The 72,089-nt window shown below is 48.1% G+C and overlaps 1 long non-coding RNA gene across 1 annotated transcript; it reads right to left on the bottom strand.

The window, feature by feature from the left end:
* Window positions 1–19,318: 19,318 nt before the first annotated feature.
* Window positions 19,319–62,123, bottom strand: LOC129479776 (uncharacterized). The gene is made up of 3 exons (XR_008656782.2): window positions 62,016–62,123; window positions 20,758–20,850; window positions 19,319–19,849 (listed from the first exon to the last, which is right to left on the bottom strand). It is a non-coding gene; the product is annotated as an uncharacterized lncRNA (long non-coding RNA).
* Between the last annotated feature and the right edge of the window lie 9,966 nt (window positions 62,124–72,089).

Here is a 72,089-nt window from a genome sequence, read left to right as displayed (position 1 = left end):
ATTTTAAGATTTTTGTAGACACAGAGTCTCACTGTGTTTCCCCAGCTGGTCTCAAACTCCTGGTCTCAGAGATCCTCCCCCTTTGGCTTCCCAAAGTGCTGGGATTGCAAGCATGAGCCACTGCACCTGGCCAAGTCTTTATTATCTTCTCCTTTCTACCTTCTTTGGGTTTATCCTGTCTTACTTTTCCAACTTTCGAGTTGAACTCTTAGCTCATTACCTGTTCAATCTTTCTTTTTTATGGTTTAAGCGTTTGAGATGCTATATTTCCCACTGTAATTGTATTCTACATGTTTTGATGTGCCATATTTTTGTTATCTTTTAGGTCTAAATGTTTTCTAATTTCCATTTTATTTCTTCTTTGATCTATGAATTATTTAGAAGTGTGTGTTTTAAGTTTATGACTAAGTAGGATATTCTAAAAAAGATTTTAAAATGTTATTTCTAACTTAATTACCCTGTGGATCAAGTACATGGTCTGTGTGATATTAGCTCCTTGTTAGGGCTTGTTTTAGGATCCTGCACATAGTCTATTTTATAGATGTGCCATTTGTATTTGAAAAGAATTTGCATCCTTCAATTGTTAGGTGCAGCTCAAGCTTGCTGGTTGCATTTCTCAAACCGTTTGTCCTTACTCATTTTTATCTGCTTAATCTATCAATTGCTGAGAGCTATGTTACAGCTGCCATTATGATTTCAGATATGTAAATTTCTCATAGAAATTCTGTCAATTTGATTTTATATATTTTAAGGCTATATTATTAGCTTCATGCAAATGTAGGATGGCATTAAATAACACAGGTTTGAACTGCGTGGGCTCACTTAGACTTGTCTTTTCTTCCACTTCTGCCATCCTTGAGACAGCAAGACCCACCCCTCCTCGTCCTCCTCCTCCGTAGCCTATTTAATGTAAAAATAATGAGAATGAAGACCTTTATGATGATCCACTTCCACTTAAGGAATAGTAAATATATTTTCTCTTCCTTGTGATTTTCTTAGTAACATTTTCTTTTCCCTAGCTTACTTTAACGTAAAAATATAATATTTAATACATATAACATACAAAATATGTGTTAATCAACTATTTGTGTTACCGGCAAGGCTTCTGGTCAACAGTAAGGCTATTCGCAGTCAAGTTTTGAGGGAATCAAAAGTTATACACGAATTTTTGGCTGTATGGGGTTGTTGGTGTCCCTAACCCCTGCATTGTTCAAGGGTCAGTTGTATCACATATTCATGGCAAATGGTAGCTTTTAATATTATGGAGTGTTCATCTCTGTACTTAATAATAACAACTGTATTGATATACAACAAAATAGTTCAGCCCCAGTGTTCTTTGGATTAATATATCCAAAGAATATATATCTTTTTCCATCATTTTTTGTTCAACTTTTCTGTGTCCTTGCTTTTTTTTTTTTTTTTGAGACAGAGTCTTGCTCCATGGCCCAGGCTGGAGTGCAGTGGCTTGATCTTGGCTCACTGCAACCTCCGCCTCCTGGGTTCAGGCGATTCTCCTGCCTCAGCCTCCTGAATAGCTTTTAAGAGATGTCTCTGATAAGCTTCTTAAAAATCTCTGACAGCCTTTGTTTTAGCAAGTGAGTTTAGTCAGTTGACATTTTTGTGATTATTTATATATTGGATTTAATGCTACCATTTTATTTTGTACTTTTTATTTACTCTGTATTCCAGTTTGTCTGCATAACAAACTTCCCCAAAACTTTGTGGTATAAAATAGCGATTTATTATGCCCACAGATTCCGTGGGTCAGGAATGGGACAGGGCTCAGCTCCACGATGTCTGGCACCTCATCTGGAAGCTTTGAAGGCTGGAATCATCTCAGGACTTGCTCACTTACATGTCTGGTGATTGGTGCTGGCTGGCTGCTGAGATCTTAGCTGGACCTGTTGGCCCAAACAACATGTAGGCTTTCCATATGGCTGTGGGCTCATCACAGCATGGTGCCCAAGTTCCAAGGGCAAGAATCTTGAGAGAGAGAGAGAGTGTGCACACACACTAAATGGAAGCCGTATTGCCTTTTATGATCTAACCTCAGAAATCACACAGCATGACTTCCACCATGTTCTACTGGCCAGGGTGGTAACATAGCCCTTCCAGGTTCAAAGGGAGGCATAAGAGACTCCACCAAGTCTTGATGGGGAGTGTCTGAGTTCTGGAAGTACAAGAGGAATTAGAAATATTGCTGTGGCCATTTTCAGAAAATACAATCTACCATACTCTGCTTTATTTTTCTTCTTCTCTGCTTTCTATTGAAATGATTGAGGCTTGTAAAAAATTATTTTCTCCTATTCTGCCTACTGTTTCGGAAGCTCAACATTCTATTTTGACTTTTTTTTTTTTTTTTTTTATACTTTAGGGTTTTAGGGTACATGTGCACAATGTGCAGTTTTGTTACATATGTATCCATGTGCCATGTTGATTTCCTGCACCCATTAACTCGTCATTTAGCATTAGGTGTATCTCCTAATGCTGTCCCTCCCCCCTCCCCCCACCCCACAACAGTCCCCGGAGTGTGATGTTCCCCTTCCTGTGTCCATGAGTTCTCATTGTTCAATTCCCACCTATGAGTGAGAACATGCGGTGTTTGGTTTTTTGTCCTTGCGATAGTTTACTGAGAATGATGTTTTCCAGTTTCATCCATGTCCCTACAAAGGACACGAACTCATCATTTTTTATGGCTGCATAGTATTCCATGGTGTATATGTGCCACATTTTCTTAATCCAGTCTATCGTTGTTGGACATTTGGGTTGGTTCCAACTCTTTGCTATTGTGAATAGTGCCGCAATAAACATACGTGTGCATGTGTCTTTATAGCAGCATGATTTATAGTCCTTTGGGTATATACCCAGTAATGGGATGGCTGGGTCAAATGGTATTTCTAGTTCGAGATCCCTGAGGAATCGCCACACTGACTTCCACAATGGTTGAACTAGTTTACAGTCCCACCAACAGTGTAAAAGTGTTCCTATTTCTCCACATCCTCTCCAGCACCTGTTGTTTCCTGATTTTTTAATGATGGCCATTCTAACTGGTGTGAGAATTCAAGATGGATTAAAGACTTATATGTTAGACCTAAAACCATTAAAATCCTACAAGAAAACCTAGGCAATACCATTCAGGACATAGGCGTGGGCAAGGACTTCATGTCTAAAACACCAAAAGCAATGGCAACAAAAGCCAAAATCGACAAATGGGATCTCATTAAACTAAAGAGCTTCTGCACAGCAAAAGAAACTATCATCAGAGTGAACAGGCAACCTACACAATGGGAGAAAATTTTTGCAACCTACTCATCTGACAAAGGGCTAATATCCAGAATCTACAATGAACTCAAACAAATTTACAAGAAAAAAACAAACAACCCCATCAAAAAGTGGGCAGAGGACATGAACAGACACTTCTCAAAAGAAGACATTTATGCAGCCAAAAAACACATGAAGAAATGCTCATCATCACTGGCCATCAGAGAAATGCAAATCAAAACCACAGTGAGATACCATCTATTTTGACTTTTTAAGTATGTTCTCTTAATTTTTTTGCATCTATATGTAACATAAAGTCTGAAGTTAATCAGTTTCTGCTTTCCTCTTGAATGAAAGAATGCCTTGAGAATTCATTTTAGCTCCTATCACCTCTTCCCCAACTTATATATTCTGTTCTTCATATTTTAATTCCATTTTGTCATTATTATTATTATTATTAGTAGTAGTAGTAGTAGTATATGTTTAGGATTTTCTTAAAAACAACATAGGCTTGTTTCAATTAACTGACATGTACTGGCGATTTTGTTTGTTTGTTTTGAGATAGGGTCTTGCTCTTTTGCCCAGGCTAGAGTGCAGTAGCACAATCTTGGCTCACTCCAACCTCCACCTTCCGGGTTCAAGCAATTCTACTGCCTCAGCCTCCCAAGTAGCTGGGACTACAGGCACCCACCGCCACACCAGCTTGCTTTTTGTATTTTTGGTAGAGACGAGGTTTCACCATGTTGGCCAGGCTGATCTTGAACTCCTGACCTCAGGTGATCCGCCCACGTTGGCCTCGCAAAGTGCTAGGATTACAGGCGTGAGCCACTGAGCCCAGCCCCATGTTATTTTTTAAACTATGTTTTTACTATGCTTTCTTGTATTTATTCCATAGTAAGTTTACTTTCAGCAAACCTCTGTAGTTAAAAACTTTCAATCTCTTTACATCTGAAGATGTCTTTATTTCACCCTCACTCTTGAAAAACTGGTTTAGGGCTAGGCATGGTGGCTCACGCCTGTAACCCCAGCACTTTGGGAGGCCAAGGCCAGTGGATCACTTGAGGTGTCAGGAGGTCAAGACCAGTCTGGCCAACATGTTGAAAACCCATCTCTACTAGAAAAACAAACAAACAAACAAACAAGTTAGCTGGGCATTGTGCTGCCCGCCTGTAATCCCAGTTACTCGGAAGGCTGAGGCATGAGAATCACTTGAACCTGGGAGGTGGAGGTTGCGGTGAACCAAGATCAAGCCACTGCACTCCAGCTTGGGTGACAGAGCAAGACCCCATCCCAAACAAACAAACAAAACTAGTTTAGCTATGCATAAAATTAAAGCTGACAGTTATTTTCTCTTGGAATTTTAGATATATTCTTCCATTATTTTCTGGGGTCTACGGTTGCTTTTGAGAAGTCTGAAGCCAGTACAAATGTTTTTTTGTAGGTCTTCTGTATGTTTTCTCTCTGCTTGCTTAGATCTTTGCCGTTGTGTCTCTGAAACTTCATAGCAATATTGCTAGATGTGCATTTAGCTTTACGTATCCTACTTGGGATTCTTCATGGTCCCAAACAGGAGGATTTCCAATTCTGGAAAATTCCCAGTCATTATCTCTTGGAATATTGCTACTTCCCTAGTCTCTCTATTCTGTCCTTCTTTAACTACCATGAGATATGTGTTGAACATTTTCATTCCAGTCTCTATGTCTCTTAATCTCTAATATTTTCCATCTCTTTATATTTTGTGTTGCACTATAAGTCATTTCTTAAGATTTATGTTTTAGTTCACTAATTATTTGGCTATGTCTAATATAGAGTTGTCCCTTGGTATCTGCAGGGGATTGGTTCCAGAACCCCCTGTGAATATCAAAATCTGCACATTCTCAAGTCTTGCAGTCAGTCCTGCGGAACTTGCTTAAGTGAAAAGTTGGCCCTTTGTATAGCCAGGTTTTTGAAATCTGTGGATACTGTATTTTCCATCTGCCTTCGGTTGGAAAAAAACTCACTATAAGTGACCCCATGAAGTTCAAACCATGTTGTTCAAGGGTCCACAGTGCTACTTAAGCTCTCCATAAATTTTTAACTTTAATGTCTACATATTTCATTTCTAGAATTTAGGGGGCTCGAATCTACCCTTATGTTTTCTTAGTGACCTTTTATGCTTTCAATTTCTTCTCTATACCTTCAATCATGTCAAGAAATAGAATATTTCCAGCACCCAGCATCCTCTTCATTTGCCAGGCACAGCATCTGCTCTTCTGAAGAAAATCATTCTCCTGACTTTTGAGGTGATCTTTCCTTTTCTTCCTCCTTTTACCACCTACATTGTTCTTTGTGTTTTTGAATTTTGGACTGCAAGCTTATCTTCAACAGAGTTTTATCTCTAGAATCCTGAGCACACTTAGATGAGAATGTGTTTTTCTAAGACATTTTGCATTTGCTTATGTTATGAGTCCCAAATGTATCACTAATCCAGAACTATTTTAAAATAAAACATTATCCAGTTGTTTCTTTCTGTATCAAGAAGCTAGCATAAAGTCAAAGACCAAATCTGCATGAAGAGTTGGTCCATGGTTATAAATTGCCAGATGAGAACTCCTTGTCTAAGTGGAGTCAAACTGACTTCTTTGTCATCTTCCTGGACCAGGACTGTACATTTTCTCTTCCACTCTTTCATCGAAGTGTAATCATTTGAAAGTCAAGCTTCTATGCAAAGATGTTGGAACTGAGGTTCCAACATCCCTCTTCAGAAGGCCCAATGCCCAGCCACTGGGTCCCACATGAGCATTAACCCCATGTGCTTGGGTTCCCAATGCCGGCAAAATCATGTGGCTGCTGTAGTGTCAATTCAAGTGCTTCCTGCTCCAGATCCTTTGTGCCTGGCTCACAGGTGAACTGGCTTAGAGCTCAGCTTTGCATTTAAAGGATGCTTGCCTTTCTAGATCTTTGTCATGGGCATGCATGCTGGTTATCTGGGCCACTACACTGCTGGAACCAAACATCTGGCACCCTCTTCCTCAGCCTCGAATCCCACCATGACCCATTCCTTACATCCTTCTCTCCAGCACGTGAAGCCTGATCTGATTCTGGGGCTTTTCCATCCATTCCTGGGCCTGAGTGCCCTCTAGTTCCAGTGACTTCGGGTATTGCGGGTGAGTGTACAAACTTGTCTGACAGCCCTCTTTCTGCAGCCCCTTAGTCCCTGGCATCCTGGGCCAGTCACCACTCTCCCATCTGCCTCTGTCTTAGAGAAATAGTTGATGTCTTTTATATGCGGCAGTCTCCTTTCCTCTTCTTGGGGTTCTTATGAGTTTATGCCTTTCTTATATTCTTTGTTTTCATTTTAGTGGAGATTTGGAATGGAGAGGAAATAAACACATGTGTTCAATCTTTCAGGTTTAGCTGGAAGTCCAAACAGTGTGTTATATCATCTTTGTGTTTCTTTCATTGTAAGTGAGGTTGTCCTTTTCAACATATGTTTATTTTCAAATCTTTTTGTTGCATGAATCCTTTGCCTGCTTGTTGTTTGATCTCCTCACCTCACCCCATCTTAGAATGTTCCTATCAATTTATATATTAATTATTTATATGAAAACATTAACACTCTGAAATGTTGGAAGCAAATATTTTTCTTCAGAATAAAAACAGTTTATTTATTTATTTATTTATTTATTTATTTATTTATTTATTTATTTTTTGAGATGGAGTCTCGTTCTGTCACCCAGGCTGGAGTGCAGTGGCACAGTCTTGGCTCACTGCAAGCTCTGCCTCCTGGGTTCACACCATTCTCCTGCCTCGGCCTCCCGAGTAGCTGGGACTACAGGTGCCCGCTGCCACACCCAGCTAATTTTTTGTATTTTTAGTAGAGATGGGGTTTCACCGTGTTAGCCAGGATGGTCTCGATCTCCTGCCCTCGTGATCTGCCCGCCTCGGCCTCCCAAAGTGCTGGGATTATAGGCGTGAGCCACTGCGCCCAGCCAGTTTCTTAGTTTGTTGTACCCATGCATTGTTAATTTTATGTAGTTGAACTGCCAGGTTCTATCTTTTTTGTGATTTCTTCTATGGCTTCTGCATTGACTGGGAGAGTGGAGATGCTCCCCAAAGCCTCTCTTGCTGATACTCTACTTTGGTTCTATGGAGAGGGAGTCCCTGCAAGGAAGCAGAAAGAGGGCAAAAGAAGAATTTTCACTTGACCCTGGTCATCTGTTAGTGTATGGATAATTGAGAATCGACTACAAGTGAAACTGACAATACAGACCTTCTTAATTATGTGCCAATAAACTCCATCATTCACTGTGGGCAGGAAAGCAATTTCCAGGCTTGTCCTTAAAGATGTGTTCACCCACCCTCTTCCTTGAGATTTTGCACTTTGTGACCTGCTCTTCCAGTGAGTTCTCTTTAAGACCTATTCACCTCCTGATGCCAAAAGTGCTGAGAGATAACAGCATTGCGACTTTATTGTTGCCTGTGTTCCCGGGCCCCCAGCTAGTGCATAAAGAGGAAGCAGCATATATCTCAAGCGCCTCTGATCGTAGCTGGCATGATGCTTGATAACAGAATTTCTCAGACAACAGGCCCAGGCTGGGGAATTTTAATATTGTCTCTCCCTACAAGTAATTTCCAATGTTTATGCTCTGTGGAGCCCCTTTTGAGTGTCAGAGCAGAACAAATGCCAGTTTTAATGGACTTGCTAAATCATAAAAACTGCTTGCAAAGTTGCATCTGATTAAAACAGGAAAATGTTCCATTATTCAGAAAAATCTCCCTGCAGAGGCTCACGGGGGCGGCAGGAGGTGGAGAAATGTAGGGAGTGCCCAGATCCGATGAGTTTTCTCTCCATTGGAAAAGATGTGGCCACGTTCACAGTCCTCCAGTTTCCTCCTCTCTCCTCCCCAGGTCCTTAGTCCTTCTGCCATCTCTGATGAAAGTGAAATTGACATTAGTCATTTTGTAATTAATTTATACAACAACACGCTATTAGCCAGGGCATGGTATGTGTGACAGGTACAGACAGTTAGGTGGGGTGGGGTGGGAGTGGGAGAATATTCTGAATACTCTGAAATCTCTGCATTGCCTCTCATGGGCTCCCACAGAGTAAAGACCAACATGGCAAACATCAAAAGGCTTGCCCTCCCCAGTGGGACCACGCTCTCCTGGCTAGCAGCAACATGTAAAATGAAATTGAGTTATTCTGCTGAAAAAAGTCACACCCAACTTACGAACCACATTCTGTGTATTACCAGTGGAGTCTGATTTGGGCATTTAACTTAATATCAAGCTAGACAGGCAGGCAGACTGACTGACCAGCATCATGACCAAGCATCACGACCAAGTATTCTGTGTTTAGGGAACAGTTCCTAAGTCTGGAGAGAAAGCAAAGCAAAGAACTGTCCTGTCCTCATGGAATTCGCAGTCTAGGGTGAGCAAGAGGACACAGTGGAAGAAGGAGCAGCTCTGGCCAGTGTAGGTCAGTTATCAAAGCCAGGATGACATGCTGGGCAGGTCAGCACCCCAGGAGGAGAGTCTGCACTAATCAGGTGTCTCGGTTATCCAGCACAGTGACTTATTTTTTTCCATGATTCTGTCGGGTGGCTGGGCTCCACTGGGCAGCTCCTCTATGCCACATGGTGTCAGGTTGGGCCATTCACAAGGCTGCATTTAGCCAGGATATCCACCATGGCTTCCCTGACATGCGTGGCAGCTGGGGTGACTGGAGGGCTGGCCAGGCTTCTCCCTCACTGCACCGATCCATGTGATCTTCAGCAGATGTCAGTCTAGACTGTGCTTCTCCACATGGTGGCTGGATCCCAAGAAGGTGAAAGTAGGATCTGCCAGGCCTCTTAAGACTGAGGCCTGGACCTTGCCTGGTGTCACTTATACATTCTATTGGCATATTGAATATGGTTTCAAATAAGTGAGCCATTGACTAGGACATAGAAATTGCTTTTGTCATACAGAAAGTTTCATAGCAGCAGTACTTGTGTTAGCAGGATTTGACTTGTAATACTGAGCACTTATAGGACCGTTGTGATTCCCAAGCACTTACCATACATTTGTGAAATGCATAGTGTAAAAAAAGTCAGTGTCAAAGCAAGTCACAAGACTAGCCTAGATTCAAGGGGAGGGGAAATAAATTTCACCTACGGATGGAAAAGAGTGGATATGTACAGGGCTGGAGGATTACTGGTGATGATCTCTGCAGATAATCCGTCACACTGAGGCTACCTAGGAAAAAAGGTTGGATTTGAAGTCAGCTGACCTGACTTCGAGTCCCATTTCCCCACCTCCCTAGCTGAGAGATCTGGGGCAAGTAGTGAGGCCTCTGAGTTGTGGCTCCCTGCTCTATGGAAGTCTCTCCACTGAATTTTTATCAGTGCCAATTTTGAGGGATCATGCATGGCAAAGCACTTTGCCAGTCGTGGCCTAACTACCTAGATGGGGAAGAAATTGCAGTGGCTTCTACTCTCTCCCTATACCACCGCTTGTTGCCTTAGCTAATCAGGAATCTTCTCTCCTTCTGGATCTTAAAATAGACTTTTTAAAAATTTATTTAAAATGTCTTAATTCCTCTTGGACTCACATTATTTCCAGTTTTGCTTTCTGGCTCTGTTTTCCAGTGCTTCACGAGGACGCACCCCAGTGTCTCCCCATGGACTGCCATGAACAGTTGTACAATATTTTTCTGCATCAAGGCACCTGGCCTTGGGGGCACTAGGGGGCTGAACTTCGGCTGTGTTCTGCCCACCAAGCCATGCACCCTGGGGCAGAGCTGCATCTACCTAAAGGGGTCGCTTGTCCTTGTGCCTACAAAAGCTCTGCGTGGACTGGAAGTGACCATACCTGGTGCCAGCCCTAATTGGGCGTGAGAGGCCACCAGTGGGGGCCCATCAGCCGTCAGCACACAGACCCTCCCTGCTCCATGCTTCTTGGCTGTCCAGGGCTGCATATGGTAGAGCCTTCTCTGTTTGACTCTGGGGTTGAGGGGTCCCGCCTGTTTACCCAGTGGCCTGCTTGACTTCCCTTCCCAGCTCTCTCAACCCCTCTCCCAGCTGCTGCCTGTCACCCTCCATCTCCACGCTGCAGAAATTATTTTTATAAACTCCTCCTTGACTGAAGTGCCACTTTAAAGAATTTAAAACACCACTGCTGTCTCCTAATGAGAAGGAGAAGAGACGCAGAGGCACTAAATTCTCTAGAGCTTTCCTGTAGCATTCTGATGTTGCCATCTCGGGAAATATTTCTCCTGCCACAACACACAACATATTGGCTGGAGAGCATCACTACGTATTTTAGAACCATCCCCTTGAGCACTTTGTAACCTTCCAGGATTTCTAAACTACACACTGTCGACACCTCAGACTTCAAAAGTTGAGGGTAGGCATGCACATTGGAACAGGATGCTGGGCTCTGATTTTAACCAGTGTTTGCCAAGTGCCCCCATGCAGCCACCCCTCGGCTGGGCCCTGGGGAGGGAAGTAAAACCACACAGGACAAGGACATTGCTTCTGTCTCATCCCATCCTCGATGGGGTCCCTGATGTCCTGGTCCTCGGAAGGATGTCAGCTGCTCAGGTGCACAATGAGGGGAGTTCAACCTTGACTTCTGGAGCCAGCCGGACCCAGGCACCCTTAGCACCCTGCAGTTGCAACTCTACCATTTTCTATGCCAACCTGCCCTCATTGATCTAAGTTATTCTTTGCTTTCTGGACCTAATCCTCTGACTCCCTATTTGAAACCAGTCTCTCTGACTGCACCTGACATCCCTCATCTTCATCCTCCCCTGGGGCTGCTTCTGCAGAGCCACCAGGCCATTGCCTGCTGAGCTGCAAGTATCATTTGCCATCTCAAACATCCGCCACATGGCAGCCTGGCCACCTATAGAGCTCCTCCTCCCTCTCCAGATGCCCTGGGCATGGCAGTGGGGCTTCCAGATGCCCTGTCCCGCCTTTGGAGCCAGTCTCTGTAACTGGTCCTTCCCTGCACCATACTGCCTGTCCCAGCTTCCTTTTCCTCCCCACCAGCCTGTGTGGCTGATGCCCCATCAAGTTCACCTTCTAAAATGCTCTTTCATCTTTCACTTCCTTTGCATCCACACCACGCCTGACTTCACCCCACCAACATCTATTGCTTAGATGGTAAAATAGCCCCTAATGCATCTCCCTGCTTCCAGCTCTGCCCTCTTGAATCCATTCTTCATAATGAAGCCAGAGGAGCTTTTCTAAAGCCACAGGCTGGCATGCCTTTCACCCACTGGAACATTTCATGGATGTCTTTCCACAGCCTTCATGCCACTCAGGACCAGCCCTGCCCAACTGATGCCTTATGACCCTTCCCTGCACCACACCAGGAGACTAAGCAGGCGCCGTTCCCCTGCCTGGTGACCTCTTTCACCTCCAGAATCTGAGTACTGGGTTCAAATCCTAATGCAGCTCATTAATAACAGTGTGAGCTTGTCATTAGGGGAGGTTAATCCGTAACTGTTTCACCAGAAGAGGTTAATTTAGATGTGAAGTCTGAAGTTAATAATAATAGTAACAATTATGATAATAATGATCGCTAATATTTAGATTGTGTTGATTAAATAGGGAAAATATTTATCCTCTCAAAGCCTCAGTTTTTCATCTGTAGAACAGAGATTTATTTGAGGCTTAAATGAAATAATGCATATAAACCTTTACTATATGCCTGGCATTGGCAAGTGTTCTATAAAAGTGAGCTATCGTTATCATTGTGCTGATCCAAATACCTGGAATTCTAGTCTGGCTCTCACCACCGTCCCACTCTCTTGACCCTTGGCCCTTTCCTTACCTCACCTGCCTGGATGACTCTCATTCATCTTTTAGATGTCACTTCCACCTTGAAGTCCTCCTGGACTCCTTCTGTCTATGTTAGGCACCACTTCCCTGGATCCCTGCTCTGAGTGCTGTTGTAGAATGCACCTCTCACACTGAATCTTGATGGCAGTTTGCTGGCCTACTTCCCCCGCAGCCTGTGAGCCCTTGAGAGCAGGGTCTGCATCTTCCTGGCGTGGTCGTCTCACACCTGGGTAACACCTGGTACTCAGCAGGTGAGCAGGAAACATTCAGTGCAGGAACCAATGAAGGCCGGGTGGCCTCTACACACTTGCTCCTTAGGGCAGATCTTCTCTGTCCTTGAGGACTTCAAAGGCAAGAATAATAAGCATCAAACAATGGTGAATGGTACAAGATGGTGCATGCATGCTTTGCAGAATGAACAAGACAGACAATCAGCCTGCCTGCTCAGAGAAGGGAGCTATTACTGTTGGCATATTGAATATTGTTTGAAATAAGTGGGCCATCGACTAGGATGTGGAAATTGCTTTTGTCATACAGAAAGCTTCATTGCAATGGTACTTGTGTTAGCAGGATTTGACTTGTAATACTGAGCACTTATAGGACCTTTGTGATTCCCAAGCACTTACTATACATTCGTGAATGCACAGTATAAAAAAATTCTAATTGTTAGGAGATTGGCAGCTCCAATTTCCTGCAGTAGGTCTTCAGTTGTTCCTTGATCACAATCCTCCACTCTGGCCTGGGGTTTCTCCTTCATGGCTCCTCTGAAGTGGGCATGGGTCTCTGGCCAGGAAGAACAGTGCCTCCTGGGACACAGGCATGCCCACCTGCCCTGGAGCCATGACTCTGTCTTTTCTCAAGATTGGAAAGGCTGGTGCATCTCAACATAGACTCTGGGGAAAGGTACCATTTTCTGTCTAGCAGTTCCTCCTCTGCTTGCTAGGGGATAGCACCATGTTTCAAAGCCAGGCCACTTCTATCTCTTTCTCCTGTAGAAGGGAACATGACAGACATGTTTCAGCACTCTTGCTGGGGACTTCAGGACACCCAAAGGAAACTCCAAAGGACACCCAAAGTCATACTCCAGATGATCTGTCCCTGGGCATCCAACCCCAAAATGTACCATCTCTGTTTGATGTGATCTGCCACATGCTGCAGCCCAGTAGTCAGGGCTTCTTGTGGCTGTAGCCACCTGCCTAGCTCAGTTCCCATCCCTTGCCACAGAGAGCAGCCCCTCCTTCCCCACAGTCTATATTCCACCCACCATAGGACAGTGCCTAGTGCATAGCAAGCACCATCTAAGCATTAGCTGTCATCGTCGTCATCATTTTCTTCTTCTTCTTCAAAATCCAGATCTAGGCCAGGTGTGGTGTTTCAATCCTGTAATCCCAGCACTTTTGGAGGCCGAGGCAGGCAGATCATGAGGTCAGGAGTTCGAGACCAGCCTGACCAACATGGTGAAACCCTGTCTCTACTAAAAATGCAAAAATTAGCTGGGCGTGGGGGCACACACCTATAATCCCAGCTACTCAGGAGGCTGAGGCAGGAGAATTGCTTGAACCCAGGAAGCGGAGGTTGCAGCAAGCTGAGATCGCACTACTGGACTCCAGCCTGGGTGAGAGAGTGAGACTCCATCTCAAAAAACAACCAAACAAACCCCCCAAAATCCAGATCTAAGTTTACCTCTTAGGTTTCTGGTTAACCGTACCTAACGATAATGGATTTTTCTTATTGGAATTTTCAGTTTACAAAGCACTTTCACATCCATTCTCTAATTGCAGGCTCGCAGCACATCTGGGAAGTTGATCAGCTGGAGCAGGGCGTGCCACCTCCATTTTTCTGATGGTGAAGAATTTCTGAAAGGCCTAGAGCTTTGGCTCATGGTGTGTGGGTCAGAGTCAGGAACTGTGCTGATCCCAGACTCAAAGCCTAAACTCCTGTGAGGCACACGTACTTCTTAGATCATGTAAGAAAGAAATTTTATCTCAGGATCCAGTACACACACTCACCTCCCAAAAAACTGAAACAAAGTTTTATAACGTAACACTTTTCTTACTGCATGCAATGTGCACTGCCTTCTCCCTACTCCCCTCCCTTCCCCTCTCCTCCTCTCCACTCTCCTCCCTTCCTCTTCCCTCCCCTTCCCTCCCCTCATTCTATTCTCCCCCCACTAACAGGGCATGGCTTTTCACTGCATATCTAGGACTCTTCCTATCCCATTCTCCCAGCCCCCAGGTCTGCTTCTCACCTTGTATTTCTTCTCCTCACCCGCTTCCTCAACCTGGATTCACTACTTTGCACTTGCCTGTATGTTGCTGGGCAAGCATCTTAAAGCCCAATATGTGTCACTCCCAATATAGGTCATGAACCGGGCGAGGGTGGGGACTGTTTTCATGCTGCTTCTGTAGCCCCTCATGATGCCTGAGACGGGTGGGAGTCCCCCACCTGGACTCCGTGGACCGGTCTGGCAGCCCCAGCACATCCTGGTCTGGTGGCCCCAGCACATCCCAGCCTCTCCTTACTCCTCAGTGTGCTCCGCCCTCAGACCAGCCCTGCCTCTCCTGCTCTCCTCCAGGGCTCTCTGAAGGACCTTAGCTGGACTCTTGGCAGGTGTGTATCTCTGTGATTAATATAAACCCCTTTCAGATCTGGGAACCTGACACCTGCCAACTGTTTATTGGGCCAAAAGTATTGGAAATGCAGCATCTAGAGATGGCAGGACTCGAGCCTGGCCACAGAAGGAGAGGAAAGGCATGGTAAGGAGGTGGGGGAATGGCAGGCTGGGGCTGGCAGCTCAGCCTCAGGGGAAGTATCCTGGTGCAACAGACGTGAGCTCTGCGAGGGACATTCACCACCGTGATGCTCGCCCTGGTAGAGCAAACACTGGGAAGTCTCAGTGTTGGCCCCCAGGGAAACCCTCACACTCACCACTTTCTCCAGTGAATCTGCCCAGAGGCTGCAGGGCCAGTGCCTCTCATCTGGGCAGGGTTCCTGGGGCTCTTTCAGAATCTCGTTTTACCTTCATCATGGCCTGGAGAGGGAGGTATTAGTACCCTCCTTGCCCAGACAGAGAAACTGAGGTTATTCAGTGATATCGAGAAGATAGTAAAGACCAGAGGTCCATGCCTTTCCCCCTGACCACCACATCTGCTTACAGCACTGGTTCTCGAGCTGGGAAGATGCCAATAACTCTGATACTTGGGTCCCACCCCAGACGCTCTGCTTTAATCGATTTGGGTGTGGCCTGGGCCCAGCCCTGTCATGGGTAAGCACCACTAATGCACAGCCAAGGCTGAGAGTGACTGATTTAGATGCTATTAGAAGGAGTGTGTGTGTGTGTGTATAAAAGTACCTTCCAGATTGACATGGGCAGAGGGGTAGGAAGGAGATCCCAGGGTGGGAGAAGATGGTGCAGGGGTCATGCCACCATGGGGGTGGGGTTTGCTAAGAAGCTAGACAGCACACTCCCACACTGTCTTTGGAATGTCATTGGAATTTCTGTGACCTCTATCATGTCCCAGTGAGTCATAGGTCACCATCTGTGCAGGAGAATATTGCATCAGCTGGTTAGCATCTTAGCACCCTTCTCCCTGGAAATTCATAAAGACGGTAAGCTCTGTGAGGTCAGCGAATCTGTCTGTCTTGGTCGTTGTTAGCCTTGGGAGTCTGAAGTGTGGTGGCAGCTCTGGAAGTGCCAGTGGAATGTTGAGTGGATGAAACCCAATAGCTGAAGAACTTGCTTAGCCCTGCGTTACAGACAGGGACATGGATCTGGAGAGGGAAGAGTAATAAAGTAATAAACTAATGGTAATAATCGTTACCATTTACGGAGTAATTCACATGGGTCAGGCACAATATGAGGCGCTAAACCTCTGTTAACTCCTTTAATCTTCCAACAGCCCTGTGCATAGGCATCATGAGCTCCCATTTTGCAGATGAGAAAACTGAGGCTCAGGGAAGTCAAAATTTTGCCAGGTTACATAGCAAGTCAGTGATCAGTCTACACTGTCCCATGCTGCCCTAGAGCTATAGCAAGCTGGAAACCCAGAGGGTTCCGGCTCTCCTCCTCCTTCCCACTCAGGCACGCTGGCTACCGGATGAGTTTACATTCTCTTTTTTCCCCTCTTCACTGGCTTTTGGATGATTAATAAATTTCAAAGCAAATCATGCAGGGATCAGCACAGACTTCTCATTTCTCTAAACAGTGTCTTCTCTGAGAAACAATGGAGAGTGGTCTTCGGGGAGGCAGCCGCCTGGACTGTAGGAATAAGGGGAAAGTCTCTTACCGAGAAGAACCTGCACTTGGCCCCATGGGGATGGGCTGCCTCTGACCTCAGCGTCCTTTTTCATCTCTAATTTCTGTGATTCTGGGATTCAACATAAACCTCATTCCTCATGCAGCGCCCTGAGTGGCAATGGAGTTGAACTTTCGTTAAAAAATGTCAAGGTGTTCCATCACGCCCGCGGTGATTAGGAAGATGGGTGAAACGGCTGATCGCTGAGTTGCTGCTCTCCCAGGTGCAATGGCTGAAGACAGATATGTAGCTGGGTCTTGCTCACCATCCCAGCCACTCACAGCCAGAGGCCAGGTCTGGCCCTCTCTTGGCCCCACAGAGCATTGGCTGACCTGGCCCAGGTGCCAGGGGAGGTGCTGACCAGCAAGCAGATGGCCCCTGCTCTCAGAAACTCTGTTTTTTGCTCCCTGCTTTTCTCTAGGTGCCCGAGTTTTCTTAGGCTCTGTCTCATTTCTCATAGGTCAAAGGCTAATGGATCCAGATTCAGAGTGGAATTCAAATGTATTTCGGCGATAGGGGGAAGTTGATGGAGCTGGATTTAGGTTGGATTCAGGGCTGTGTGGCCAGAGTGTGGCATTTCTATAATCTGGGACCCCAACGGGGCTGACTAGTCAAGCTTCTAAGCTGGGCCAGGAGGCGGTGCTGGGCCTGCTGACCCAGCAGGAGGGCTCCTGACTTGAGTTCAAGGCTGGTCATGACTTTGGTGACCCTGGGGAAATGACCCAGCACCTCTGATCCTCAGTTTAATTACCTATAAAGTGGACGCCATAATGATAAACACCTCATCTAATTAACATGGGACCCACCCAGCACTAGGTGTGTGACAGCATTTTGCCAAGTAAAAAATACTACACAAATGTTAGTTTGGCCTTGTGCTTTTAAAATGCCTCCCTGATTAAGAAAAAAAAAATTCCTTCTCCTAGAGCCTTGGGCAAACACATTCCCCATGCAGGGTTCCTTCTCCTACTTTTGCCATGACCTTCGTCCACTGTGTGTTCAGGCAGTGTGGGGCACCAGAGAGGCTGTGGCTGAGGTTCTCAGATCGTCACATCCTGTGACCTTGAGTCATGCTCTTTATCCTGGTAGAAGAGACAGGAGCCATCTGAGAAGCTCTGAAAGAAAGGAGGATCCACAGCAGGGAGCTGTGGGGTCCCAACACCTGCTTAGCCCATGACCCAGTCCAGCAGAAGTCCTAGCTCAAAAGTTAGCACTCTGCCGGCTGCAGGTCCAGAATAGCAGGCCGTCTCCAGCAAGGCAATGCGTGGACCTTGTGCATCTCTTCGAGTACATCTCACTCATGAGGTTATACCTGGGCCATTGCCTTTTGAGGGACCCCAACATGTCTGAATGGATCCTGATGGGCAGGTGGCCAAGGGCATCTGAGTAGAGGGGCAGGGATTCAGCTGACTTGAGAAACTTGCTCTCTTTGCTGTATTCCTAGGTGCCAGCTACCTACCAGTACCAGGCGGGCTCTTGGGTAAAAGGATGCCCTGGACCTTAGGCCCAATCCCGGGCCCTCCTGGCTGGGTTTCCACCCACAAGTGGCCTCCTTCGTGTCAGCTCCTGAGAAACACTGGGAGAGGTGCAAGCGTGGTGTGAAACACCGAGCTATGAACGACTCCAGAGGCTGCAATTAGCTGGTTCTCAGCTGCTGTATTTTTAGATACAAATATTGTCACCAGATGCTTTGCAGCCACTGAGAAGCCTACTCCTCTCAGGAGGCCCCTCTTCTTTGGCAGGCAGGAACTTCCTCTTCTTAGGTAGAGCTGGGATTCCAGAACTACCTGGGCCTTGGAGCAGGTGCTCCCTCTTTAGCACTGAAAAACTCAAGGGAGGCCGAGGAGGGGCATGGGGCTGGGAACCTGGGTACTGACTGGCATGCCTGGCCCTCCCACAGCCTCACTTGGTGACTGGAGATTCCTGAAGCCCAGAAACGGCACAGACGAGCTTCTTTCTCCTTGTGCCTTTATGCCTATCATGTGAGTGAACCGAGAAAGGGCATGCCTAGCAGGGGAATTCTGGGTGGTGTGTTCATCTCTCAGGCACAGAGTGATATTTCATGAGGCAGAGAAGCAGAAGAGTCTTTCATGATCCATTGACTCTGTTGCCTAACTTTGCAGATGGGAAAAATCAGCTGAGAGAGCACTGGCTTGTCTACAGTTTTGCAGCTAGTCATGGAGGAACCAGGAAACAAACTCAGGGCCTTGTGTGAAGGGCCTGTTTTCCTGGCACTCTGGATCATTCCAGCTGGGGAACAGAGTGGCCCTGTAGTCATGCCAGGCTCAGGGCATTCTGGAGCTTCTTTGGGTCTAGAGAGATGTCCCGCTTCATAGAGATTTATGCAAGTGTTCTGGTTTTCGACTGCTGCATAATCTCTCTGCCCCCGACCCCCTCCAAACAAACAAACACTTAGTGGCTTAAAGCAACAATTTACTATTATCTTCCACAGCTCTGTGTGTTGACTAGGTTCAGCTGCCTGGTTTTCACTGGGGTCCTCATACAGTTACAGTCACAGAAGCTGGATGGGACAGGACATCTGTGATGGTTTCTTTGCTCATGGGTCTGGTGCTTCAGTTAGGGTGGTGGGGATAACTGGGGGCTAGCTGGGCTTCTCCCTCAGTCTATGCAGCTTCTCCACATAGCTAGCTGGGCATCCTCACAGCATGGCGGTCTCAGGACAGTTATGCTCCTTACATGCTGGTTGGCTTCCCCCAGAGTGAGCCCTCCACGAGGTCTAGAAAGACTCTCCAAGGCTGCTTGCAACTTAGCTTCAAAAGTCACACAGCATCACTTCCACCACCATCCAATGGCCAAAAGCAAATTATGGGGCTAGCTCAGATTCATGGAAAGGGCAGCACACAAGGGCATGGTTACTGGATGGCATTTTTGGAGATGGCTACAGCAATTAAAAACACACAACCTAAAATACATAAAAAGAGGTGAGTGAGACATTTGTATCACCACGTCAATAGTTTTCTACATAACTCGACTCTCCAAATTAACGCTTTGCCCAGTGCCTGCCTCCTTCTACTCCTAACCCCTCTCCGTCCACCCCCAAAGCCATATATCTCCTTCTGCTATTCCCCTCTGCCACCTCATTTGGCTTTTTGGAAAAAGAATGGACTTTGAGGTGAGACAGCCATGCATTTGAATCTTGCTGCCATTACTAGCTATATGAACTTGAACAGTTCAAGCCTCAGTTTATCCATCTTAAAAATGGAAAGAATTGTAGTGGTAACCATCTTATCTCCTTACAAAGCCATTGAGGTGATGAGAGGTGCTCACACATGGGTACCCTTCTGGCACAGAGAAGTCCATCTGAGTGCACCCAGCCTTTACTGGTGCCTCTTGGAGAGCCCGGCACTTGGAGGCAGCAAATTCACAGAGTCCACTCCCAGATATGCCCCCAGATCTTTCCGGATTCACACCACACTGAGCCTGTGCCTCCACCTGCTATTCTCTGCTCCTGCCACAAACAGCAGCCTGAAGAAATAGGGAAAAATTCAGTCTCTCAGCTGGTTGTTTGCTTCACTTGATGCTGACCACCTGGCTTGACCGATTTCTCCCCCTTTGAAGGTCAGGATATCTGAGAACTGCATTAGGCTCAGCTTGAGTAAATGTCATTCGTTTTAGAACTATTGCCTGATTTCCTTTAACTCAAAGGGATCTGGAGTTGGTGTCAGAAAGTCCGGTTTGCGTCCTAGCTCTGTGTGCTATATGACCCTGGCCAAGTCTTTGAGCTCAGCTTTCTCATCTGAGAGATGGGGATGCTAATACTTCTTTATTTCTCATAAAATGAGATCAGGCATTTTTTAATTTAAATCTACCTTTTTAATGGACAAATAATTGTATCTATTTATGAAATAATGTATTTGAGAGCACCTTGTGGACTGCAGAGTGCTATATGAACACAAGGGATGTTTTATGATTGAAATGACTGTTTAGGCCCAATATGGAGAGGGAGGGAGGGAGGAGAGGGGTGGGGGAGAGATAAGAGAGAGAGAGGGGTGGGGGAGAGACAAGAGAGAGGGGGGTTGGTGGAGAGATGAGAGAGAGAGAGGGGGGTGGGGAAGAGACAAGAGAGAGAGAGGGGTGGGGAAAGACGAGAGAGAGAGAGGGGTGGGGGAGAGACAAGAGAGAAAAATCTTCACAATAACCCTATAAAATAGGTTACTAAGATTATTCCCACTTTAATTAAGAAAACTGAGCCTCTAAGACATGAAATCACTTCTCCAAGTTCACACAGCTAATGGTAGAGCTGAGATTTGAACCCAATCAGATGAACCAGAATCCAGTCTGCAGTCACCGAGTGTCCACCTATCTTGCCAGGCACTGTTGGCCCCTGCAACAAAAGATGAGGAAGACCCAGTCTTTGTTCCTAGGCAACTTACCACCCGGGAAGAGGATTCCAGCTGGAATGCATGTCTTGGACTTGTTATTAGAGACAATTTGGCCTCCAGGTGAGTTTTCTTGTCAGTGACCCACTGAAACGAGAAGTCATCAATAAAGAAAAATAGACATTACCAACTTGACCAAAGCATACCATTTTTAAATGTATCCATCCACAAAATTACATTTTTTGGAAGATAGTCTGTGTTTGCTAAACATCTGAGAATTGAAAAAAAAAAACTACCCATGGCACAGAAGAAAAATAATACAAATGTGTTTGCAGTGCTTTATGGCTTAAAAAATGACTTCATCAATTCTCACTGAGTTTCATATTAAACAGGCGAGGGAAGCAGAACTGTCTTTGTGTGATGTGCACGCCGGGTGGTAGATGCTTCCTCTCTGCCATTTCTAGACCTTCTTGGGTCCCCTCTCTGCACCTGGAGCCCATCACTTTCCTCCTTTTCCACCCTTGTTGCCCATCACACCTGCTGTCTTTAGCCAACAGAGCACAAATCACATTTTGCACATTTCAACCTTGTTGCTTAGACTGTCCACGGAAACAGTGGGGACAAAGGACAGCTCTCACAGGAACTGTGGTGGCTGTACGTTGAGCCCCCGCCATTTACCAAGCATTGTGCTTTGTGCTAGATAACCGTGACTTCATTTGATCCACAATCAGTGCTATTATTATTCCCATTTTCAGAAGTGGAAATAGAGGTGGCAAAGCTCAAATAACTTGCCAAACCTACATGGCCAATAAATGGCGACACCAGAATTCAAACCCAAGCCTGATACTATAGCCCATGCCCATAACAATTATGTTACACTGTCTCTGCTCAGAAGAAGGCACAATGAAACTATTCTAGAAGTTATCAGTACCTTTGTCTTGGGGACCTATGATGTGGAGTAACTTCATTAATTCAGTCACTCATCTTTTCATGTATTGGTTCATGAATGCATGTATTGATGCATACAACATACATGAACTCTACATCTGGGGGTATATTTCTGCATGGTGGTTGAAAGTGTGGGCTCTTGAGTCAGATCCCAAGCATTCAAATCCCAGCTCTCCCACTTACTAGCTGTAGGACTTTAAGCAAGTTCCTTAATCATTGTGTGCCTTAGTTTATTTGTTTGTAAAATATAGTAATAGTAGTTACCTTGCAGGGTTGCTGAATGGATTAAATAATACAAATCAAACACTTGAAACAGTTTGGGGCACGTGGTCATTGTGCCAAAAGTGTTAGCTCTCATTATTATCACCTGTAGTAGGCACTGTGTTAGGTGCCGTGGTAAAAACTGTGGCATGAGAGTGAGAAGTGGCTCTGTTCTATGGGTAATAGGGGGGTCACTGAAAGTGTTGATAGGATTTTATTTTAGGAATTTTACTTTTAATCTGGCAGCAGAATAAGTTGGATCAAAGATGGGAGACTGGCCAAGAGGCTGCAGTAACAGTGTCATCATTCCAAGCTCAATTTTGATGGTAGCAGAGACAGCTGCAAAAAGCATTCTGAAAGAGGATGTGGCAACTGGCTGGACTGGGGTTGCCACACAGGGGAGAGCGATGACCTAGAAAAATGAGGCTTCTAGCCTGGAGGAATTGGAGAACTTAGAGCCACCAAGACAAACAGGGAACAGAGGAGGAGAGGCCACCAGGAAGGAAGATGTCGACCAAGTCTCCACTTCTGTTGCACTGGGAAGGGAAAGCCACCCTTGTCTGCTTGAGCCTTTGGACTGTTGTCAGGAGCCTTGGCCTCTTGGGAACTGGCCAAAGACAACTGTGCTCACAGGGTCTGGACCATGAGGTTTGAGGCCCCCAAGAGTCCCCAGTACAGGCCCAGTCTGAAACTTGGCTTTCCCACGGTGAACCGGGGCTTCATCTACATAAGCCATTGTCATTCTTAGCTCCATACTGCCCCATCTGCTGTCATGTTTATGGGGCCAGAAGCCAAAAAGGGAAAACCATTATTGAGACCCCTACCTGCCCACTGGGGTGAAAGGCCCGTTTCATCCCTGAGGAAGTACAGGGGCCAGGGCCAGGAAGCTCCTGTGGGTGTGGCCCACATCTCCACCCACATTGTGCCCCAAACAGGGAAGGCTCTTGCCCTTCTGGGAGAGGCACTTGCAGTGAGTGGTGCTGAAGACGGAGCCCTTGAAGGGCCAAGGATGGAAACTTCAGGTCCAGTGCGGGGGATGGTAAAGCGAGGACAATGGGAAGAACATAGCCCCAGGTTATTGGACCCCAGCTTGGTGAGTGGCACCCTGGCTAGCTCTCAGAATGGCCCCTCTGCTTTCCTTATAGACCCAATCCCCAGCACAGCACCTGGCACTTAGTATGTGCTCAATAAGCCTACTGAATGAATGAATGAGCAAACGCCAGGTTACCAAGCTCTTTCCACTTGGGGTAGGACAAGGGGAGGGGAGGTGAGGTGAGGGTGGTTGGGAAGCCTGACTGCATACCCTGCCCTGGTTGGGGAGGGGGTGTGAGAAGTAGCTGAGCTGCCATCGACTGGCTGCCTATTCATGAGCAGAAAGCAGAGCTGCCATCCTGGGGGGCCTGAGAGGGTTGGGGATGCAGGCACAACATTCGCCGTAGCAAGGGCAGCTGGGGTGGGAGGATTTCCAGGCTGCCTGCCAAGGAAAACCAGCCTGCTGGCCAGCGTGGCTCCCGGGCAGAGGTTGCAGACCCCGGGATAGATGGCAGTGTAGGAGATGCAAATATATGCAAATGATGGCACAACCATTTTCTGGGTTCCCAGAGAGAGGATATTAACATCCATCACTGGACAGCTGGCCTCTGGCAGCAAGGATCCCAGTCATTATCCCACCATCCTGTGGCAAACGCCCCCAAACCTCCCTAAAATCATGCTGGCTTTGGGTCTCCCTTTGGGCCGGCTGGAGACAGAAGGATAGAGCAGACACTGAATTACAAATGCTCTGTGTTGTTTTATTCATGCCACTGTGGTCTGGGATGAGACCATGACCTTAGATTGGGGTCTGGAGTGTGAGCTCCGGGCCCCTCCCTGAGGATAGGTGGAAGCTGGGGAGGAGGCGGTACAGCTGGGGAGCTCTAGTCAGGCCCCTCCTGCAGGAGAAGGCAGGCAGCTGGGGCTCCTCAGCCTCAGGGAGACCCATTTCACCCTGAAGCCAAAGAGGAGGTGAGCTAGAGGTCAGAACAAGGACCCTGCACTGCCACGGACCAGAAAAGGTGATGAGAGATGGCCTTAGTTGAGGAGTCTGAGCAGAGGACAAGGATCTCTGATGGTGGAGGAGGGGACAGAGGCTGAAGACAGTGAAGAGAGTCTGCAGCGAGACCAGCTATGTAGAGAGCAGTTGGGCCAGGATGCCCTCACATGCAGTCCCTCCCTCATTCATTCATTCCACAAAGGGCATCTCTGTGGCAGGCTCTGTACTTGCCCCTGAGCAAGTAGCAGCAGACAGGGCACAGCCCCTCATCTCATGGACATGAAGTCTAGTGGAGAGAATGGATGTTAGGCAAATCTTTACGAGTTCACTGGGTAACTGAAGCATAAGGGCAGGAGAACAAGGCATGTCTGATATAGTCTAGAGCAGCGAGGAAGGCCTCCTGGATAATCTAATGCTTAAGTCAAGACCTAACAGATAAATAAGAGTTATGGAGTTACTAAATGGGAGGCTGCGGGTGGCGGTAGAGTGGAGAGGCCATTCCAGGTAGAAGGACTAATACGTGCAAAGGTCCTGTGGTGGGAAGAGGCAGAAGGCTCCCTAGAGGCTGAAAGAAGACCTGCGTGGCAGGAGCAATTGGCAGGGTGGGGGGGGGCATGTAGGATGAGGGTCAAGAGTGGTCAGAGGCCAGGGCACACTACAGGGCATGTTCAGGGCTTCGAACTTGATCTTGAAGGCAATGGGATATCAGTCAAGGTCTTTAATCAAGGGGGTAGCATGATCCGATTTATAGTTTTGTGATGTCCTATAGATGCTGGAGAATGGATGGAGGGAGAGGAGAGCTATAAAACTTAAGCCCTTGAATGACATGTGCGATGCTGCCGTTGTCATTATAGGATGAGATATTGCTGGATATGAGAAATGGGGAAGGAACTTGGAGGTTAGGAGTGAAGTCCAGAGAAAAATCACTTCTTCCTGGTCTTCTGGTGGTGGCATAAAAAAATTAGCTACAGTCCCTAACCAGGGGACAAACCACACTGATATTTCTGTCCTTTTCTTGTTTTCTTTGCTTCTGCTCAGAAGGGGAGGGATGGGGGATTTCTCTGCCTGTCTGGCCACTTGCCCTGGTTCTTAGCATTCAAAAGGCCTTGCTCTCTCCCTTGGTTCTTGGTAGTTCTCACCCTGGCAGGGCCGAATCCTGGAATTGTGCGTTTGACAGAAACCGCCAACACCTCCAAGGGCTCATCCTGCTGCCACACACACCCCCATCAAGAAAGGCTCCAGGGGTAACGGAATGGGCTATGGTCCTTGTTTTGTGATTCTGACATTTGTCCTTCCCAGGGTCATCCCTGCTGTTCCAGGTCCTCCACATTCCTGCCTTGGGGGACAGTTTTATATTCCAACAAATGCAGATTTCAGAGGAACAAGATTGGCTTTCAGAGAAGTAGTCCCTGGCCAGTGATATCTTATTCTGTAGTTATAGACAACACAGACAGGGATGTACATGGGCCATAAAAGAAAGAGACAACATGTGACATTCAATTCAAGATTAAAAGAAATCATCAATTGGAGCTGATTGTGCTCATCCAGATGTCACCAGAAACAGCTGTATGCCATCTGCCAGAGAGGGTGCCACCAGCTGGAGCAGCTCTCCTTAAGACCCTGGCTTTGCTTTGCTCCACAGCAGGAAGGCAGAACTGAGGTTGGAGGCCAGCCCGAGTGACAGTGGAATGATGAAGGCAGCAGCAGTGGCAGAAGCTGGGAGGAGGAGTAGGAAGCATCGTCCCCCACCCCAACTTCTCTGTCTTGTTGATGCTAACAAAGAAGAGTAATGAATTACTGATAACTGGCCTCTTTTAAAGGGAAATTATTCAAGAGAGCAGGTGAGATTCTGCAGGCATTCATCTTTCCAGCTCCGGGAAGCTGGCTAGGAGATGGGAAAAGGTGAGAGAGATGATTCATGGCCCAGGCCCTTCATCCATCACGGGGTGTCCTAGGCAATGGGGGAGCAGGATTGATGGGTCCCCCGTCTCAGGTTGGCAGTGTGGTGGGAATCCACCGGCTCCACCTCATCAGCCAGGCCAACAAGGCTGAGAATCAGTGGGACCTGAGTACCCAGCCCCCATGGGAGGCCAAGAGCCCGTCAGGGTGAGGGGTAGGGCAGGGGATGGGTTGACTGTGCCCTCACCCGGGTGCAGTTAGAGGGAAATGCCGTCACCTGGGTGCACTTAGATCCTAAAGAGGGGAAATTCCTGACTCATGGCAGGCTAGAGATCTTTCTAAGGCCATGAATGCTAAGGCCAGCCTTTTAAAAATGGGGAAAAGAACACTGGTCTTGAAGTCAGGACATCCAGTGTTAGGCTCGGCCCTGCCCCCTTCCCCTCCTGGCCCAGTTCCATAAGATGAGTAAGTCAGAAATTGCAAACCTATGGGCCCCTGTGGGAATATTCAGAAATATTTTATTTGACCTGCAGTGTTGGCCCACATCATTTTTTAAAATCTGAATTGCTTATCAACTTTAAAAGAAAACTCAGTAAACTAGCTTTCTTGAAAACAAATCAGAAGATTGAGCAATTGGCTGGGGCTGAGTGCAGCTGCTCTCCTTGAATAGAGCACATACCCTCCTACGTGCCATCGAGCCCACGATCCCTTGATCACTCTATCAAACCCTTATTTTGCACCCCCTTAGATCCTCTCAGCCTCGTCTATCTCTGGCTTCAAGGGCATCTGCAGCTACCAGCTCTTGATGGGCTCCAACTAGCTTCATGCACGTCAACCAGATAGTGCCTTGGTTCATGCCTGCACTGTCTGCCACGGGCCCCTTGCCTCATATCCCTGGGCTTCCCTTTTGAGGTGCAGACATTGAAGAATCCTGCTCAGCACCCACATGTGCACAACCTGAAAGTGCTAGGGGTTAATGACCAGTTTGACAAAACTTTGATCAATGGAAAATAGGAGTTAATGGAAAATGTTTCCCTCTTTCTCTCTCCCAGCAGATGCTTCCGAGGCAGACAGTTTCTTGAAATGATCTTGCAAGATTGAACAATCAGTTGCACTTGGCCGCAGACAGCTCAGTAATGTGCCCTCCTCATGGTGGCTCTGTCCCTCCCTGTCTTGCTCTCCTTCCTGGGATTGTGTTCCCTAATAAAGGAGAAGCACAGAGGACTTTGCCTCAGCCTTTGCTTTCTGGAAAACCCAAGAGAAGACAGTTGGTATCAGGAGTGGCTCCAGCAAGCAGCCCTCAACATGGGATTCTGGAGCTGGATTACTCACTGGAGTTCTGGCAGGAAGAACCCCATCCCTGGCGATAAGTTTGGTCGTGATAGTCCTGGCATGCAATGGCATCAGGATTATCCAAGCTATCACCTGTAGAATACTGAGCAGAGCTGCAAGTAGAAAGTGAGGCTTTGGGGTAGAAAGCCGTGGCCTTGGTGCTTGAACATTGCCAGGGGTTGGGTAGAGGAGGGAGGTGGGGGAGAGAAGGCTGCCTGGAGGAGAATTTGTGACACTCACTCTTGATGTAAGCCCTTGACATGCATTGAGTGTTAGGACCTAGAACTGGTCCGAACAGTGTAATAGGATGGCATCTTAGAGCTTGGCCATGACAATGGTTTAGAGCAAATGAGTAGAAATACCAGAACCTCCTCAGCATAGGATTGAAGAAGGGGTCAGAAGGCACAGGGAGGTAGGAACTTTAGAATGCATTATCTGTACAGGACCTGGGAACTTACCAGTTGGCTATTGTTATGGATTGAATTGCATTCCCCCAAAAGATACATTGAAGTCCTAACTCCTGGTGCCTGTGAATGTGACCTCAGTCAAATCTTTGCAGATATAATCAAGTTAAGATGAGGTAATTAGGGTGAGCCCCAATCCAATATGACAGCTCTCCTAAGAAGAGGAGAGGACATCCAGAGAGACACAAAGAGAGGATAGCCATGTGAAGATGGAGGCAGAGATTGGAGTTGTGCTGCCACAAGCCAGAAGCTGGAAGAGCAAACAGGTATCCTCCCCTTGAGTGTTTGGAAGGAGCATGGCTCTGCCAACACTTTGATTTCGGCCTTCCGGCCTTCAGAAATGAGAGAAAATACATTTGTTTTGTTTTGTTTTAAGACACCCAGTTTGTGGTACTTTGTTAGAGTAACCAGGGGAAATGAATACAACTTTCTCCAGGAGCACCCAGAAGACCCCCCTCCCCAAGGCAAGAAGGGATGCCTTGGTTCGGGGTGGGGAGCACAGGCATCTCTGAGAAATTCCGTGGTGGCCGCCCTCAGTAGGCTGAGGCTGATGATAGAATTCTGCTCTGTGTCATCAATGGGCAGGACAGGATTCTGGAAGAACAGAGGCCAGGTGCTGGCCCTTTAACACCAGAGGCAACATGAGTAGCAAGCTAGAGAAGCAACCAAGGAACACAGACCTGCAGAGATAGTTGACGATGGCTAATCAGCCATGGTGTGAGACAGATGGACAGCTGCAAGGGAGTTGCTTAATTTGTATAATTGTGAAAAAATATCAAGAAATGGCAAGCAGAAGGATGACATCAGACCCTCACCTGGTCTCCAGATCTAAGTCAGTTCACGGACCCAGCATCCATTGAGAGAAGAAGAAGAGGGTCCCCTTGAGGAAGGACCACAGGATGCCACCACAAGGGCATAAGATTTTTATTCCTCCCATCTTTTCCCAAAGGGACCTACAGCCATTTGCTAGAGTGACTGCATGGAAGGAAGGGAAATGCCCATTTTCAAAGGAATGATAGATACCAGGAGTGACCTAACACTGACACTGACAATAAGGGGCCAAGTGATAAAGGGACATGGGGTCCAAGTCTGTCCTACAGTGGGTCCCGTGGATCTGTAGACCACCCCTGTGGTCATTCTTCCAGTCCTTGCAAGTGTATTTGGATAGATGCCGGCAGAACCCTCCCATTTGATTCCACAACCCATTAATAAGGGGCCATTCTGGTAGGATGGGCCAAGTGGGATACCCTGAAACTACCACCCCACTCAGACAAGATAGTAAAATGGAAGAATTATTGCCACATTCTGGGAGAAATTTCAGAGATTAGTGTCCTCGTTAAAAACTTAGAGGATGTAGGGTAGGTGTTTCCCATCACATCCTCATTCGGCTCATCATTCTGGACCTGCTAAAGCCAAATTGCTCATGGGGAATGATGGAGGACTCGCATAAACTAAACCAGGCATCAACCCTGATTGCAGCTTCTGTGCCAGATGTGGTAATTTTACCAGAGCAGGTCAAATAGCCTCTGGCATTTGTAAGAGGCTATTGATCAAGCAAATGCCTTCTTCCCCATCAGTAGGGAGGATCAAAGGCAGTTAGTCTTCATATGGTGGGGACACATTTGTTGTCTTACCCCAGGGCTGTGCTAACACTCTTGTTCTTTGTCATAGTGTAGTCCAAAGGGACTGTAGTCATCTTGAATTCTGCAGAATATCACACTGGCTCACTATATTGATGACATCAAGCAAATTGTACCTGGTGAGCAAGAAATAGAAAACTTGGAGATTTTATTAAGCACTTGAGAACCGAAGGTAGGAGACAACTGCATGAAAATCTAGGACTATGCCACATTGGTGACGTTTTTAGGGGTCTAGTGGTTTGGAGCATTCTAAGACCCACCCTTTAAGGTAAAAGACAAACTGTTGGATTGCATACTTCCTTCCACTAAGAAACAGGCACTGTGCTTAGTGGGCCTCTGGATTTTTGAGGCAGTATGTAGCACATTTGGCAACACCGATCTGACTCAATTTTGGGGTGACTGGAAAGGCTTCTAGTTTTGAGTGGAGCCCAAAGCAAAATAAAGGTCTGCAGGGGTTTTAGCCACTGGTGCAATCCAACACTAGGGTTGTATGTCCCAGCAGATCAGACACTCTAGAGGTATGCGCGGTGGATGAAAATGCATGGGGAGTCTTTGGCAGAGCCTCAATAGAAGAGAGGCAGTGAAAACCCCCTACAGTCTGGAACAAGGCCATGCTTTCTGAAGCACCTTTTGGTGTGGGCCCTGGAAGAGAGAGGGACCATGCAGCACCAAGTGACTACAGAACCCGAGCTACTTATCAGGGGCTTCTTCTCGAATCCACCGAGTCATGGAGTCAAGGCAATAGAGTTCCCAGTATGGTGGAAATGGTATCTTCAGGAAGAGGCCCAAGCAGGACCAAAAAGCACAAATGAACTAAATGAACAGATCCCATGTCAATGACCTCTACTGCACTAGCCCCTCTCCCCCAATTCATACCTATGGACTCATGTGGGGTTCTGACCGACAGAGGGGGAAAATAACTTATATCTGGATAACAAATAGGCCAGCACATTATGTTGGTGAGAACAGAAAATGGCCCTAAGATCAGTAGTGATGAAAAATCCTATCAGTGGGCAGTGCCATGAGCAGTAGTACACTTGGTTGTCCATTTCTCAGAGAGAGAAATGCTGCCTGAAACATGGATTTACATGGACCCCTGTATGGTCGCATCACCTGGCTTCTAAGTCAGGAGCTTAGAAACAATCAGGGAGAGGTATGTAGATGGGCCTACGGTAGTGGGCATAAAGCAACAAAACGTGCGGATCATGTATCTCCCAGTAGTGCCAGAAGCATTGATGGTAGAGGAAATTCTCACCCATCAGACGGAAAGGATGATTCATCCTGGGGATGTCAGCCAGCTTCTCTTATCAGTCACCCCATGCAGGTGCAGAGTGACTATGACAGAAAGGATGGAGGCTACGCATGGGCCAACATCATGGGCTCCTTCTCACCAAGACTGATCATGCAGCTGCCACTGCTGAATATGCAAACAGGCAGCAACAGAGATTCATACTGAGACCTTAATGTGGCACCGTTCCTTAAGGAGACTAGCCAGCCACTTTGTGGTAGGTTGACTGAATCAGATTCCTCCAATGCTGGGAGGGTAGCAATTTATTCTTTCCAGCATTGGTACTAATCTGGGTACAGGTCTGCCTTCCTGTCCACAGAGTCCCCACCAGTACCACCATCTGAGAGTGTACAAAATACCTACTTTCTTGCCATGATATCCCATATGACATTGTCTCAAGCCAAGAAACCCAAGTCACCTAAGGAGGTGTATCAATAGGCACATGGTCATGGGATCCACTGGTCTTATCATATCTGAACCCCATCATGCTAAAGCAGCCAGCCTAAGACAGTGGTGAAATGTCCTATTAAGCTAAGGTACCAACTCAGGGACAATACATTGCATATATTGCATCCTAAAGGATATAATATATGTGCTAAAACAATGACCCGCATATCTCCAATAGGTAGAGCACATACAAGTGGGAATCAAGGGGTAGAAGTGGGATTTACCCTCCCACCATTATTCCTAGAGACCTGCTTGAGAAGTTTGTGCCTCCTCTCCTGGTAAACTTAGGCTCTGCCAGGTTAGAGGTCCTGATTCCCAGGTGATGAATGCCAGAGGACAAAGGGTAGGGGGTGCTACTGAACTTGAAGTCGCAACAATTACATAGATACTCTGGGTTCCTCATGCTGGTGGACCATCAAGTAAAGAAAATAGTTACTATGTTGGCAGGATTGATTACCCTGACTGCTACGAGAAATTAGAGGTGTTGCTGCTACTCAATGGGGGCAGCGGGGAATGTGTCTGAAAGCCAGAAGATTCACTGGGGCATCTTTCGCTGCTTCCATGATAATGATAACTGTGACTCAACAAGGGCAAAGCCACTAGGAGCCTGGACTCTGCAGGGATAAAAAACCAGGTCCCTTTGGAAGGCCGAGGCGGGCAGATCATGAGGTCAGGAGATTGAGACCATCCTGGCTAACATGGTGAAACCCCGTCTCTACCAAAAATACAAAAAAATTAGCCAGGTGTGGTGGCACAGGCCTGTAGGCTCAGCTACTCGGGAGGCTGAGGCAGGAGAATTGTTTGAACCCGGGAGGCAGAGGTTGCAGTGAGCCGAGATCACACCACTGCACTCCAGCCTGGGTGACAGAGTGAGACTCCATCTCAAAAAAACAAAACAAAACAAACAACAACAACAAAAACCAAGTCCCACAAGGCAAGCGATCCACACCAGCCAAAGTGCTGGCCAAAGGTGAGGAAAATCCAGGATGGAGGGTGGAGAAAGATGGTGATATTAAATTGCAGCCTCAAGACCACTTGCAGCAGTGAGACGGTGGCTTGTTTCACCAATCCTCTTACCCGAACTCTTTACAATTATTTCTCTACCTGCAATCCTAGCACTTTAGCAGGCCAAGATGAGAGGATCACTTGAGCCCAGGAGTTCAAAGCTACAGTAAGCTATGATTGTGCCACTGCATCCCAGCCTTGGCGACAGAGTGTGACCTTATCTCTAAAAAAAAATAATCTAGCTAACTACCATCTTGGAGGAGAGTCTGTGACTGGCTGTATTTGTGCCTTCCCCTTCAGAAAAGAGGTGAAGCTCTCTGTTCACAAAAATGGAGGCTTCACTTTGTATTCTGAGTTCCAGATGTGATGGAAAGTAAAGGTGGATGGAGTAGTGCTGGGGTAGATCGTATGAGCCATCTCTTAGGCACCTTTTGCTCTGCTACAGCAGAGAGCAGCCCTGCATGGGCTCCAACAGGCATCATGCAGTGAGTTACTACCTGGGGGGGTCATGCCTGGTGTCTGGGCTGCCCACCACATACCTCTCACCTCCGGCACTGTTGACACCAAGACAAGGGATGCCAATGAACATATTTGGGCTGTCATGGATTAAAATCCAGAAGTGAAGGAAAGTTAGTGTTTAGTGGGGCCAACCTTTGGCAAATGGGATATTGGAGCTGGTAGACAAATCTTCTTTCTTTCTCCCCTGTCCCCACCTCCTGGACAGTTTTTGTAGCTTCTTGGGTGTATTTCCACAAGATTGAGCATGAAGTTGCCCTTGGTGGTGGCCAGTTTGATAATGCATCCTCATATTGTCTCTCTACCTTTCTCTGCCTCACTCCCCTGACCTCATACTCTTGCACCCCTGAGAAAATTGTGGCACACCAATGAGCCTCTATCTCAGTCTCTGCTTTCTGGGGAACCCAGGTGAAGACACTCTCCAACATTTAAGATGGATGTCAGTTGTCACGCATCATGCAAACCCCAAATAACTCATTAACACTGCCTTCCTGGTCCTTGTGTCATTTGAGTTGAGATGATCTCTTAGCTCCTCTGCTCAATCAATTTACAGGCTTACGTTTCCAAGAATCAAGGGTACAGATTCTGCCACAAACTCATTAGTCAAATGCTTCTGCTCCCTGGGGACTGTCTCCTGGCCTTCAGCTCTAAAGAGTGAGGTCCTGGGATTTGTTTGTCTTGGACTGCATTTTTAAGGAAATCCCTCTAGGGATTCCTTGAATTAATCTGTCCCCAAATGGGATGCTCCTTCACACCTAGAAATCATCTGAGAAATGGAGGGGCCAAAAGGAACCAGATTACAGAGGAGAGATTTGGAGAGTAGATGAGAGAAGTGGGATGGGTTAAAAGAGCCTGTACCACCAAGAATTTGGATGAGCCTTAGGAAATCTGTTTTAGGAAATAAAAGCCAGGCCTCTAGAGTGTTTCTGAAATCTCTGCATGGGGTCGGGAATCAAGGCTCTGAAAAGCAGCCGATATGTTTGGAAGGCCTTCAGAGAGAAAAGGAGGCAGGCCACCAACCTCCTTCAAAGAGGGGTTAGACCACCAATGCCAGCAGCAAGTATCCGCTTTAGCCAAGTCAAGCATTTGATCAGCACATGTGTTCCCTCCACTATCTGTAAGGTACCGACTCTATCTTGGGAATGAGGAGGAGAGAGCAGAAACTCAGATTTGGATGTGACTTCTGCCAAACTTGAGCTTTCAATGTATTTATAGGCAACAAACCCAAGACAAGGAAATCGGTGCCGTCACCAAAAGCGTGGTGCAGAAAGTGGGGTGATGTGGTCAGAAAGGATTTGCCAGAGGAGGTGGGTGGGGCTACTGGACAGCCACAGCTCTCGTCCAAAAAGTATTTACTGATTATCTGTGATGCATGAGGCAGTGTTCTAGGCTCTGGGAGGGTTATGTAGGGGGGTATGCGGCGGGGAGGGCAAATACATGTATTAACCTACTCTCTAGGGCCTCCTAAGCAGGAGGTCAGAATCAACTATGAATAGCTATAACGCCAATCATGGTGGTTTAAATAGATAGATGATGCATATTAACAAATCCAGGTGCACATAGGATAGAAGGGGTCAGAGCCCACTTCAAGAGGAGGTGTCCACTCTGAGATTTGAGAGAGAAATTTCCTTTCACTAGACATAAATGGAATGGAAGAGAGAGCAGAGGCAGAGTTCAGGCAAATGCTGGAAAGCACAATGTGGGTTGAAACTGGTAAGCAGTCCATGCAATCATTCATCACACAGCCGTGTCCTCTAGGGTCTCTGCCAGGGTTGGGGTGTTTCCTGCAGAAATGTGTTCAGCAGCAGGTCACAGAAAAACAACTAAAGAGGGCTAGCCAAACGGGAGGGGCGTTGCTGCTTGTTTCCACATCCCCGGAATCTACAGTCTAGAGCCTGCAGCTCCACGATATCATGATGCTCCTGCTCCCTCTGTCCCGCCACTGTCTTTAGCATGTGGCTTATTGTTCATGGTCACAAATGGCCACTTCCTCTGTGGCCTCTGATCATGGGAAGGAAAACAGAAGTGGCAGTGGTTATCTTAGGAGAACACAGCTTTCCCAGGAACCTGCCCTCCACTGGCTGAGACTAGTCGTATGGCCACCCCTGCCCAGAAAGAAGCTAGGAGGCAGTTGGGCATGTTGCCACCTCTAGCAAAATTGGGGCTATAGTATAGGAACAAATAGGACTAAATGGTAGACAGGAAATGGGCAGACTCTTCCAGGAGATCCCACTGCAGTAGGATGGTGTCTGCCTTCAAGGAGCCCCTAGTCCAGTGTATGGCCACATGCAAGCTGGTCATTTCTATGACAGAGTTGAGCACCGGAGGCCACCTGAAACTTAGGAAGGACATCAGAGGTCTGTGAAACCTGAAGAAGTAATTAGCCAAGCCTGGGAGGAGAGGGAGAGTTGCTGGGAGTCCTTGGGAGGGGACAACACTGTCAAAGGCCTGAGGAGAGTGGCCTGTTGACAGAATCAGAGGATCACAGAGGCCAAGGCAGTGCCAGACTGAGAGTTAAGAATGAAAAATAATAGGAGTGGGGCAGAGCATCAAGGAGCTCTTATGTCCCATTCAGGATTTCTGACTTTATCTTTCAGCCAGAGAAGAGTCACTGAAAGGCTTAGGCAGGGAAGTGACATGTCAAATATGTACTTTAGAGTTCAGAGGAGATACAAATTTAGAGTTGCCACCATATAGCTGCATTTAAACCATTTCAGGCCATGTATCTGGCTGAGATTACCGAGGCGCTGTGTGTAGAGAGAAAAATAGGAAAGGCTCAGAAGCTGAGCCCTGGGCACCTGCAATGTAGAGGAGCTGGTGAGATGAAGGGAAGCCAGCACCAGAGACGGGAGAAGCCAGTGAAGATGGAGGCAAACCAGGACTGTGTGGGTCTCGGACGCTGGTGAAGAAAGTATTTCAGTAAGAAAGGAGTGCGGTACTGCCAAATGCTGCCGATACGTCAGGATGGGACCTGAGAAGCCACCACTGAATTTAGCACCAGGAAAGGCAACAATGACCTTGTCAAGAGCAGCTGGTTAGAACGGCAGGGATGAGACCCTGAATGGTCTAGAAGAGTGTGGGAGGAGAGGAGTTTGGGAGAGTGAGGGTGGACAGATCTTTCAAGAAGGTTGCTGTAAGTTGGTGGAGGAAGAAGTGGGCACATTTTTTTTAGGACAGGAGAAATAACAGCAGGTTTGCATGCTGATGGGGGTGGACTGGGAGAGAGTGAACAATGGATGATGCAGGCTCAAGCACGGCGAGTGCCCAGGGGATGTCCTTGAGCAGGTGAGAGAAGTCAGATCTGGCACAGGCCAGGAGCACGGAGAGTCCCTGCACAGGACCAGAGTGAGGTAGAGGAGTTGAAACATATGTGGGAGGGAGGGCAGTTGCAGGGGTGGGAGTTTGTGAACATTCTTTTGATTGTTCCTTTCTTTCAGCGACTAGAAAGCAAGGTTATTTATGGAGATTAGGATGGAGGGGGAGATGGTGGAGGTGTAAGAAGAAAGGGGAAGGTATGACCACTCATCTGGGAGAGCGTGAGAATGAACGGACCAGAGAAATGATGTATGATGCCAGCCGGCAACCAACACCCACTTGAGTTTAAGGCTCATCAATTCAAAGTGGGCCTGTCAGCACACTTGGGGTATTGTTCTCCAGCCACACTCTGCTCACAATGGTGTAAGCACCACGGAGGGGGAAAGTTGGATTTAACCAGGTCGAGGTTTTGCTAAGTGACTGGGAAGTAAGAGGGGCAAGGGATTAGAGCGTTTGCAATGGGATTATTACGATGATTGATCAGGAAACTGCAGCAGGTTAGCAGGTATGCTGGGATCTGAGAAGGGAAAGTGGACAGGTGATAGGACTGACAAGTTACAAGCGGGGCTGGAAGGTGATCCCTGAAGGAGTGAACTGAAGTCACTGGATGTGGGGGCTGGAGAGTAGAAGGCTTGAGCTGGAGACTATGGAACCGTAGAAAGGGGTGATAATGACAAAGCCAAGGTGGAAGCTGGGGGGCAGTTGAAGACAAGCTCATCAGAGGAGAAGAAATCAAAATGGGAAAAGCCCAGGCTGGGGGAAGAATCCCCATGAATTATGCTGGGGAGGACTGGGGAGAATCACAGTGATCTAGAAACCAAAATATTCAAGGAAGGAGGGGAGGTGACGGGGGTCCAGAGATGGCTGCAACCAGGAGGGGAAGGGGGTGGTGTGGTGGGGTCTTCTGACTTCAGGTTAAAATCTGGGTGTTTTTTGGGGATGAGAGGATGGATATTGGCCGGAAGCTGAGCAGTGCAGAGCCAGGGGACTCCTACTCCACCTCCAGGCCCTCTGGCCTCCTGGCTTCCGCCAACCCCTGTGCGAATCTCCTCCAAGCAACTCCCCTGTGTGAATCTCCTCCAAGTGACTCCCCTGTGTGAATCTCCTCCAAGTGACTCCCCTGTGCCAATCTCCTCCAAGCAACTCTGCAGCCAAGTGCTGCCCACAACCTGGGGCGCAAGGAGCCTCACAGATAATCATCTCCGAGGCGCTGAGGCATTCAAACTGCAGGAGGATCAGAGTTTGCTAATGTCGCAGTAACACAGCCCTGGGGATGACCGTTCATTCTGGGAACCACCGAGGCAGCTTATCTTGCAATACATCACGCCTCTACAGGAGAAGTTTGGACGCCAAGTGCCTACAGGATGGAAATTAAAGAGGAAAAGGGCTGGGAGTCGGGGGCAGAGATATTAAAAGAAAAAAATCAGTATCAGGGCCTATTTTTAGGTCTACTGAAGTAGAAAACATGTGCTTAGACTGTGAAAACCCAATCACCATGCAAGCCCCCGCCTTCAGCGAAAGGCCGGGGGTCCCTGGTTGCAGGAAGCCTGCCGTTCGTTACTTTTGATTTACTGAAGCGCAGACAAGAGGTGCTCACATGATACATAGCTTGTATATTCTTCTATCGATTTCCAAGACTTCATTTTCTAAACTTCCCATCCATCAGCCGCATCTGTGCCTGCTCTCCCCCAGAGATAAAATAGGGGATGGGCCACCCCACCTTGCAAAGGGTGGCAAGTTTTATAAGCCTGGAAGATTGGAAATGGGGGCTTGATTCATGTTTGCTTCTGCCAACAGGTGAGGCCGCATGCCCCGCCGTAAAGCTGAAAGGTGGGGCTTAGGTGAGAGTGTGGCTGCGCAGCAGGGGAACGAGCACCCCTGAAGCCCAAGCAGGGCCGAGGAGGAGCGAGGCAGGGCTGTCAGGGAGGAGGCGTGTGCTCCGTGGTTGTTGTCCCCCCGCGGAAGCCGTCCTGGATGCTGCTACTATGAACACGTTGGGAGCTGAATAAGCAGCATGAACACTGCCTACATTCACCATCGGCTTCTGTCCCGCAGCAGAAGGGCCGGATGGCGCCACTGCTGCTGGCCCAGGAGCCCCCCAGAAAAGAGAACCCACTCCCCACTGGCTGCCGTAAGAAGTGATGGTGCCCCCACCGGAAGACACGTTGTTCTGCGCATATAAGGAAACTCGGGTACCCACGTACCACCCTAATTCCTCTTCTCCTGCCAATATTCTCAGAATGGAAAAGGCAAGCATCTGTGATGTTACATCCACCCCCAGCCCCCACCCCCCCCCATTTACAAAAAGATCCTTTCAGTTTTTGCACAGATCTCATCCCTAGGGGTTGGGATGGAGGAGAATGGAAAAGCTATTCATTGTAGCCCCTTTGAGGCTGAAGCACAAAGGGAGGCAGGCTGGGCTGAGGGCTGCCGGGGCCTTTGGGGGAACAAAAGGCCCCCACTCCCTCGTTAAGGGTTTAAGGGTGCCTTGCCTTTGTGGGTTGTTGGAGAAGCTTTGGCTGAGACTCTCACATGAGCTCAGAACAGCCCACGGCAGGAGCAGAGCCGGTACCCCAGGAGCTGAGCAAGAAACAAAGCGTCCGGAGCCCGGGTCCAGCTCGGCTCTGTAGGCCCTGGCTGACCTTCCCATCTCCCTGGGCCTCAGTTTCCCTCAGGGAAGAATTTTCCCACCTCTCTTGGGTATTGGGAGGCATCCAGAGAGTCTCCAAAGTAACAATTTTACAAATAAAGGCATTATCAATGTGATTGATGGTTTAAATTGAGCCTTGGGATCTCTGCTATTTAGAGGCTGGATCAATAGTAATAACAACAATAAGTAGAGAATAACTCAGGAGAGAGTTTATAAAGGACCCCATGGCAGCAGGGCCAGATCATTCAGAAGCAGAAAGAGTCTTCTTGTTTTGCCCACACCGGCTCGGCCACCAGGCTTGCTCTGGGGAGTGGCTGCCCTGCTGCTTAGCCAGTCTGTCCGGGGGCCATTGCTGCTCCAGATGGCATTCCAAAGGGAACCTGGCTGTGCAGGGGACAGGTCGGGAAATGAGGAAATATGGTGAGCAAAAGAAGTTCCCCAGAGGCCCCGCATAGTGCCACAAGCACAAGATGTAGCCAAATGAAATGCTGTCCAGAAGCCCACACATCTTTCCCCAGATGTGAGAGAGCCCTGGAGGGTTAGGGACAACTTGGTCCAGCATGGGATGGACAAGCCACAGCCTAAGCCTGGCCCTGACAGCTTCCAAGAGAGAGCAGAGGTGCTGGAAAGGGCACAAGAGCAGGAACTCGAGGACCTGGTTTGCAGTCTCAGCTCTGGCATGCCCTTGCTGGTGACTCGTCACATAGCCTCCCTGAGCCTTGGTCTTCTTGTCTGCAAAATGGAGACAACAATAGCAATCTAAACAGTTGCTACAAGATCTCAGCAGAGAGAAGATTGAGGAACCTTTCTGCAAAATAGTCAGAGTTTTTATTAGACAGTTACAAGGGATGATGGGCAGTATCCCAGGAATACCTCCCTTCCCTAGATATTTTTGCCACACTCTAGTTGCCATAGGACCAGCATTTCTACATTCATCCTTACCAAGGTAGAAACCAGTCTAGAGATGCAGCTCTGGTACCACTTACTTTGTATCCCCTATCCCCACCTCTGCATAGTGACTGTAGCAGGTTTTTACACTTTGGGGGTTGTCTCTAACTTTCCTGCTGAGTTACAAGCCCTTGTTGACATGTGATGGGCACAGTTCCTGGCATATGACCAGTGCTCCTGGGTACCAACCACTCAGTACTTACTTGTTTGTCAGATGCTTTTCCTCCAAGAGAAGAGAGCTGAAGTAACAGATTGGCACTGAGTGCCTCAGGTGTGATGAGAAAAAAGTCTTTTAAAGGGTGCAAAAATCCCACAAAAGGAATCCAACGGGGATGAAGACAAATACCAGGGGCTTAGAGAATTCTTTCTGGAAGGGGCAGCCCTGGGCAGTGTCTCAACCACAAGTTATCAAATCCCAGCCCACAATCCTGCCCCTTGGCTGTTGAAAAGAATCGACAGTCTGAGGACCATATTGATAAGCTTTCTGTCCAAGAACAAACATCACAGAAATCAGCAGAGGGAAATGTCTCTTGTGTGTACACTTGGCAGAGGAGCTGAGAAGAACACGGACCTGGGTCACATCAGAATCTATTCCTTCATGATGCTATTAAATGGAATGTTTTCACACATAATAACTGGCTGTCTTACAGAGCGGGGCACGGTTCTAGACAAACACATGTTCACACACACTTCCACGTGTACACGTACAGAACACATGGATGACCACAGGCATACGCAAGGCATGCTTGAACAGTAATTCAGACAATGAAACTTCTGGGCCCTTGAGCCAGCAGGGAATTTCAATCCTAGTAATAGACTACTGTCCGTGACCGACCAGAAGTCTGGGCTCTTATAATGGTTTCAAATCATAGAATTATAGTTTTTAGGGGCTGTAGAAATCAGCTATTTCAACCTCCAACCCAGAGCATAAAAATCCTCTCCGACATTCCTGACGTGTTGACACGTAGCCTCTGCTTAACACTCTAATGATGGGGAACCTATTACCTTACCTCAAACCCTACTTGATTGTTGCTATTAATAATGCTACTGTAGATTATTGAGCACTGATGCTGTGCCTAAACTATGCTAAACCCTCTAGGTAGACGATTGCAATTAATCCAGTGAGGTAGCTTAAACTGAGTCTCAGAGAAATGGAGATGTTCGTGGTGATGCATTTAGCATGTGGCAGAGCTGGGATTTGAACCTGGGACTGTCTGACCCATAGCCTTGCACTGCACTTGTCATATTAATGTGTCTTAAGTTATGTTGTATAGGAAATCATTCTTCAGAATAAGCTGAATCCTCTGCTTCTCTGTAACTTTCACTGACTGATCCCTGGTCCCAGCTCTAGAGCTTTGCAGAGGCTTCCCTCTGTTCCTTTGCCCCCTCTCCTTTGATGGCCATTTTCAAATATGGGCCCCCAAAAGGATTCCCAGTGGGATACCACCTGCCTTGTTTGGACATTATACTTCGAGTGTGAACCTAAGATGCCATTGGCCTTTTGGGCAGCAACATGACATCATGGACCATTTTAAAGAAACTGCAGAGTTTTATTTGGTCTGTCTCCCAGGCGGGAGTGCAGTGGTGCAATCATAGCTCACTGTAGCCTCAGACTCTGAGCTCAAGAGGTCCTCCTGCCCCAGCCTCCTGAATAGCTCGGACTACAGGTGCATGCCACCACACCCAACTAATTAAAAACTTTTTTTTTTGTAGAGATGGGGCCTTGCTATGTTGCCCAGGCTCAGCCCATTTTTAACATAAACTGCTGTATGCTACTTTAATAGTTAAGTAAAAAATACATTCTCAGCCTATTATTCCACTACTTTTAGGATCTTTTTGAAGTTGTAGTTTGTCAGCCTGTACTTTAGCCAGCCTGGCAGCTTTGGGACATTTGCAAACTGGGTAAGATGCCTTTCTATACTTAGGAGGTGATTAGAGCCAGGCTGATATTCAAGGGCTAAATTTCTCATACCACCCACTAGAGACCACCTAACTAGTGACACTGATCTCTTGTGTGTACACTTGGCTGAGAAGCTAAGAGAAACACGGATGTGGGTCATGTCGGAATCTACCTCTTGATTATGCCATTAAATGGAATGTTTTCACATAAGATAACTGTATATCTTATGGAGTGGAGAATGGTTACAGAAGCATTACATTGGTTCCAGCATCAAATGCCAGCCACAGCTGCATATTTGGACTGAAACTAAAGATACGCCAGGGGTTGCTTCTGAAGATTTAGAGGGCAGAGGTCAATTCCAGTCCAGGAGAAAAGGGTAGGGTCAAGGGAGAAATGCCAAAGTTGGGAGACCTCGCACCTGTCCAGGGGGCAAGAGTGCACCTGAACACAAATCCAGGTCTTGACATCAGGTCTGCAAAAGACAGTAGCTCAGAGAAGTATATACCAATATTGGAGCCTGAGACATGTAGCACATGTGGCAATGCACAGGCACAAATGAGGCACTTCAGGCAATGTCCACACAAATTCCAGAAGATGGAATTCTCCTGGCCTGGGGCTCCTGCTACAGGCAGGGACACTCAACTTTTCTGAGCATGCACCTGGCTGTTCTAAAGATACCACCTGGCTTGTTCCACCCAGTCTCTGGTCAACTTTGGATTTACTGGTGTGAATCTACCTAATTATATTATTTAGTTCTCATTTCTTCATTTTGCTCACAGGGATATCTTAAACTGGAGTAAAATAATTTTCTGAAGCTGAAATGCATTATATCTAGGGTATTCCCCTTGTATTAGTTACAATATGTTTTTCTGCAGATTACAGAAGCCCTAAATCAAAGTGGTTTAAACAATAAAGAAACTGATGGTCTCACATAACAAGAAGCCTAGAGATAGATGCAGCATCAAGGTTGGTTGATTCAGTCGCTCAATGATGTCAGCAGACTCAGATTCCATCCATCTCTTGTCTACCATTTATAGCATAATGTGGTTCCCCTTAGGCTCTTAAGGTTGCTGTCAGAGTAACTGGGGCAACACACTTCTTTGTTCCCATCCAAAGAGAGAGACAGACTGGATTCTCTTTCTCCCCAAAGCCTCAAGCAAGTCTGTCTTCGCGGCTCATTGGTTCAATCAGCTTAGTGGCCCAAAATGAACCAATCACGAGGAGTGGAAATGATGTTGGGAAATGTTCACTGCATTCCAGATGCTCTGGTCCAACCATGCTCTCAATAAAATAAATGAGCTCATTTGACTTGGCTCATGCTTAGTGAACCTATGCTGGTTCCTGATACTCACCATTTCTCTAAGTGATCACAAACCATCTACTTAATGACTGTGCTATGGCTTTACCAAAGATGATAGACTCTAGGGTCTTATATTTGGAGACAGCATTTCTCTCTCTCCCATTCTCAGGATTTTTTTTTTTTTTTTTTGAGACAGAGTCTTGCTCTGTCACCCAGACTGGAGTGCAGTGACGTGATCTTGGCTGACTGCAACCTTCATCTCCTGGATTCAAACAACTCAATTCTCATGCCTCTGCCTCCTGAGTAGCTGGGATTACAGGTGTCAGAGTTTTTTTAAGATACAGGCTATCACTCTGTCATCCAGGCTGGAGTGCAGTGGCACAATTATATCTCACTGCAGCCTCACCTCCAACTCCTGGGCTCAAGTGATCCTTTTGCTTCAGCCTCAGCCTCTCGAAGCTGGGACTACAGGTATGTGCCACCATTCCTAGCTTTTTAGTTTTCTGAGATAGCATTTGATATGATTTGGCTGTGTCCCCACTTAAATCTCATCTGGAATTGTAGCTCCCATAATTCCCACATGTTGTGGGAGGGACCTGGTGGGAGGTATTTAATCATGGGGGCAGGTCTTTCCTGTGCTATTCTCATGATAGTGAATAAGTCTCACAAGATCTGATGATTTTATAAAGGTACGTTTCCCTGCACATGCTCTCTCTCTTGCCTGCCTCCATGTAAGATGTGCCTTTTCTTCTCCTTTGCCTTCTACCATTATTGTGAGGCCTCCCCAGCCAAGTAGAACTGTGAGTCCATCAAACCTCTTTCCTTTATAAATTACCCATTCTTGGGTATATCTTTATTGGCAGCATGAGAACAAACTAATACAGCATCTCACTATGTTGCTATGTTGCCCAGCCTTTTCTCAAACTCCTGGCTTCAAGCAATCCTCCCGTCTTGTCCTCCCAAAGTGCTGGGATTACAGGCGGTTTGGGGATTATTTAAAGCAGTGGTTTGCAAATGTAACTGTGCAGGAGGATGCCTGTGGTTCTTGTCTGGAGTCCATGGGCCACTAGGCCATAATCCACTAGGCCACATATCCTAGTGGTTAGGAGCATGGCTTCTGGAGCTAGACTGATGGCCTATGCTCAAGTTCCAACTCTGCCACCTTCCATGTCCCTGGCCATTCAACTTCTCTGGGCCTCAGTTTTCTTATCTCTAAAATAGAGGTCATATAGAATCTCCCACATAGGATTGTTATGAAGGTTAAAGGAGAGATATGTCTACATTGTCTAGAACGGTGTCAGGGAGTCATATGCATGTGTTCACTAACTAAATGCTGATCCCCACCCTAGAGTCTGACATTATAAGTGGGATAGGGAGTTGGGAAGGCTGTGCTCTTGCCAAGCAGCTGTGGTGGGGATGTAGGGGTGGGATTCTGATACCGGTGACCATCCTGGAGAAACCCTGCCATAGCAATGACTATTAGTGTGGCCACCATCCTGCACGAGTTCTTCTTGAGCTCTAGAATAAAACACATTTTGGCTGGGGAATAAAAATCTCGAACAACAACAAGCACGTTCTTGCTAGTGCCTCATCTTATTTGGGTTTCAGTTCTCTCAGTTATGTTTTTTTCTACTTTCTCCAGATCAGGGAATATTGTCCTTGATAGGAAACAAGCAAAGTGGGAAGGTTGCTTTGCTCAAACCTCTCTCAACATGATAATGGCCACCGTAAAGAGAGGGGCTCGCCCCTTGTTCTTCTTGCTTCAAAAATTTTCAATGTGCCCATTTGTATTGTTGCTGGCACTGCCAGCTCACTGTGGACCATGGTGTCCCTGGTACCCTTCACACAGGCCTGTGTCATGTTTATGTCTTCCTGGGACATAGACACTGGCCCCGCCGCTCCCTACCCTGCAAGCCCCTTTATAATCTGAGCTCAAGACAGGGCTCCTTGGGTATCACAGTGTTTTTCTATGACAACACCTTTGTTTCCTTTATCAGCTTCATTTGTGATTATAGCACCAGAACTCACTGTTGGAGATGCTCTCAGCCCTCCTGAGCCACCTTACTTTTAGAGCTCCTACCTGTGAGATTGCAATGGTCTTTTTCTGAATCTGGGCAATGCTACCTTCTGAAATTCGACTATCCAATCCAACTAGGCCCAACTTGCCCTCCTTGTCACTTATGAATGCCAAAATGACTTCTTCCAGAGTTTCCTGTCTCATGTATCTATTGCTGCATGAAAAACCACTCCAAGACTTGGTGACTGAAAATGGCAGCTATCCATTTGTTCATGATTCTGCAATTTCTTCTAGGCTTCTGCTCACCTCACCATGGGCACCTTTGCAGCTGCTGTCAGTGGGTGAATGGGGGCCAGGCTTCAGCCAGGTACATCACTGGCATGCCTGGAGCCTCAGTGGGATGGCTGGGATGGCTGGGTGGCTCATTCTGCCTCCACGTGTCTCTTACGCTACAGGAGGTTAGTGTGGGACTCCTTCCATTGTAGTCACAGAGCAGCCAGAGGCCAAGAGCAGAAGCTGCAAAGTCCCTTAAGGCCTGGGCTCAGAGGTCATGCAGTATCATTTCTACAGCATTCTGTTGGTGAAAGCAATTTGTGTGGCCAGCCTGGATCAAAGGGAGGGCAAACGTGGACTCCATCACCTAATGGAAGGAGTTGCAAAGAAGGAGTGGCCAGGTTTCATCGATCACACCTCTTTTCATTCAGCCTATTTTGAGGGCCTGCATTGAGGAGACGATAAAGAACATGGTTAAGATCTCTGGAAAGAACTCACAGCCTAGTGGAAGAAATAGAAAGCTAAAGAGAGCATCACAACACAGGGGAATAAGTAATACTAATGGCCGCCACCTTGTGTGCATTTGCTGCATGCCAGGCACTGGGCTTCATCTCACTGAGCTTTCACCATAACCCTCTAGGGGAAGTATGTTATCATGCCCATTTTTCAGATGGGAAAATCAAGGCACACAGTTAGGTATCAAAAGTGAGAGGCAGGATTTGAACTCAGCCAATGCCCAGCTCTAGGGCCCTTGCTCTTATGAGATACCATGGCTTTCCTGCAAGAACTGTGGAAGGCACTCCATCAACGTGCAAGGAGATGGGGCAGGAGAAAGAGAAGGGATCTCAGAGGTGTCTTTTCATAGCACACAAACAAGAAAACCCTCTGCCTTTCACTGCTGATCTCCTGGGCCTTTGGCAGGCTGCCTGTATCATCTTTATTATTTTTTTTTTTTTTCCATTTTCTGTTGCTGTAACATGCCTGTATCGTTTACCTGACTTTTTGTTGTTGTTTTATAAAGATCGGGTCTCGCTATGTTACCCAGGCTCGTCTTGAACTCCTGGGCTCAGTGATCCTCCAACCTCACCCTCCCCAGATGCTGGGATTACAGGTGTAAGCCACACTGTGCCCCCCCTTACCTGACTTCTTACTGAGACCATGCACTAAGACCATAGCCCAGTGAGGCCTGGGACTGCATGACAGGTTTGAGAACAAAGGAGCCACCTGCTACTCTGCTACTCAACTGTCCCAGAGACACATGATCAGGAGGAGAAATTGTTCCCAAAGCTACATAGGAAACCACGTCTCTGTAAACTCAGCCATGACATCAGCACCACGTCTACAAAGGCCCTTGCGTCTTCCTCCCACTCATCCTCCGCATTAACCAATTACCAAAAACAGCTCAAAATAGCACCCGTCCCTTGGCTGGGGCTGCTGCAGGCGTATTGTTTGTGATCATTTTGAGAGGGAACGAATCCGGTGGAAATTGGTGCAGTGAGAGGATTATTATCAGGCTCTCACTCCAACACGGGGCTCTGATTTTAACCTGCCTGGATCAGGCCAGAACATAGATTTTGTGCCTTTTCCTGCAAGATATTCATGGGTGGAATGTGGCCACTTGTACAAGCTGTAGGCCTAAGGGTCAGCAAGGGATGACCCCCATGAGACACAGGGCACCAGAGGCTCCAGGGTAGGAGGCACCCCAGACTCCACTGGAAGCAGCTGCTCTGAGAAGCTGGCCAAGACACAGGAGTCATTTGCAGACTATTTAGTGGCCTGGCTTCAATACAGCCCAGTTTCTCCACACCCCAGTTCCCCAAAAGATGCCAAGGGACTCCTGCCCCCACCACTCACTCATGGGCCTATTTTAAAATCTGTGGAAGACATGTAAAGGGGTGCTTATTGTGAAACAGTAGGAAAACAACAACAAAATAAACATCCATCAATAGGGTTACAGTTAAACTATGTTACCCCTGATCAGTGAAACTCCATGCAACAATTAAATGAGTGAAGTGGATCCCTCCATAAGGATGGAAATGATGCCAAGGAATATTGTCAGGGGAAAAGGCAAGCCACATAAATTGTCTATCTATCTATCTATCTATCTATCTATCTATCTATCTATCTATCTATCATCTATCTATCTATCTATCTATCTATCTATCTATCTAATCAAACAATGAATCATCTATCTATCTCCATCATCTATCTACCCATCTATCTATTTCTATCATCTATCTACCTACCTACCTATCTAAACACTAACCTGACAATGGTCATTCCCTTTAGGGAGGGCAGTGGGACTGGGGAGGGCAGATGGTGGAATTAAATAACGAGAACTTTTGCTTCACTTTTCTTGTTTGAATTTTTACAAGAATATATTCACATATTACTTATACAATTAAAAATGAAATCTATTTCCAGGCAAAACAAAGTAGAAGAGGACGATCCACTAACCCATTTCATTCCTGAACCCAGTCTTGGTCTATTTGGGTATTCCTTCTGCTTGGGCACCAGTCCTGCTCTGGAATAGTCTGCTTGGCACCACGCCTCTCCCCATTTCCCCCTCCTCCCTCTGCTGCTGAAGGATTGCTGTTTCACCTGCAGGTCCAGCCTCCCCCCGGGCTCTGGAAGCCAGCTGGGAAAGTGCCGCTATCTTAGGTCTTGAAGTTCTGTCCTGGATCTTCAGTTCCATGGCCAGTGTCCTTGGGGACCACTCCCTGTGTAGACTCTGAGTCTCTCTGCTTGGATGTCCTCAAGTGCCTCTCCTGATGTCTCCCTTGGCTTTGGCCTCTTGCTGGGACCACATAGTCTGTATACTCTTTCCTGCCTCATTTGCGGGCTCCCCCATCCCTCCCTGGCAAAGCCAGGATGATGAGGGTGAGGCCTGTGAGCTGCCTCGCCCTGGCCTGCTCCTGGAGCTGGCTCCCCATAAGCCCTGCTGGTATAAAAGCACCACTGGGTGGCCCCATGGCAGCAACAGGTGGAAGGGAGTGTGGGCTCTGCTGCCCAGAGGCTTAAGCTGGGCCTCCTCAGCCTGGAGCAAGTAGCCTGAATGAATTTTTCGAGGACATGTATGGGCTCAGGGGCCCTAAGCCAACAGGTGGCCAGAGTGTTGGTTTCAGTCTCCTATGAGGGACGTCCTGGGAGCACAGCCAGTGAGCAACCCACATGGGGGTGGAGGAGCCAGCATGAGGCCCTCCCTCGGTGTCTCCAGCCCCCACCTGTCTGCTCAGACCACCCTGACCATCTGGTTCTGCTGACTACATCTGCAGCATGAAACGCACTGGGAGGGTTTCAGGAGTGGGGCTGCCAGCATTGTTGTGCATGACTGTGGGGAGTTGTGTCAGGTTCTTCCTCAGAAAACTCTAGAAGAAAGGGAGCTCCTTCCCCTCAACTAGGTTTTCAGACTATTTTATCTGTAGCTGGGCTCAGCGGCAGAACAATGAATGAAATGACTCCAATGATAAACCCATGCCAGGACCCAAGCAGACACTGGGAACACAGGGTTGTGGTGGTAATAAGCCTGCTGTTCCCTGGAACCAGACCTTCTCCACCTAGCCAGGTTCCCCTGGCTGATCAGAGCACACACCTGAGGGCAGCCAGCCCCACCTGGGACATCATGACCTGGAAGGAGACACCTGCCCCTCAGTGGGTTGGGCAGGTCCACACACACTGACTGCTTGCTCTAATATCAACGGAGCTGGCCTCTCTCCAATAATCATGATGGATTTCCTTCTGCAGCATCATCAAGGAGGGTGTGCCTGGAATTCAAGCAGACTGCCCTCACACTCGGCAATACCCATCTGTCCCTTGGCCTCTTTCAAGTCCTCTGGTGATCATGATGAACTTGTCCAGGGCTCCGAGTATCTATTAATAAATAACGGTCCCTGAGATGACACAGTCCAATTAACAGGAACATGGCACTCAATGACGTGGTGGAGGGCGTGGGGGATGGCCAACTTTCACATGGCCTTACTCACTTGGGAGGTGAGGGCGCAGGGCTGCAGCAGCCTAGGGCCTTCCAAGGGCACCAGGGCCCTCATTAGACAGGGGAAAAGCTCCAGAGACACAAAGAACAGACAGAGGGATGGTAACAAAGCCACTCTGAACACCAATTCATGTCTTGGGTTAGTAACAGCTGCCAATATCTTTTGCATAAGTACTGCTAGGTGGGTGTCTGGTCGAAGCCGACGCGTGGGTAGTGAAAGAAACAGTCAAATTGACGAGAGTTAAGAACTGAGGGTTATTTTGAACTCTTACATTTTTAATTTGAGTTTCCTTCTTGTTCTTGTGGGGGGGAAAAGTTGTTTTTCCACGGGTAAGCCAAGGGAAGTGGAAAGAGAGAGCTGGTAGAAGTGGCCTTAATTCATTCTTGGTGTGCTCATTTTTCAGGATTGCTGCCTGGATGCAGGGGCATGGCCACGGAGACCTCTGGTGCCCTTTCCTGGGGCTGGAGGAATCCTGGATGGAGAATTCTGAGATGTAAGAAGGATGCCCAGAAGGTTTGAGGGGAAACTTGTAGTCATGGTAACCAGGCAACTCAGAATTTCCCCATGAGAGTGGGTGATCCCAGTTTGTGAGAGGCAAAATCTGAGGTTCAGAGAGATAAAGCCGGGCACCAAAATGCCTAGAGGAAAACCAGCACAGCAACTCATGCTCTTGGGGTGAGGGTGGCTCCCTTTGCCAAGTGCCCCATGACCCTCCTATGGGGAAGGAAGGACCAGCAGGTAGCAGAGCTACCTAGAGCCTGGAGCATGCCAAGAATGGGAGAGCCATGAGGGTAGAGGCGAGAGAGAGAAAACACGTTCAGAGCAAACCTAACTAGTGTTTCCACCGAGTTCTAGGATGGAGAACACCCTCATGACAGAGAAAACAACTCTAGTTAACCGGACAAATGGAAGCAGGGTTGGTGTGTCTTGGAGGGCAGAACAACTTTATAAAGTATTTTCAGAATTCTTTTTGTATTCAGGTCACACACACATTGGCTGGTTCTCGTTCCTCACGATTCCATCCCAGACTTCAAGAACTCTATCCCATCCTCTCTCGGCAAACAGTAAACACACACGGTCAGTTCCCTAGACATAGGGTGCCTCCTTGTGCACTAGGACCTCACCCTGTCCTCTGCAGCCCTGTGCCCAGCTGCTGTGCAGAGCTCAGGGAGCTCCTTCTTGCCCAAACCTAGGTATTCAGCAGAAATGCCATCATCTCACTTGGCACCGAGCAAAGTGCTCTAATCCCGTGGAAGGCAGGGAAGCCAGATTTTAACTCAGACAATATTTAAGACGCCCAGGAGCAGAGACAAGCGAATGTTTGCATAAATGCCCTCCCACTGAACTTCCTCCCTGCCCATCTGTCCCCTGGCATTCACACTGCTGGGGCCGCCTTGTGGGTAAACAAGGGAGTCCCTGGAGTGGCAGCCAGCCCTCCTGGCTGCCAGACCCCCCGCCCCACCATCCAGCCCTGCTCCACCTCCCCAGCCCCTGTGCTCCTGCTCCCACACCCCTTTCTCATCCCCTTTATCTCCTTCCTCTCCATTCCCATTTCTGGACCTGGCTTAGCCCTCTATAATGACTTAATCTTGCCGACAGGGTGACAAGCGGATGAATCGAACTCCGAGGCTTTTTTCTGCACTCCAGATTCATTTGAAGATTTCTCCCAGATGCGGCACTAAAACCCTAGATTCAATTTCCCTTTGACATAATAACCGAATTAGTCTCATATTGTCATACATAAATTACTAGCCAGTCAGGGTGCCACCAGAGGGAGAGAGAGCTGGAGAGAAAGCGAGGTGTGAGCTTCCAAAGGGGTGTGACTGTGACAAGTGGGGACCTGAATAACAATGGAAGACCAGAAGGGTAACAGCTAATCATATCTGACAAACGAGGAGAATTCCCAGGCTGCGGCAAAGCTAAAGAGTGTTTACCTTCCTCCCCGTGCCCCAGGCCATTAAAATGTCACCACGGGGAGCCTTGCACCTTACAAGAGATACACAGATCTAAATATCTTCTCAATTAAGTAATGCTCTGTTTGCAAAGGCTGCTTTCAAAGAGGAAAATGTAATTTTGTGGAACTCCGCTGAAGCCTCTTGGCCTGCAGACAGCACTGAGCTGAGCAGGGGGCTTGCATAATGCCTGGTTTGGAGTACAGATGCCCATCCTGGGCCCAGGGGGCTCAGCCTGGCTGATTCTGAGCACAGAGGCAGCATCCCAGCCTTGCCTACCCAGGCCCTGGGGGTGATTGCAGGCCAGGAGTCGATTGTGGCCAGATCAGAGCCAGCTGGAATGAGGTTCTCCCACCTGTCCACCAGCCACCCAGTCCAGGCCAGAGCTCTGGGGGAGCACCTTATGCCTCCCCCTCCATTTCCTCCAGCCCATCTGTCAGTTCTGGTCAAGTCTTCCTCCTAAAGGCTCTGGCCTCTGGCCTGACCTCTGCAAGTGGACGCCCACATTCCATCTTGCTGCGGCCAGTGCCACAGCATCCTGACCGGTTTCCCCACTTTCGATCCTATCTGACAACCCTTGCCCCACTCACCACCAGAGTTTATCTTGCCAAAATGCAAATTTGATGGCAGTACTCTCCCCAGTTACAACCTTCTGGTAGCTCCCTAAAATAGTAAAGTCCAAACTTAGCGTTTCCTGTAAGCCAAACAGGACCTGGCCAGGTTGCCTGTTGCCACAGGCATAACCCTTGCCCAGCCCCTCACACCCCATTTCCCAGGCAAGCCTCTGGGATCTTTCTGAGCTGCTCTTTAGGCCTAGAACATCCCTCTCCTCCTCCCCTTAAACACAGTCTCCATATAAAGCCTTTTCCGGCCCCCAGCCCTGGTCAAACCTCTCACTGTTCTCACCGACCTCCACTGAGCCCGGCTTTCTCCTAGCATGACCCCTAAAATGTTTTATTGCTCTTTGTGGTCTACTTAATCCATCTCTCCTGCTAGATATCAGGTTCTTTGAAGGCAAGGATGGGATCTTATTCAATGCTACTGTCCTCTATGCCTGGCATAGAGTAGGAATTTGATAGATGCTTGGAAAATAAACATTCAAGAAGGTGCGTGAAGCCAGCCCAGAGCAAACCAAGGGCTCTCATACACCCTGTGCAGCTCTACATGAGGGGCTTGTGTGGGCCCATCACACCCACCCAGTGAAATTTTAGTTTTTGTCGCATGCCTGCCATGAGCCCAGCTTGGGCTAGGAGCCATGTGACTTAGGACTTTTAGGTTCTTTGCCTGCGGCAGATGGTTAGTAAATGTGTAAGAGATTATCTGCTATGGGTTCTGTTCTCAGGAGCCTACCGCTTGTGGGGATAATAAAGAACAAGATACAATCAAGTATTCCACAAGATTGCAAGCTCCTAGAAGCAAGGAATGTATCCTATTCATTTCTACATCTCTGTCCAAGTTACCTGCATCCCCAACATGGTCTAGCAGAGCCCTTGTTCCGTACAAGTTGTAAAACTATGGAAATAAATGTGGATTTCATCTATAGTTTATCCTAAATGTAGTTTGGGGGACAGGAAAAGACCTGTCAATTTGTCTTTAACTTTTTATTTGTATTAATATCACCACCTTCTTGATTTGTTTTCAAGCCTGTATTAGAGAAATGCTTTCCCTTTATGTTTCTATTTAATTTGTAGTCTTGCAGAATCTCAAAGACTTAAGTGGCTTTAGAGCCAATTTATTAAATAGTTGGACTTGGTGGGAGTAGAATCAGGAAACAGCCTTTTGCCCTGTCACTACAGCCATTCAAACCAGCTCTCTGAGCGCCCCCTCCTCACCCCTGCTTAACCCCACCCCCATGGTATGCAGATCAAATCTCTTAACCTTTCAAAGGTTCTTGACTATTAACTGTCTTCATTCAATCCCATTATAAAAAAGTCCAGATTGACCTAAATCAAAACTTCACTCTCTCATTCAATTGAAGGCTTCTCTCCATCCCACCCTGTCCCCGCCTAGAGAACCTGCAATGGGAAGGAAACCAGCTTGCTGCTCATTCTCCCTCCTGGCCTTCCTCTTCCTCTTCCCTCATGGTCTGTGCATCCCCTGACTCCTCCAGGGTCAGGGCAGGGAACTTTTTTTTGGTTCAAGCTGTTGGTGGTTCTCTTTGGCTATTGAATGGCCTGGAAGATGTCCAAATGCAGGCTTTCTCCCATGTAGGTTCTTTAAAATATCCCTGGGAAAGCTCCACCAGGCAGGTCCCCAACAGGGCAATGGGCTCCCCACTGATCTTTCACGACTCCCCTCATTTCCAATGCAAGGGTGACCCACACAGCCTCCTTGGTCTCCTCTTCTAGCCAGTTCTCAGGGCAGCCATCTTTCAAGACCGCTCAAGCCTTGTTAATCTCTACTGGCCCATCCGGCCTTCAGGAGATATCCTATACCTTCAAACTCTGCCCACGCAGGCAGCTCCCAAGAGCCTCTCTCAGCTCCACTCCAGCAGAACTAGGGACAGGCCTCTGACTTTCTACAGCTTAAGTATCCAGCAGTGGGTGGGGTCAGGTTTCCCATTTGTAGTCAACACCCTCTTTCAATATGTGATTTTCCTGAAGCTTCCTTTACTTGGCTTGGAATGGGCAGGGGATGGGAAACTCATTGTGTTCCCCAAAAGACTCACAGTCTCAGGCCTTCTCTTACCAGGATGGGGTTGGCTGATGGGAGAGGGCTGTGAGCCAGTTTTTCTCTCTTGATAAGTCTGTAGCTACGTCTGACAATACTTCTATTGGGCAGGGTTCTGGTAGGAAATAGACAGCATACTCAAAGGGGTAATTGGACAGAGTCAAAGGGACTTTACAAAGGTGTGGGGAAGGTTCAGGGAGCCACAGGCCATGGGGAAGCATCTTAAATGTAAAAGGGCAAGGGCAATGGGAAGTTTCTGGAACTTTGGGAGATCTGGAGCTGTTGGACTGGTGCTACAGCCTTTAGTAGAGGGATTCAGCCACCCTCGGACTGTGACCAAGCAGAGAGGGAAACAGGGGAATAAATACCTTGGCCCCTCTCCCCCTGCCCTTGGATCTTCTGCAGGTACCTCCCATTGGCTGAAGCCAACGCAAAGCCTGAGGTTGAGGGAGGCCAGTTGATAATACTGGTAGCAGTCAGCCTGGCAGGACCAGGATAGAGAAGAACGGTGCTAGAGGGGTATGTTGGGAAATATCCAGTACATGCTCCTCTCTTTACAATGTGCAAAAACTTGTCACATTGTCCTCTGCTCGGAGCTGCAATGACATGAGTGAAAGTCCATTTGACAACTAATAACCCATCGCACACTTGTCTTTATCTCCTCCTCTCCTCTCCTCTCCTCCCAAAGGCATGGCATCTGCATCCCCAGTATAGACTGCAGAGAAGTGGGGAAGGCCTGGAGCCATGATAGCAGCCTCTCACCTTCTTCAAAGAGTGGCTTCCTTCTGAACCTGATCAAGACTAAGGCCACCCATGTGCAGACATCAGCTGAAAACCGCATAATCACAGTGCAAAGAAGACTGGAGCGAATGTTTGATTATCTGCCATTTGAGATTCTCTAGGCCTCAGCACCCCCATTATTAGCACACATAATTAAGAGCTGGCTCAGGCTTGCTGGCTGAGGAGCCCTTCAAGAGGCTGTGGCTATAGAAGGAAAGGAAACAATTGGGTCGGTGATGCCCGAGGTGGAGACGGCATTCCAATTTGACTTTGGGGGCACAGGGATGAGACGCACGGTGTCTCCTCCCTCATTTGCTACTCTAAGGATTGCTTCAGGCAGTGTCCAGCCCAGGTGGCACAGCCTTGTGGGCAGGGCTGCTGATTGCTGCTGGCAACCAGACTCCTCAGGAGAGCTGGCTTCTCCTGAAAGTGAGGACTGACTTTGAAAGACTCATTCATCAATGTCAGAGCTCCTGCAGACAGGATGAGGCCCAGCGTGGATGTGAGTATACTCACCAACACATCAGCTTCTTGTCACACAAACAAACAATCATGGATCATACACCTTAATGTTCACCTTTTCCTCTCCCACAATCAGGTGGAGTCAGAGGAGGTAAGGGGAGGGATTGTGGGGACACAAGATAGGAGCGAGGAAGGGAGCACTGGGCAACTCGGTCACAGAGAAGCAGGTCCCCAGGGAAGAGCCTGCTGGGCCCACAGCCTTGCCTGGGAGGACTGGAGATGGTGGTGAGGTCAGCCCATACTGCAGACTGTGGTATGGGACACTGGGGCCACCAGGCACCTATCTAAGCTCAAGCTCTAGCTGCTGTGAGCTGATGGTTGTAATGGCTAACTATAGGTGTCAGCTTGACTGGATTAAGGGATACCCCGATAGCTGGAAAAGCGTTATTAGGTGTTTCTAGGAGAGGTTAGCATTTGAATCAGTGGACTGAGTAAGGAAAATGTGCCCTCATGCAATGTGGGCGGGCACCATCAAATCGGCTGGGAGCCCAGATAGAACAAAAAAAGGCAGATTCTCTGTCTCTCCACTCTTGAGCTGCTCCACGCATCTTCTCCTGCCCTTGGACATCAGATCTCCAGGTGTCTGGCTTTTGGAAGCTGGGAATTGCACCAGCGGCCTTGACAGCTTCTCAGGACTTCAGCCTCGGGCTGAGAGTTACACTGTCAGCTTCCTTATTTCTCAGGTCTTTGGATTTGAACTGAGCCATGCTACCGGCTTCCCAGAGTCTCCAGCTTGCAGATGGCCTATTGTAGGAGCCAATTCCCCTAATAAATCCCTTCTTGTAGATACATGCACGTATACACTGATATGGTTTGGCTGTGCCCCACCCAAATCTCAACTTGAATTGTATTTCCCACAATTCTCACGCACTGTGGGAGGCACCCAGGAGGAGGTAATTGAATCATGTGGGCTGGTCTTTCTCATGCTATTCTCGTGATAGTGAGTAAGTCTCATGAGATCTGATGGGTTTATCAGGGGTTTCTGCTTTTGCTTCTTCCTTATTTTTTCTCTTGCTACTGCCAGGTAAGAAGTGCCCTTTGCCTCCCGCCATGATTCTGAGACCTTCCTAGCCATGTGGAACTGTAAGTCCAATTAAACCTCTTTCTCTTTCCAGTCTCGGGTATGTTTCTATTAGCAGCATGAAAACAGACTAATACGTACACAGACACACACATTACCCTATCAGTTCTGTTTCTCTGGAGAACCCTAACATGCTGGCTAAGAGCATAAATGTTTCCATCAGACAGACTTCCATTCAAATCCTGGCTAGGCTACCCCCTTGTCTTGTGACCTTGGGAAAACTGAGGCTCAGTTTTCTGATCTGTAAAATGGAAATGACCAATCTCAAAGGCTGTGCTGAGGATTAAATGGAGTAACATATGCAAACTGCCTGTCATCATACTTGGCACACAGTCTGCAATCAATAAATGACAGCGTTAGCCATTATTGTTACTGCTGGCAGGCCCTCATTCTTCTTGCTTAGCCAAATCCCACAGGGTGGCAATCTTGGTCATTTATTTATCCAAAAACTGTTTACTCAGCACCTCCCATATGGCACTGGAGAAAAAGAGGCCTCAAGAAGCTCTAAGACCAGCAATAGAGAGGAGGAGTAGAACTAACAGCTGTGATGTGGGGTGACCACAGGAGGCTGTGGGAGCACAGATGCAACCTGCCTGGCCCAGGCAGGGATGGGCAGGGAGGCCTGCCTACAGGAGGTGGCACCGGAGCTGACTCTTGCAGGATGAGTGGGTGCACCCAGGCAGTCACATTGGGGAAGCCGTTCCAGGCAGAAGCAACAGCCAGAACTGATGAGGAAGACATAGGAGAGTGGTGGCTTTGGAGTGGCCGCGGGTCAATGACAGGTGGAAGAATAGGAGATGGGCTGAAGAGGAAGTCATCATGCTGGACAGAAGCATCTGGATTGCATCTGCAGGAGCAAGGAATTCCAACAAAGGACAGCCAGGAGCAGAGGTCATCAAATAGCCCTCCTGGACATCATCATGACTTTGCCCAAGGTGTCTGAGACTTGCTGCCCTGGAGGCTGTCCAGGGAGAGCCCCAGGCCTGGCCCTGCATCGCCCACTACTCCCTGAAGTGAGGTCAGCCTGACCATCTGGGCATTGCTGCCTGGGAGTCAGCCCTAGGGGCCCCAGATTACCACTACTACCGCTACCACCACCTATCTCCTCCTGGAAGCTGCACCTGCCTAAGCCAATGCCTGGAACTTTGAGGGAAAAACAGCCCCAGTCCATCCATTTGCATCCACCCCTTGGAGGAGAAGGCCAGGCCAGAGTTGTGCTTTGCCCAGGCTGCCAGGAACTGGTGGATCCTGCATAGAGGTGGCCCCCAGGCTTTCAGATGGCATGTCTCTGCTAAGGGCACATTAACCTTCCTTGGCTCTGACAATTGTCCTTCTTGGAGACAGCAGCTGAATCCACAATCCAGTTCTACATATGGGAGAAATGGAGGCTCCATTCCCTCTAAAGTTCTAGCTGATGCTGTTCGGTGACAAGCCAGCTGCATGCTGTCACTGCTGCTGCAGGGACATAGGGAACAGGAATGGCGGGGGGAGGTCCCTCCACGCTCTCTGAAAATTGGATGTCTTGAACAGCTTCGAAGTTCCACACTGACTCTGCAAGTGACAAGGGCTACAGGCCAGAGAGGAAGGCAAAGTACTTCATAGAATGGGTAGAGGAGGGATAAGGATTTGGGACTAAATTTTTAATCGAAGCCCTAGGTGATCTCAGAAAACTCACTTAACCTTTTTGAGCCTCAGTTTCCTCTCCTGCATTAGGGGGATGACTGCATTACTGGCAAAAATTTATTGTGACAATGATTGCCTGTGTTTCTCAAATAGGGAGCTCTGCCCCTGGGCCTACATGGTGATATGGTGAGAAGTACATATTTTCCTAAGGCATATATTTTATCCAAAGATTTTAGAGACAAGCATATTTTAAAACAGATAAATATATATTCTGGAGAAGCATATAACATTTTAATTAATTATAAAGATAAAATTTGAATTATTAAAGCAATTCTACTTTGGCTAGACTCTTTGGGCTATAGCCAGACCTCGGGACCCTGCTTCCTGCTTCCCTGTCATTGGGGATGTGTGAACCAGGCCACTGAGAGGCACAGCACAGGGAATCCTTTTTGTGACACAGGGCAAGTGTTAATATCCACTGCCTGAGAGTGGAACATTCGAGGCTGTGTGTCTTTGTGGCCCATTTTGCCCATGAACTTTTTTATTATAACCACAACTATCTAGTCCATCTATCCATCTTTGATACAATCATAGAAAAACTATGGGCATCAAAGGATACTTGTCCCTGGAGAGTGAATATCCTGGGAATAATTCAGAGAAGTGGATGGGAGGGAACCAGCACAGGCTGGAGGAGATAAGCAGGAGGAGATGGGGCAATTGCTGGCATAGGAGACAGACACCTGGAGAATGATATTGGGGGAGGAGAAATCTAGGATCCGAGGGCCCCAGGGAAAAGTGGAGGCAGAGTCACAATATGCTGCAGATCACACAGAGAGGGCTCAAGACCACCTTCAGCCACAGGCCAGGTGGGGAGCAGGAGCCGCAGGGAGGGAGATGATGGCCCATTGCTAAGTATGAAAATGACCTCTCTAGGTCTCTGACACTGATTTATCCCTGCCCTTTTATTGCAGACCCAGTTTAACAGTCAGTCCTCTGTGTCCCGTTGATCATGTTCTGCCAGGTTTATGGAAAAGCCATCTCAGCCTAGCCTCTGACTGTTCTCTTCCCTCAAGCTTAATACCGCTTAGTTTAGGGAACACAGCCATCTGCTTGCTGGAAGCGCATTAGCCCAGAGATGCCCCAGTTCTTTGACTTGTGGCCTGTGTGATCGAAACTGGGGAGGTAGAGACTGCATGCAGCTTTAATGAATAACAATGGTGAAGTATATTTAAATGTATAGATTTTTAGCAGCAATAGAAATGTTGAAAGGGAGCGAGGAAGCCCATACCCCATACTCCATGTAATTCATTTTATTCCTGAATAAAATAAACTGAAGTGCACAGTTACAGGCCTGGTGCTTGCAATCTATCAGTTTTGATCAAGTGGCTGAGAGTATTTCTTAATGCCTGAAATTCTTTTTTCTTTTTTCTTTTTATTTTTTAAGTTCTAGGATACATGTGCAGAACGTGCAGGTTTCTTATACAGGTATACATGTGCCATGGTCGTTTGCTGCACCCGTCAACCTGTCATCTAGGTCTTAAGCCCACATGGATTAGGTATTTGTCCTAATGCTCTCCCTCCCCTTGCCCCCCACCCCCCGACAGGCCCCAGGGTGTGATGTTCCCCTCCCTGCGTCCATGTGTTCTCATTGTTCAATCCCCACTGATGAGTGAACATAATGCCTGAAATTCTTAAAAAGACCTGTGGACTTTAGCAGGGGCACACATGATTTCTGCCTCCAGGTGGAAGAAGATACTTTCCCAGAACTCACCATTACCCAAAAGTGGGCCTCAGAGTCATGCATTTGGGGTTACAAATTCAGGGGATACCGTGGGCCACAGTGATTAACTTTGACATTTCAGAATGTTCCTGCCATTGGACACCAGATGATGACCTGAAAACCTAAACCTACGTGTTCATCCAAATCTGTGAATCACTTCTGAAGCTGTCACTTTATTTCCAGCAAACAGCTCTGCAATTCTCTAAAACAGGGGATTCTACTGAGCCGAGGGCATTTCATCGATGGGAAATGAGCACAGTCTCCAGTTGTCATCTGCTCAGTCCTCCTGTCCCGATGGAATCTGAATGTCTACATGTCCTAGAACAAATCGGCAATGTTTCCCCCCTGCAGCTTCAAGTTCTCTGTGTTCAGATTTCTTCAGGAAGAAAATAATGTAATGAATCACAGGGAATCCAACACATTGGGTGAGAAAGCATTTGAATGAATTTCTTCGACAAGTGTTCACCACCCAGCAATGGGATGGGCACGAGGATGAAGGAAATAAACCATCAGAGAATGTCCCCCTTACATCATGCAATCAACCTGTCTTGCGAAGTTTGCAACCTAGACTCTTCAGATGATGCGTACTTTTTAAATTCGAATAAACTGTTAAAACTTCTTTTGTCTCCCTTTTCCTGCAGGTACAACATCAGAGAAAGAATGCAGATTTTCGCCTATCCACAAAGCTTGGCAAGCTCTTTACTGGTAGGGGATAAGGCCTTACTAGACTAAGTACATGAAATCATTAAGTAAAACAAAATGTTTCATTAAAAATGTCAAGTGGGTAGCTTAAGGTCAAGTGAGACAGATTTGGCCTAAAGGCTTTATGTTGTTGTGTACACTTACAGAAAAGAATCCATAAAAAGAGCTCAGCTGGGAAGTTGAAAACACATGTAACATAGATTACAAATTTCAAGGGGCCACAGTGTAAATTTCTTTAAGTTTATTCTATTTCTTTCAGGCCCTACACACAGGCATTGGAACCAACACTTCTTTTTATGCCTGACCCAATCTCAGCAAACATTAAGGGACCCCTGGGCACCAGTCATTATGCTTGGAACTTCCCTTTAATCTGCATACAGCCCACTGAGATAGAGATTATTAACCCCAATTTTATTGATGAGTAAATAGTCTTATAAAGGTTAAGGGGCATTCAAGCCTCACTACCAGCATCTTTGCCTTTAAACCTCAGCTGCCTCTTAGTGTTTAGAAGGTGGATAAAAATAGGAAAAATAAACCTCAGCTGCCTCCTATCACTGCCAGCTGGAGCTGGGACTGTTTAGATACAGCCTTGGGGAAACAATTTCCTCATAGCATAGTTCTCAAACTTCAGGATGCCTACTTGAGAAACATTACCAAAAAAAAAAACAGATTTGGGGTTTCCGCAACTGATTCAGCAGGACTGAAGATGAGGGCTGGTCATCTGCATTTTTAGAAGCACCCTCCGTGGCTAAGTTGCAGGTGGCCCGCCAAAGATCGCACTTTGACCTCCTCTGGCAGGACATCTCCCGCAATCACTCCTCTGCCTCCAGGCAGACACACCACACATACCAGCCCATCTTTGAAAAGAATGCTAGATTTTAGAAGCTCTTTCCAGGATCTTCTGGTTTGGTGCAGGAACCTGGAGGCCGTCCTCACCACTTTCCAGGCCGAGCAAGGGAGAGGCAGGAAAGAAAGAGTGAGCAGGGCTCCTCTGCTCCTTCCAGGACCAGCCCCGCCGGCAGGAGTGACTTTTGCAAGCCTTGCTTGTCAAATAGCTGATTCCCACCCTCTCTGCTGCTCATGGGGGCCGGAGCAGCGTGGCTCAGCACTCCTCAGCAAGAAGGGTTCTGGCAACAATCCTCTAAGAAGGAGAGTTTACGGTTCTGTCTCTGGCATTATAAAATTAATATGCTTCTGAAGAGAGCAGGAGAGGACTTTCGGGGTAAATGTCTTTTTCTTTTTTCCCCCAGGGTAAAGGCCACTTAGCTCAAATTCAGTCAGCTGGCTCCATGGGACCTCAAAGTGTTTGGGGCTTAACTGTACAGGAAGAGAATGTTGTATACACAGCCCTGCTGCATTTTCTCACAATGGGTTCTAGCTCTTCCCTTGAGGCCTTGGGAAAGAACTGCTGGAGTCCTTTATGGCCAGGAATCCACCCTCTCCCAGCCAAGCTCTCCTTGCCTCCACAGCACATAGGAACTCATTTACTCATTCATCTCTCCAGCCAACCATTCCCCCACCATCCTTCCATTCTGCATGTAGCCAACCAACCTGCCAGCCAACATAGTTCTCACGCTTTCATTCATCAAATGTTTATCGAGCCCCTTCAGTGTACCAGGCTCACCGTTACAAAGCCAGAATCTGGAGCCATTGCTGTCTCTATGAGCATGTGGACTCCAGTGGTTCTCAAACTTGGCTGAAGATTAATGTGGCCTGGAGCCTTTAAAAATCTCAGTCCTATTCATCGTGTTGGGGACACACAGATGAATAGGACTTCTCGCCATTAAGGAGATTACATCTCAGAAATTTTGCTTCAAAGGTAGAGGGAGACCAGATATTAAAGCTATGGTTGAGATTTTATTCTCTTGCCCAACTATCAAACTCCTACTTACCCGTCAAAACCCAACTCTAATACGCTCAGCCTCCAAAACTCCTCCCCATTCACCCCAGGAGATTAGATATTTCCCCAGTGTCTTACTGTGTTTGTTCATGGCTTGATTCTAGCCTTGTTGTTGCTATTTGTATCTGTCTCCGGTGAGGGCAGCAACCAGTCTTTCTTAAGTGTATTTCTTGTGCTGAGCCCATGCCTGCTGGGCAGCAGTTTAGTGGCTTTCTAACTTTTGTGAACCTAAGAATCACCTGGGAAACTTGGTAAAATACTGACCACCCCCCGCCAGCTCCACCCCCATGTGGTCTGACTCAGTAGGTCTGAGATCGAGGCTTAGGAATTTGCATTTTTAGTTAAGTTTCTCGGGTGAATCTGATATAGGTTCTCTGCAGAACATACGTCGACAACTATCATGCCGGTGACTCCATTAAAGTTTTTTGAATGAATAAATAAATAAAAACCAAGGAATTAAAGGTCAGCAGAAAGTCTGGGAATTTAGTAAGGTCTGTGGATTGCATCCATGTTAACTTCCTAGTTTTGATATTGAATATAGTTATATGAAATGTTACCACTGGGAGAGACTGGGTGAAGGGCATGTGGGGCCTCTCCTTACTATTTTTGTAACTTCCTGTGAATCTATAATTGTTTCAAAGTAAAAAGTTAAGAAGTCTATGGTTTTCCCAGGCCTCAAGGATGTAGCGTGGTAAGTTGCTTCAAACCACTGATCAACGGACCTTTCACTCCACCCCCTAGAGACACCAACCCACAGCTGAGTACGATTAATTACAGACTTAATGATCATGAAGGAATTCTCTACTATACCTTTCATTCTTTGCCTAATTGGTCAATATCTTCCCAAATAATCTTATAATAAATATTTTCTTTTGATGTAAGGTATGTTAAAACTATTTGGGGAAGTTGAGGACAGCATTTGAGACGATGGAGACACTATTACAAAGCCAGAATCTGGGGCCATTGCTGTCTCTATGGGCATGTGGACTCCAGGGTTCTCAAACTTGGCTGAAGATTAAAAATCTTTAAAAAAATTTTAAATCGGAGCCTTTAAAAATCTCAGTGCCCAGGCCACACCTCATTCCAATCAAAATGAGAATTTCTGGGTAGGACTCCAGGCATTAGGGTTCTTGAAAGCTCCCAGGTGATTCCAACCAGTGGCACAGGTTGTTGGCCTGTGAGCACACCTGTGGGCCTGCACAGGAGGAGGGAAAACTGTAGTTCCTTCTGAACTCCTGCCTCTAAACTCAGCTCAGAAAGACTCACAACACTATTCAAGGCAGGACCAGCCCCGTGATCTCTTCTCTGCCATTCTCCTTCCTCCAAGCCAATACCTGGAGGCAGGAAAGACTCCCACTTGCCTTCCAGTGAAAGCCTTCGTTGGGTCCACAGTGCTTTCCACATGTGCAGAGACCTTCTTGTCTGTGGGGCTGAAAGACCCCTTTCATAGTGAATGGACACTTCACATGGTCTGGGAGGCCCTCAGTGTCCCTTGGAAGTTCACCAGGGCTGGCTGGCTCATCGACAGGTGGGGTCCCAGTGTCTGTCCTGGTCAGGAAATCCTTTCAGGACAGAGTCTATCAGATCCATGCTGGAGTTTTGCCAGGGTGAAGGGGCTACATTGAGGACCCTTATGGTAGAAAAGGGGCTGGTGCTTAGCTCTGGGGGCAGAGCACCAGGTAAGGGGCTAGTGGAGCCCTGTCTGGTCACAGATGGGGTAGAGGATCCCTTTGGGAGCATGTCACCCACTGATGATGTGGTCCTGTTTGTCCCATGGAGAGGGCAGGTTTTCGGGTCCTGGGGATTCTGAAGCACGGTCCATGGTGCCTGGAGGTTACAGACAGCCCAGTTCTCTCTGTAGTGCCTGAGGGCTCTCCACCATCACCCTACCCCACAAGGGTGGGGGTGGGGCTGGGAAGGACCAGTGCTGACACTCCGCAGACTGCCACATAGGATGAGAGGGAGTACCCGTGACCAGAGGATACCCTCCACTCAGGGTGGTGCAGCCCCCTGGAGGACCCATTAGAGAAGGCCTAGTTGTCTAACCAGGCTGCGTCCACTGCTAGCTGATCAAGGGCTTGTAATGAGCTCTGGGCTCCCCAGGCTCACCTGGAGACAAATAACCAGCTTGGCTTCATGGACCTCTTGGCCATCCCTACCCACACCTGCCTGCGTACCTCAGCTCCTTTCTCCTTTCCGCTTACCTCTGGTTTGTCAAAAACTTGTAGATCAAGCTGGGAGACAAAGCCCTCACATTGATTCACTGAACCTTATGACTGCTTTGAGTAGAAATGTGAGACCAGGTGCAGTGGCTCATGCCTGTAATCCCAGCACTTTGGGAGGCCGAGGTGGGTGGATCACTTGAGGTCAGGAGTTTGAGACCAGCCTGGCCAACATGGTGAAATCCCCGTCTCTACTCAAAATACAAAACTTAGCCAGGTGTGGTGGCGGGCACCTGTAATCACAGCTCCATAGGAGGCTGAGGCAGGAGAATCATGTGAACCTGGGAAGTGGAGGTTGTAGTGAGCTGAGATCGTGCCACTGCTGCACTCCAGCCTGGATGACAAAGTGAGACTCTGTCTCAAGAAAAAAAAAAAAAGTGAATTTTCCGGATGATCCAAACAGGAAAGGCAAATTTTAATTTTGGGTCTAGCCACTGTAGTAGCCATTATTTAACCTATTTTAGCCATTGCATTGTACACATTAAATCCCCCCAACTCCCCATTTTACAGATGAGGAAAGTGAGGTCCCAGCACATACAAACATTGACTTGACTCAAGAGCCCACACATGTCATCGCTGTGTTCTGTGTGACCTCCAAGATCCTTCACACTAAGACCTAGAGGTCGCTCTCATTGCCCCTGGAAGGGACCAGAACCCCTGTCCCTGGGAAATGGAGGACAGTCTTCTGTAGTTGTCTGGATCAACACTGTCCACTGAGAAACAGGACGCCTAGAAGCAGGAGATCCGGGGAAGAGAAGCCTTGGCAATGCCCTTCTTGACCCGCTGGATGAAAATGGCCTAGTGGGCTGAGCCCCGGTTTGGGCAGGAAGGCGAGATTTGTAGGCCCAAGCCGGCTCCCATCTCTGAGGCTCTCCCCAGCCTGCTGGGACATTTGAGGAGGAGGCTAATGTCAAAGATGGAGTGGCCCAATTTCTGTTTAAATCTGATATGGGGAGCTGGGAGGAGGAGGATGAAGGTGTGAGGAGAGGGTGGGCCCACTTCTCCAGGTGCATCTTCCCTAGATGAAGCAAAGCAGAGAATCCCCAATTGTGGTCTCACACGCTGGGTAACTGAATTTGAGATAAGCATCTCACGATGTCCCTCTGTTAATATCTTCTATATCTTACTTTTATCCCATCTCCACTTACTAGCTGCGTGATTTGGGGCAATTTCTGTTTGTCAGTTTCTCCATCTGTGAAACAGGTATAATAACAGTATCCAGCACCCAGGGTCGTAGTGAGGCTTAAACAGTTCAATGTGTGTAAAATACTCAGCACAGTGCCTGGCACATAGGCAGTACTCGGTCGGTGTTAGCTAGTAGTAACAGGTCTCTTCTGAGACAGAGTAATTTCTTTTTCCATAAGCGACACTTTGGATAGATCAAAGAACTTTCTTGCCTGTTAAACAGGCTAAGACACGTAAGATTATTTTACAAAGAAAACAGAAGCATCTCCTTCCTGGGACCCTTGTAGAAACTATTGTGGTTCAGGCAAAAATAATAATAAACATGTGTTGAGGGCCTACTGTGTGGTGGGCACTTCTGTGTGCATCATCTCATTGAGCCCTGATAGCCCTCTGCAGGTGTTTTCCTTTTATAGAAAAGGAAGCCCAGGCTCAGAGGAGGTCAAGTGCCTTGCCCCAGTTACAACTATGGTCCGAGCCTCCTTGCCCCTACCTGTACCCGGCGACAGAAGATGGACAGACAGTATGACCTTCAGAAAACCTCTGCAACCCGAGGAGTCTCACCTGGGCTTGCTCAAGCCATCAGCAAAATGGAGATCTGAAAATAATCATGCTCCATTCAGAGTGTTTCTCTTCCCTCCCAGTAATACATTCTCCCGACATCCAGCAGAGCAGGGGGGGGCGGCAGGCCCAGGGCACTGACTGACATCTCTGAGCAGAGCTTTTCAGTGGACGGAGTGCGGACGGCATTGCGTCTGCGGAGGCCCGCAGGCAGGGTGAGTGCTGGGCTCCCGCAAGAACAGGCGGTCCTTGGAGGCTTTTGACTCACACTTCGGAAATTGGTTTCATGCATGGGCTATCAATGGGGGCCTGGCTAGATAATAGGATTTTCCAACACAGCTCTTTCCCCCTCGTCTGCAGCCACCCAAATCTCTGTGCAGAGCGCCTGGAGGGGACGTGATGTGCTTGGCAGGGAGCGCCACGTCAGGCTCCACAGTCCTGGTTGGGGTGATGCGCGTCTAAGAAGCCATGGTTCAGAGCAGTGTCGGAGAACAGCTTATGTGCTCCACAGGTAAGGATGGGGGGTGTCCCAGGCAGGCACCCGCAGCCAAACCTTTCCATGGTGGGTGGGTGTGTGGGGGTTCTCAGGAAGTTCCAGGTCCTCAGGAAGTAGCTTGTAGGGCCAGGCTACTGCTCACAGCTGACTGCAGGGTACCACCAGCCTCGACTGTCCACAGCAAGTCCCTCCATGCCCAATCTGACCCAGAGGGAAGCACATCAGAGCCCAGAAGCCCAAGAAGCCCAAGGGCAACCATGCCCCAGAAGCAGACGTTCGTGAAGGTGTCGCTGGGGAAGCGTTCTCAGGAGAAATGGGGAGAAGGAAGGAAATAAGGATGTGGTCTGGGCCCGAGATCAGCTTCAGTCTCATCCCACTGGGAGCTCAGGAGCACAAATGATACCACAAGGTCAGGCTCACCTTGAGGCAAGGGGCCTGGTCTTTTTTCCCTACTGTCTGTTCGTCGGTCATCAGCTGTTGGCTTAGGGCAAGGGAACTGAGAAGGCATGTAGCTAGCCTCTGATGGCAGGCAGCTCCTACTCAGCTAAGGTGAATTATCCAGAGAAGGGGCAGCTGGGAGCTTTAGTGGCCAACCCACACAGGGGCTGGGGGATGGGCTGCACCCGTCCAGCAAAGGGGACTTGGGGGTGTACCAACATCCCTGCACCATGCCCATGGGAGTACAGCCAGGGCACACCTCAGCTGGAACCCTGTCAAGAGCAGCCTGGTGATTCTGACTTGTAGAAAGCTAGAGGGCCAATGTGCCAGACAGCTGTACAATGGGCAGTGTCTGTGACAGCCTCAGCCAACCCCCAACACCCATACGCTGACACTACAAAGCCAGTGATTCTCAAATCTGCCCTCTTATCTTTTCCCAGCAGGGCCACAGGGCTGCAAGTTTCATCAAGGGCAGCATCTGGGAGCCTTTGCCCAGGGCCCCTGAAGCCAGGGCCAGCCCCATCTGCACGCAGGCACACAGACACCTGTCAGAGTTATTCTGTGACGATCCAAAGCCTCCTACCCAAGAGCCTTTAATACAAGTTTGCTGCTGAAACACAAATATCCGCCTTCGATGCGGAAGAGAGATTAAATTAGGAACAATTTTAATTCTTTCTGGCAGAGGGAAGCGAGCAAAAGCTGTCAGTTCCCCAGTGATAGATTGTTAAGGAAATCCAGGTTTAAAGGCATTTCATAAGTTTGCTTTTGCCTGCTAATAAAGAGAGTCGGCTAACGGAATCCGATCACCAGGCGAGATCGTAATGAGATAATGCAATGTGTTCCACAGAGACCCAGCCAGCTCCTTGAAATTCCTCCGAGAGAGTTTCTGAAGTACCACATTGTGACAAGGAAGGAAAAGTAAGAGGGAAAGAGAGAAGGGGAAATGGGCATAATTAGCCAAGTAGATTAGGTGATTCAACAGAGATCATACGGTCTCAGCAGGCTGCGGGGCTGTGGTATTTATCATCTACCTCCCACCTGCTTCTTGGTCTCCAGGACTGCGTGTTTTCTCAGTGAGAGAAGCAAGCTCAGAGTCACATTCCTGGAATATGCAGAGATGGAGGCCTGATCACAAGCAAGGTGCCTGGAGTCCTCACCGGGTAGCTGGGAGTGGGCCTCAGCGGGGTCTCTTCCAATACCCCAAGGGTTTGAGGGAAGGGGCTGTGTTCTGAGGGACCCTCAGCCTAGGCTTGAGGTCACTCAGCCCCGTGTCCAGCTGGCTGTCAGCTGTGCACTGAGTGTTCAGGTTGGGTGGCTGCGATAGCTTGGGCTCTGCTTTAAAGGTGTTTGGCCCCTGCCCTGGGGGTTGTTCTGGGGCTGAATTACACCCTGGGTTCATGCCATGGTCTGGCCTGGGCTAATTCTATGTGTTCACTTGGATGCCAATGGTCAACCTATTTGGCAAACCACAAAAGCAGACTCATCCACATGCAAAGAAAATGTAATTCCAGGCTTAAGGCAATAAAATAAACTTCCAAACTCCTATTTGCTATTTCAGCAAGCTCAGCCCCCACACCCACTCTGCTCTTTTCACCACCCTTGTAGGCATGGACAACCTTTTTTTGTTCTAAAGAACTTTGAGAATCTGAAGGCTATGAAAACCTCTTTCCAGAAAAAGTGCAGACACACATAGACACCAAGTTGTCATGTAATTTCAGGGGCTTACAGATCCTGATCCTGAATCCTAGCTTTCTAAACTCTGGAGAGGAGGGGGCGATCCTCTCTTTGGTGTACACTGTGCAGACAGATGCGGCCCAGGCAGGAGGCCATGTGGAGCTGGTCCGGCCCTAGAGACAGGGAGCGCAGTTGCATTTCCTGTACTGCCCAGATTGTGTTTCCAGGCCTCTGGGTATCTGCGGTGAAAGAGAAGGCAGTGGCCAGCAGGGCAGACAGTGGTGACAAGAAGTGAAGGCCAGGGATGGTGGCTCTCAGGTGCAGGTGGCAGCCCACATGATTGTCTCTTATCTTGAGAGATCTCTGTCACCGCCCCGCCCCGTTCCCTAAATGGCCCAGTAGATGGTCTCTTGGAAGGAAAAGGGCTTTTGTACACGCTTTGGAAGGCAGCAGAGAGTAGGTGCTGGGAGACCATGTCCTCTGCTATAGCCAGAGGGAGAGAACCCCAAGGGACAGAATGGTGCTGGCGACATTGGAGAGGTAGAGGTAACTGAGGCTCTGGAGCCTGAAAGGACTCCCAGAGGGAGGGTGGGTCTGGGGTATTGGAGACTGCTCACCTCCTGCCCAGGGACTGGAGGGGCTCTGAGCTGAATGTATCCATAAGTTTAGACACAGCCATTGGCATTGCTGCCTAAAAGGGGCTTCTTTCTCTCAGTGATCACTGATGTATCGTGTCCCTGTAATTGTGTATTGTATTTTGGCATTGGTGCATCCAGAGGAGATTGGAAATCCAGATCGAACCCTCTGTCCCTGGCAGGACATCCATCACACACTGAGGGGACTGGGTAAGGTGAGGGAAAGGGGCGGAAAGTCAGGGGGTGCTCGGATGCAACCAGAAAAAAGTGGGGAGCCATGCGGAGGAGGATTTTCTCTGGATCTCAGAATCCTTTGTGGCCCAGTGCCCGGCTAGCAATGCTCACATTGCTCATGTGTCTGGACTTGCAGAGAGGATCAGGGTATGGGGAATGGGGGCCCTGGCATCCCAGGGGCCTAGACTTGTCTCTCAGTCATTCAATGATGAGCACTACTTGGGTACCACCTTATGCCAGACACTGTTCTAGGCACTGGGGATACCACAGGAAACAAAATAGACCACATTCTTGGAGTAGGTATGCTAGCAGAGGTGCTCAGGCATGGATCCTGGTCTGCACATGTGGGGACCAGATGCCCCACCATCACCAGATAAGCTACCCAGTGTCCCGCTCTTGCAGGGTGACAGGATAGACCCTTCCTCAAAATGGATCAGGGGAAGAGCTACAGGGCTTCTGGCCCCCATCCTCCCACGTCCATCTCCTTGAGCTAAGAAGACAGACATCAGGGTCCATCTCCTTCCACCACCCAACTCACCAGGGTCTAGGCCTGGCTCTGGCAGGACTCTCTGAATGAGCTGTGGCAGGTCACTTCCCTCTCTGCTCCTTGGCATTCTTAACTGTAAGATGAGGCTAATGACACCAGCTCCAGGTGTCATCACATCACCAGAATTCTGTTAGGACCGTGGAACCCACAGAAAGTCTGGTCGGAGAAGAGACTTCAGGAATCCTTGAGCCCAGTGGCCTCATTTATATAAGAAGAAACCAAGGTCCACAGTGGCTCCTACTGAGATCTTGTCTTAGAACGCTGCTGATGGATGAGAGGCTCTTTGTAAACATGAGGGATTGTTTTGTTACTTTTGCTATTTTTCCTTTGAGGTCCACTGGCTGGCCTCCCACGGCCCAAGCAGAGAAAGGAGGCATGAGCCAAGAGTCCCCTGTGGGTCCCCAAGTCCTTCACTTGTCCTCAAAGACCTTGTTGGCCTCAGGCCCCGTGGAGCTCTCCCTGCTGTGACTGCCCAGTCCCTCTAAGAGGACGGAAGCTGTTTATTGCTTTCTTGCATGGTGGGGGAGGCTGGAGTTATAGGCTAATTAAACCACAGACAGATTCCTCAGCAGTTGGCTGGGACCATAAGTGCTGTTACAACAGTAAAAGGCCAGAGATGACAGATGGAGCTTTTCCAGGATTATGTCACCATCGACCCCGAACACGGTCTCCACTGCACCCCTCAGCTTCAGGGCCATGCTCCATAGGGTGATTGCTCCGCACCAGGGAAGTCTATAGATGATTAGGGGAAAAAGCAAAAACAAAAGACAGGAGTGGAATGGGCTCAACCCAAACGCAGTGTCAAGAAGTAGCAACCTGACCACACTGTGGTATCCCTGAAAGAATAGGAACCTGTCCAAGATTCTTCTCAAAGGGAGAGCAGGGATGTTCTTCCCAAAGTCGAACTGAAATCCCTTCTGCTGCCAAGACAGCAAAGGGATAGGGACAAGGAGGATGATTTGCCAAGATACAGACGCTACCAGCTGGTGAAGGGTCCTTTATGGTGATCAAAAGCTACCCCGGGGCATATCCTGATGGCTCCCTGACAGTTGCCCCAGTCAGGGTTCCTGCCTGTTGCACTGCCTTCAACCTACCTTTTTCAGGAAGTCAACCTCGATGAGATTAAGCCAAAATCTTGACTTTGTTTTCTAGGCTACCCACAATCAATGAGCTGGAGGGAGGGAGGAAGAGAAAGGCAAAGAAATGATCTCACCATTAGAAATAACCTTCAGGAGAAAGTCTTCATCTGGTTATGGAGCCAGCCAGGTTGCCTCTGGGTCCCCTCTCTGCTGGTGCCCAGTGGCATTGGCTTGGACAGTTCATGTAACCATCCCTGGGCTTCTGGTTCCTCCGCTGTAGTAAAAACAGCTAAATATTCCTCCCTTGTGGGTATACTGCGAAGCTCCAGAGAGATCATGCATTTACAACTGCAAAGTGCTTGGTAGAGATGAACTGTGGTTTTTCAGCCACTCATCGGAGAACACAGGCTCCAAGAGGAGCTAGAACCTTCTTTACCCTGGAGAAGAAATCCCCTCTTTCCTTGATAATGAATTCCTTGGAGTTCGCAGAATCAGAAAAGCTACGCTAAAGTCTAACCTCACACCCAGCTGCGGCCAGGCTGCTGAAGGGACAGACCCAAACGGCAACTGTGAGACAGAGAAGCTGGAGCTCAGGAGAGGCCCGGCTCCCACCTCCCTCCAGCTGGGAAGATGATACAAATTTGGCCAGTCCATTCCTCTGTTTCCCAGCCACCCATGTTCCTGAAAACCTACAAGGTCACTCAGCCCAGCTGGAGTTCTAGCTGGAGCACTGACATGATGTGATCTGACAGCCCTTTCTACTGCTGCCAGCCGAGGGCATGGACAGAGGCTGCAGCCTGCTGGTAGAGTGGGGAGGGGTAGCTGTGTCTCGGCCTGGGCATGGCGCGGGGAGGCCAGGAGGACCAGAGGTGCTAAAAGACAGAAAAGCTGAGGAGCAGGTTTGTAGGAAGTCCCCCAGCACTCTCCCGCCCACCTCCCACCTGGCACCCTCACCACACACCTCACACTCTAAGACCAGCCCCAGTGTTCAGGAGCCACCAGCATTGGGGTTGTCTGATTGGGTCACCCCATGGATTGCAGCCCTGCAGGAAATGGGTGAGGAAGAAGAGGGGCATCTGTGATC

This window comes from Symphalangus syndactylus, chromosome 3, assembly GCF_028878055.3.
Source record: "Symphalangus syndactylus isolate Jambi chromosome 3, NHGRI_mSymSyn1-v2.1_pri, whole genome shotgun sequence".
In the NCBI taxonomy this organism is placed as follows: Eukaryota; Metazoa; Chordata; class Mammalia; order Primates; family Hylobatidae; genus Symphalangus; species Symphalangus syndactylus.
The sequence above is the reverse complement of the archived record's forward strand: the minus strand, read 5'-3'. Positions and strand labels throughout refer to the sequence as shown.